The following is a 72,089-nucleotide window of genomic DNA, read 5'->3' on the forward strand; positions in this document are numbered from 1 at the left end:
GTTATAGAGGTAACTTGAGTTCATTCAGGTTCAAAGTTTGATATACCGTTAGTAGATTCTTGAGTTTTGGAATGTTCTGGGATAAAGATAGAATCCGGTTTGGCTGTAATTCCCATAATGTTGATGTCGACGGTTATTCTCAGTCTGGTCTTTTGAGTTTCTTCTTCTTCTCTCAAAACTGTTTCTCTCGAGCTGCACATGGCTGCGTTCCTCCTTCTTTCAATTTTGGGCTCCTCAAGTTTAGCCTGCTTGTTTCAACAAAAATGAACTGTTGTGAGCGCTAGAATTTTTTTAAAAGTAGTTTTTGGGCTTTTTGTGACGTAAATTTTTATCAATTGGCCTATCTTTCTCTGGCTAAGTTGTTTTCTCTCGGCGGGATTCGTGTTCAACGTCTTGATGGCTAAATGTCAATCTTGACTATAATCGCATGGTTTGATTATCTTTCTGTTTTGTCTGTATGTTTCTTGTAAAATGTTCATTTTTGTTCTGATCTTATAATTTTCAAAAAAAAATAGTTCGACCAGTTTTTTTTAATTATGGCTTAAATAGTCGTTAGCGGTGCGTTTTTAACTTTAATGAGGTCATTCACACGTCTTCGAGTGCTAGTTGATGTAAATTTCGTAGCGTTGGTAAATTCATCCGATGAGGTTTCTTCAAATTGTCAGGAGTACTCCCATGCTCGGCTCATTAGCTTCTCTCTCTCCAAAGCATAACATACTTTTTACGTGACGTGTTTATGTTTGTTTAGATGGAGGTTATTTAAATTGTGCCAGATTTTATTAGATGTTTTGTCAAAGTGAGTTTCAATCAGTCGATAGTTTCTACCAAACAGTTCTAAGGCAGTTGAGCAATTTGAAAAATGGTAGTTCTTAAGATGATTTATGTTTTTCTTGGGACATCACTAAGAGTCTCTCCTTCACCGTATCATTAGGCGCTCAACAAATCCTGCTCTGCTTGGGCCCCCAATGGGAAGATCTTTAGATTGATTTTGCAATCGTTCCAGAATTTTTTTTTTGCATCTGTAGCAATAAAACCATTTTTTGATCTATTTTGACGTTTCAGTAAATTCCATGCAGTGCTTTATTGTTTAGTAGTAATTCTATTTTGGTTTTTGCTGAAGTGCTTGTTGTTATCTGGGGTGGAGACGAATTTGAAATATAACTTCTACAAAAAAGCACACATCGATTGTTAAAACAAAATAAAATGAGTTTAAAAAGATAACCGTTGCAAAGTCAAGTTCGATGTTTTCATTAGGTTCCACCACGAGGGGTGATGTTCCGACATCCGACAAAGTGAAGGTGTTTTGAGATTTTACATGCCTTCACACACTTCTACAATTATCAAAGTGAATTTAAATGTCGCGACAATCTTTTGGCCTCGACGCATACTGGGGAGCTAGACTTATCATGGTACGTTGGCCAGTGCGGGTTTCGGTCAATTGAAATCTTGAAGTCTTAGTCTTGAGATAAGAGATCCATTGAAGTATAGGCAGTCTCCATGTTTGTCTTTATAGTCAAAAACAAATTTAAAATGAACCCAGTTGGGCGATATCAAGTTTGCGGTTATCAAATATCGTTTTTTCAATCTTTTTCAGTATTAGATCTCGCTCCTTCAATGAAAAAACGGGTCAACATTCGAATCGAACATCAAACATTTCCTGCCATATAAAGGAAAAACTTAAGTTTTTGGTAGCGTTTCGGTTTTGTCAGGGAAATGGTATCGGTGAAAAACATACTTTTCGAGGTTTGTTTTACAGAAGTATTTTCTTCTAAATCAGTTGAATCAATATTTGATGAAATTGAATCAGTCAGCTTTTTTGAAATTTCAAGAATACTTGAAAAGTCGATTTTTATAGTCGGTCGTACACAGTTTTGTTCTGCAGCGCAAAAATTGGCCTGTTTCAACTTTGCTTGATCTTGTTTTGCTTGGAGCTGTTCAGCAAAATATTCAACATTCTTCGCATTCACCTTTTAGTAAGTTTGTTCTTAAAAAATTGACCAATCATAACCTTGAGCAATTCCAATTTATAATTTATATTTTACTTTGTGGGTTGAAGCTACGACAATTTTTTGTCGTCCTCAGATTTTGGTGTAGATTTTTCTGTGAGATGGCGAAAATTAGTCAACAAATCTCTTATCATTTCGTTTCAACGGCAAAGCCGTATGATAGTAATGCATGGACCCACAATTAAAAACTTGGCTGAGGTAGTTCAGAGTATCTATCATCAGGTAGAGATCAAATCAAGGTTTTTAAGCATTGATTGGAGCCCTGCGTGTAGTGAAGTTTGTGGCAAATTTGTTAAAAAGATTGATATACACCATCAAAGATCTTTATCTTCTACAGATTTCGGCCTTACAGGCTTTTGATTGCATCTGCTTCTTAGATTAATGTTTCTTCAATACCTTCTGGAACCATTTTTGTGTGGTCTGACGCTTTGTATTCTGTATCAGTTGAAATGCTAAATAAAACCAAAGGGATTTCGGATTTTTCTTCTTAGCACGTCCGAGATACATTGAAGTTTGTTGAGCATATACCCCAGTCCGTCAAGTCCCGTCTTAACAAGATAGGATCTTGTAACGACACCGCCTACAATCATATAATGATGAAATTTTGTTGCACACTAACCAAACTTTACATATTTTACACTAGCATACAGAGGGATCTGACTAAAATAAGGTATGCGATTGATGTAAGAAAACAAAATTAATAATTTAGGGTTTACACTGATTCCTTAGGCTACATTTTCTACCAGCTCAAAAAAAAAACAAAGCGTTTGGTAACAAATTTTGTGTGCTTGTTTTCTTAGAAATTCTGGGTTTAGTGTTAACTTGACAGACCTGTTCATTAAATTGATGCGACTACAGGGCTAATGAAAGAACTTTCTGTGCATCTTGACAGCTTTTCCATGTGCCCGTCTTTCAGTTGTTAGACGAAGCATGATTTAAGTAATTGATGAATTAGAACTCATTTTCGTTTGGGCTGTATTGGTCTTTAAATTCCGCTAAAAATACTTTGAAGCTTTTTGATCTATCTAATTTTGAAGCATCTATATAAATTTGATTTTAGATTAAAGAAATTTTTCAAAAAAGAGGTTGTTAATAGATTTTTTGCTGATTGATAAGTCATTTGCTTTAAATTATTACCGGTATGTATAGCAGTGCTAATGGTTTGAACATGGCAAGTTTCAATGCATCGGTTCGCTGTTGGCAACGGGATTTGTGACACATTGATTCCGACGTTTGGTAGAATATCGTTTGCTTGGAAGTTTGTCTCGGTGCTCTTTAATGAAAACTATTTCTGATTGTTTGCTTTCTACCCATTTGACTGTATTTTGAGGATAACTCTTCAAATTACTTCCAACACCTTGATGTGTTTTGCTAGTAATGTGGTCCACTTTCTCGGTTTTTCAGAACCGACCCCCAAGTTTTTTTTGCATGAAACTGTTATTCATGGAAACACCGGAATTGCTCAGTTGATTAGTATTTCGTTTTTTTTAGTGACTCTTCTCGTCTAAAAATACGATTTTCTGCATTTCTTGATTTTCCCGTGCGATTATTTTTTTTTCTTCTTCAATATTGTCTTTGATATTGAGAACTTCAGTTTTGTTGTCTTTTCGTAATGACCTAAATTTTTCTAATATTACCCTGAGATTGGATTCTATAGGGACTCTTGTTGTTGGTTGTTAACCTCATTATCAGCGTTTCACTGTTTTAGCATGTTTCTTTGAAGTTGGGTTTGTTCTCCACTCCGATAGTATTTTGCATAGTGTTCTCTACTTCAGCGTTATTAAATGAATTTTCTACCGAATGACATAATAAAATGTGATCTTTTTTCAACTGTTGTCTTATGTTTCCACTTTTTCGATTCTTCCATTTGCTTACAGATGGTTCAATCATCACGTTGAGGTTTTTGTTGGGATGTGACGGGATTTTTTATATATTGTTGGTAGATTCTGGTGCCTTTTTCCGCGCACTAATACATAAGCAAGCAGACTTCCAAGTTCCATTATTCTTTACAGAGTTTCTTCTGCTTTTTCTATATTCCTCATTTAGGTCATTAAAATGTCTCACGCCAGTTCTGTCACCAGTGCTCCAAGGCTCAAGTTTTGTTAGCTCGATAAGAGCTAGGTGAAATTTTTCAATAGTTTGTTGTCCTTCTGAAATCTATCGAAAAAAATAATATATTCATAAGCAAGATTAGTTCGCCAAGCAAAGGTTAATTTTAGCAAGTTCGAGAGTTCGGCAAATTTGATTTATAGAATTTTCTTACGTGGAGTTGTGTGCGCAAAAGGGTTATGTCCTATTTTTTCAGTGCTAAGAAGTGCAAAAATTCTTTTTTTTGTCAGATTCTCCAATTTGGAGTCCATTGAATTTAGCGTTATCATCTTGCAATTCAGGGTTGCAAAAAAAACATGATTCTGATTTTAAAAAAAAACGTAGTCTTGGATATAGCCCATTGTCGAATAATTTGCACGTACCATCATTAGCTTTGATCTTACATAAGAAGAATACAATTACATTATCTCAATTGTATAACGCGCTCAGAAAGCGTTCAAGTATTGGCCAATCATGAGTCGTTATTTTAAACGCTGAAAATCGTGTTGTTTTAATTTAAACAGTGTTTTAAACGTGTTTAAAACATGTTTTAAACCAGCTCTGTTTTAAACATTGCAGCCCTGTTGCATTTGTCTATTCTTTTGGGTGAATGTCATCATCAATGTCTTAAGTTTTTTGCTACGTTATCAAGGTGTTTGTTCTGCCTTTTTCTCGCATTCGTGAAAAATTGCGCTCGTCGATTGATTTCAAAATGCCTCTTATCTTCGTAGATTTCCCGGGTTGACCAAAAATGCTAGTCATACAATTTTCATATATGGAAAAATGCTAATCATACACTTTTCATGCAATTCTATAAGTACAGAAAATTGAATGAAAGGTCTATGATTAGTCTTTTTTCATATATGGAAATTGTATGACTAGCATTTTTCCATAAACCAAAAAAATTGATTTTTTACTTTTTATTTTATAAAATTTTTTTGGTTGTGTTCGTAACCGAACTCAAATGACCTAAACTTTGGTTACTCAAACGTAGTAACCAAAGGTTTGGCCGTCTCGCATTAAAAATGCATTGGAAACAACCTGAAATGTTTTAATTTTGACTCACACAGTTAATATAACGAAAGTAACGAACTTTTAAAATTTGGCAAACCTTTTCAAAGATGGTTATTTCTGAAACTTAAATTAAAAAAAATGTTTGTTTGAGTACGAAAATCATTTTGCGGTTGAAAAAACACAGAGAAATTTTTGGGGGCAACTTCAAAAATACTTTGAAAAATTTTTGTCGTCGCCATCAAAAAAAAATGTAGTCATACATTTTCCATATATGGAAATTGTATGATTAGCACTTTTTTTGACAAAAAATTTTTCTGTGTTTTTTACTACGATACACCGAATTTTATACCAAAACAAGAGAAAAGTTTTTCGAAAATTCAATGACACCATTTTAGCAAAATGTATGAAATTTGTATGATTAGTATTTTTTCATAGACTTAGTTTATGGAATTGTATGATTGGCATTTTTGGTCTATGGAGGTCAATCCGGGTTGATTTTTAATGCTGCGCCATGCATTTCTGTTTAAAGTCCTAATTTGGCAAATTCTGTAAAAGGGTTTCAGAGATGGTGATTGATAAAAAATACTAACAAAACAGCTCGTATCAGGGCGAAGCCCTGAAGGTTCTGATTGCGTTTTGAGAATTATGGAGCAGTAATAATATAAAAAAATTAAATGTAATAAAATAAAGTGAAATTTTTTTTCCAAAATTTGAAATGTTTTAATGAAAATCATACCCCCACACGCCATATAAAATACAAAAGGATAGATTTTGCTCCTTATAACGAATCAATTATGGCAAATAAGCTTCTTTCAACCAATTTGAAACGATTTCTAAGACGCATTAAATCTCCGCTTAAGCATTAATAGTGCGAAATATATCGCGCGTTAATTGTCTAAAATTGGCCAAAATGGCAATCTTTAATTCCCCATATTTTCACCAAAAAACATCAAATGTGTAATATCTTTTCAAATTTAAGCTCAGGACAACAATACCTTTTGAATGATAAAAAAAATTATGTCAAAAATGGCTAGGTAATCAGTCGAAAATTGTCTGAAGAAAAAAAAAACCCACCCCGAGCACAAATATTCCGTTACTTTCGTTTCGAAAGTCGGAACAACTAGGCCAAACTAACACCAAAAATAGCTTTACAACAGAGGTAAAAGTTAAACTGAATTAACAGTTAGCTTGACTACTGAGTACGACTAACAGCAAAAGAGCAACAACGCCCAAAAGCTATATCGCTTGTGGCAAAAACATAAAATCTTTTGTATGTACTGCGTATAATGAGTTATCGATTAAGTAGCAGCACTGCTACACAGTAACAATGAGTGATACTTTTTCACTGTTACTTAACATGCTGCAAAAAGAAATACAGTAATGGCTTATACAAGTTTTGACAATTTCACGGTAAACTTGTTCAACATAAAAAAAAATTTTGAAAACTAGTTCACAGAAAAATTTGGCGGTACAATTTCCAACTTTCGATAAAAAACTTTTTCACTTTTCCTTTTTTGTTCCAACTTTCGATACGAAAGTAACGGAATATTTGTGCTCGGGGTGGGTTTTTTTTTCTTCAGACAAATTTCGACTTTTTAACTAGCCATTTTTGACAAAATTTTTTGTATATCATTCGAAAACTATTGTTGTTCTGAGCTTAAAAATGAAACGACATTTCACCTGTGACCATTTATCTTAAAGTTATGGGGGTTTAAAGATTGCCATTTCGGCCAATTTGGACAATTGACGCGCGATATATTTCGCGCTATTAACGCGTAAGGGGATATTTAATCCGTCTTAGAAATCTTTCCAAATTGGTTGAAAGAAGCTTATTTGCCATAATTGATTTGTTACAAGGAGCAAAATCTATCCTTTTGTACTTGTAGGGGTGATAATTTTCATAAAAAATTTGCAATTTTAGAAAAAAAAATTTCATTTTATTTATTTTACATTTTACAAATTTTTTTGTGTTATTACTGCTCCATAAACCTCAAAAGGCAGTCGGAACATTCAGGGCCTTGCACTGATACGAGCAGTCTTGTTCTATTTATAGTTTAAACTTTCGGCAGACAAATAGGATACTGATTCCATTTTCGAGTACTCTGTATACGTATCAAGGCTTTTGAAGTTTTCGTACCCTGCTTCTTTGTTTCATTTTGTGGAATCTTTTGACACCATTAATTTGTGAAGCGGTCAAACTTCTAAACTAATTGAACGCGTAACTCTACTTATTTTTAATCTAGTTAAAATTTAAATTCTTTACACTGACATTTTTTTCGGAAAATTTATTGCTCAAACAATTGAAAACTATGAAAACTAGATCAAAATTTTGTCCATTTTGCCAAAATTTTTTTTTCTTTATTGTGATTTCATAATTATTTCGACATACATTGATGAGCTAATGTTCCATATGAATTCAACACTGGACCTATACTCGAGCCCTCGGGGGCGCCAAAATTCAAATTGTCCATAAGTAATTGCCCGTTTCATATCAAAAATTACATCTTTTACGCGGTCGGTTAGGCATAGTGTACGTTTACTCTCGAAAATTTGTCGAAGTTTTCCTGAAACTTAAGAACATTGTCAATTGCAGTAGCGTGTCCATTTTTGGCTGACCAACCTCTCAATTTTTTAAAGACACCAATTTTACTAATTTTGAGGGGAAGCGCGCGCCGACAAAACGCAATTTTTTGTCAAAATTTTCCAAGAAGTGCCCGAAAACGCTGTTTTTTGAAAATGTTGCGAAACAGACTCCTTTTAGTATTTTTGGGGAGCTGGGATTATCCAAATGGTCTATCTCAAAAATAAGGCCAAGAAAATGTTGATTTTTTTTTAAAAAAAAACCGCTTCCCCCTTGGAAAAATTTCTGCGCACGCCACTGGTCAATTGGTACTTTTTTGTGAATTGTTTACATTTTTCAAAAGTCACAGTGATCGTTTGAACCTATAACTCTCAAATAGAAGAATAAACAGACACTAGAGCTAAAATGGTCCAAACGCTTGATACTAAAATTCTGCATCAATCCTCTGTAAAAAATTCCAAACTATATTTTTTCATTTTTGAAAAAAAAATTCAAAATTTTCAAACAATCTTATAATTGAAAAAAAAAAATTCTTTACAGCAAGATCATTGTACTTTTTTCTGTATTTTCCTATATTTCTTAAATTGAAAAACGCTAGTGCAATACTTGAAACCCTGGCAGGTTGTTGAAAATTCAGGTCCAATTTTTATCAAAAAAAATCTAATTTTAAAATTGAAAAGTTTAGAATTTTTTGGAAATGCTACGGTTATTTGATTTATAAGTTTTAAGCTTTTTTTGAAAAAAATTATAAATTGCTAAACATTTTGTTTTTTTTTCCGAAAAAAAAACAAAAACCAAAAACTTCCTAAATTGAGAAAACCCATTGCTCGATCGGGAAGAAATCTCTCATAAAATTGGCATATGTAGATTGTTTATGTTCAGATAATGCTACACAATTTACTCAGTGCTGTGAGTATAATCGGAAAATTTTATATCAAAAATTTTCTTATTCGAAATTGTGGTTTGCATTTTTTTGACAGACTAAAATATATTTTATGATTGAAAGCACAAAAATTTCAAGTTTGGATTCGCGCAAACAATCATACTGTAAAAAAAACTCGAACCAAATAACTATTTTGAAAACTTTTGAGCTGAAAAATTAGTACGATTGAGCTGTGAAAACCAAACCACAATTAAAACTAAAAAAAAACATTCAAATATTTCATAATAACTTCTGCTACTAAAAAAAATCTCTAAAAATTTTCTAAGCTTCTCGATAAAAACTTTAAAATTTTGTTAACAATGTTTCTAAGAAATCCGGTTAAAAAAATGATCAAAACTTTGACAACGAGATGTTTTGGTGAGGAGGTGAAAAATTTTCATAAGAAGATGAATGCTGGCATTGGGAAAAATTTTCATACCGAAGTAAAATTGTATATCTTTGAAAAATTGACATTAAATTATTAAGCAAAAATTAAGCTTTTCAAAAAAGTTGAATGTTTATTTTTATGTTTGACAAAACCCAAGAAATGCTTTTACGCATCTAAGAAAGGTGAAAAGACATCAATTATAGTGGATTTTTTGGTCTAAAATTGTAACAAAATAATTGATTCCCATGTTGCACTCAGACAACAAAATAGAAGAAAAAATCAAACATAATTCATTGCTTCGATCAAAATCAAATTAATTATAATCCACTAAAAATTAAAAAAAAAAAGATTTTTTCCATTTCACTTTTGTTTCGCTCAAGCAAAATTTTTTGCGTATATCAAATGAGTAATGCGGAAACTTTGCAAAGCGAGTGTAAAACCTACCCAATTTCTAAACCTGTAATGTCTCAAATTGCAAAACTTTTCCGTTAACTAGTCCCCTTCTCACTAACGTTTGCCCCTTCAGCCCCTTAGAACCCCCACCACAACGTTTGCCCTAATTGCCCCCGTACACCTGAACTACTTGAACCATCCCCACTCACCTGACCCTACCCCCTCCATCTGAACCCTCAACCTTGACCACCCGCCCCCTGACCTGAACCAGACCACCACACCTGAACCGACCCCCCATTTGAACCACACCCCTCCCTACCTGAACCACCCCCCCCCCCCCCCACCTGGCCACCACCCGAACCACCTGAAGTACCTCCCCACATGATCTAATCCCCCCGCTGCCGCCTGAACCAACCCCTCCCCCGCCCGTGTTTGTTCAGTTGGTTTAGACGGAGGGTTGCTTCAGGGGGAGTTTGGTTGAATCCAAGTAAATTAAAATATTTATTAAACGTCAAACATAGGAGCAGTAACAGTAACAAAAGTCAAAATTTCGCACAAAAAAGTTAAAACTGAACAAAAACAACCAATTTTGGGCAAAAACGTAGAAAATTTTTTATGTGCGTTGAAATTCGCATTTCAATAAAATAGAAATAATTCGATTATAATAATTTTTCCTTGTTTTTATCTAAAAAAGTGAAAATAATCAATCTTATTGATTCGCAATAGATTTTAATGCTTTATTAAACAAGAACAATATAATCTATTTTTAATTGATTATAACCAATTAATTTTCACTTTGATAGACACTGACGATAAAGCTTGAATTTAATCGCTTTTTTTATCCGTGGAACTCCAGTGTGGGCTGCCATGTACAAAGGATTGTTTTTTGTAAATAAATGGGAACTAAAAGTTTCTCTCAATTCAGTTTGAAATAATTTATATTCCGACATATTTTCTGCCTGTGCTACATATTATTGATCCGACTTGCGTAATTAAAGTAACGGAATATTTGGGCTCGTGGTGGGTTTTTTCAGACAAACTACAACTTTTTAACTAGCCTTTTTTGACAGAATTTTTTAACATCAATCGAAAGGTAGTGTTGTCTTGAGCTTAAATCTGAAAAAGTTTTTCACCTGTAATCTTTTTTCACATAGTTATGACTCTAAAGGTTGCCATTTTGACCAATTTCGGACAATTAACGCGCGATATATTTCGCGCTATTAACGCGCAAGTGGAGATTTAATCGTCTTAAAAATCGTTCCAAATTGGTTAAAGGAAGCTTATTTGCCAAATTGATTTGTTAATGGGAACAAACTATCACTTTTTATTTTATATGGCGTGTGGCGCGATGATTTTCACGAAAATCTCATTTTTTAAAAAATAATAATTTTATTTTATTACATTTAATTTGTTTCAGATTCTTACTGCTCAATAGACCTTAAAAAGCAGTCGGAACTTTCAGGGCTTCGCCCTGAAACGAGCAGTCTTGTTGAATTTACGTTTCATTGAATTCATTAATTAACCCGAATTTAAAAACTTCACATCCCCATAGTTTCAAGATTATAGTTTTGCGCGTATTAACAACCCAAATTAGCATTTTTCAAACACCCAAGTTTTCACAGTCATATTTTTGCTCGCAATAATTGACCTAATATGTCTAGGTTCCAATCCGCATAAATTTACGAGAAATTATCGCAGATGGAACTAGCTCAGAGCTATCATTTTTAGAACAAGTCATCAATATTTTTCAGATTGAACCTACAACATCCGTCAAAAACTGCTACTTAAGAAATCAAAATTTGTCCGAAGAACACGAAAAAACACATCGAGTAAAAATATTCGGTGATATTAAAAAAAAAAATTGAGAAACAACAAAAGGTAGAGGCTTTCTAGTGCTTCTCGAAAGTGACATTGTTATTTAAAAAATTTTCCGCAGCAGTGACTTTCAAAATCACAATCGTAGAAAACGGAGGTCAACCGTGCAAATGATCCTATGGAAAAGAAACTCTTTTATAATGCTTTGAACTTTCAAGTGATAAAAAAAAACAATTGCAAAGGCCATTCGAATCCATATGAATTTTTCGAATAGTTATTTCCATAAAACTCATTTCCAAAACACTTACATGACAAGACAAGAAAAACTTCAACCGGTTATTTCAACCGGAAATACTTTTATTTCAACCGGTTATTTCAAATACTATTTCAACCGGTTATTTCAAATACTATTTCAACCGGCACGAGAGGAGATTTGATAAGCGTCGGTAACTATGCTTAAGTTTTTCTCCTCTCAGTCGAAAGGTCATTGGTTCGACGCCCTTGGTGACCCACGCTTCTAATTGAAACCGGGTCAACATATCTCACGACAGAAAAACTTCGGGATGTTGTTAACCCGCGGCACGACAGCAGCGCTTCGTAAAGAGTTTGTCAAACCGTGAGTCAGTTTTCCCCGTCATAGATTAATGGCTGTTGAGATCTCAACTTTAAAATCAAATGAGTATACTTAGCGTTTAAGTTCGAAGCTTATGATGTGATCAATTTTCTCATTATTCTTTCATTTTGATCATAAAAAACATCAAAATTGGTTTTTGTTCTCTGTCTGTTCAAAACATAAAATAAATGAATATTCATTTTAATCTACAAATGATATATAACCACGAAAAAAAAATGAAACTTAGATTTTGTAAAGAGTATTGAAAACACGCGTTGCTTGTTAAATGGTTTTTATGTACCATAACCACTAAATTACGGCTTCTTAACTACAATTGTTCAATTATTCTCAGTGGTTTTTTCTGTTAGCTTAGAGCTCACGACAAGAGCTTTGTCGAGTCTCTCAAAATTTGTTAAAAACCTTTTGTCATTTTCAGACCAACTCTGTGCCAATGCAATTTTCACTACTTAATTATTATGAATTAATTTATTGCCAACGGTTTTTAGCTCAGTATTGAATAAATTTTAAATTGAAAAATCAAAACTAATTAACTTATTATCATTCGAATGGCACAAAAAATGAACAGCGAACTTGCGAGATTACAAAAAATTGAGAACGATTTGACTTTTCTCAGCCAGAATTCAAAAGATGGAAATACTCGGAATTCGATGTTTCCAATTTTAGAAGACTTAAAAATGTTAATTAACGAAACTTACTTTGAAAAATGGACGAGCCAAAACGTACCTGAATTTTTTATGGGCAACAACTCTGAGCAACGGCTTTCGTCGCCGACCCGTCAAGATTCAAGCGATATTCGAAGCTCAATCGAAATTCTTGTCTCTTTTTACCAAAATTTCCAGCTTTATTCGACCATCGGACCCAATTTAATCAGTTTGTTGAGTCCATCACGCGACCATTTGGAAAACGCGTCATCGGTCAGTCGGAACAAGAAGTGTGATTTAGCCCTGAGTAATCTAGCTAGCCGATTGATAACTTTGCAGAAAGAGCAAGGAACACCTCAAGTGGCAATAATGAGTGGTCTATCTGGCAGTGGGAAAAGTTTCAATGCAATTCAGTTGGTGCGATGCATACTTCAAACTGCCGATGGATCAAGTGATGAAATTCAACAGGGGAGCAAATTGGAGAAAGTGAAAGCATATCATCAGTGTATAACGTTAGTTTATAATTGAAGTGTTTTCTAGCTCGTGGGTTAATCACAGACTTTTAACCTAAGGAATAAAATTCAACAGACATCCAGGATTATTTGGGGGATAAAATTCTTTTGAAGGCATTGACGCTCAGATCAATAAAGCGCTTTCTGATTCGACTCTCTTGTCGCTCGCAGAAAGTTAAACCCTCAATTGGGGCCACTACGGTATCAAATTCCAATTGACTTGTTAGAAGCCAAAAATACCTGTTAAGGAAATTAGCAAGGTAGTTGCAGTTGGTTCTTGTTGAAATCATAAGTATAACACAAATTACAAACCACTGGACCAATTATCATACCATGTGATTGAAAAATGAACTTGAACAAGTCAAGCAACTAATCTAATTTGAGTCAGTTTATTTTTACTATTGAAAAAAAACTATATTTTTGCAAGTCATTTATGATAGAAAATAGCGGGATTGAAAATCTTCGCAATTCAATGCAAATGATGCCAACTGTTTTTCTAATACACGGGAAAGTTCAAACATGCTTTTAGTGAGCTGTTTAATAAGTTCACCAATATCAAGGTCACAAGTCTTTTGGAAGGGGGATCTTATGACAGATGGGTCCAACGTGATATTTGGAATGGATCAAGAAATTTTATTTTTAATAGTAAGTCGACAGTTATTTGGAATTTACGTTAAAAGTTCACTAACTATTCCTTTTTTCAAACTTATCACTTTTTTGAAAAAATGTATGGACCACAATTTTATAGTGAAAAATAACAAAAGTTGTGTTTTTTTTTTATTATAGGTTCCATTTTCAAGCAAAATTGTAAAGCTACCCAGGTTGTCAAACATTGCCGTTGACACCTTTTTCCATGCAATTTTTCAAACACACAGTACATTTTAAAATATTAGATGAAAAATTGGAATAAAAGGAAGATAGTTAAAAGGCATTGGATTAATATGGGCCTGATGGTGCACGAATAAGGGGAACTGATCAACTAAAAGAAACTATAATTTTGTACTTACAGCTTAAACTTAAATTAAATTTGGTAATTAATGTGTTTTCATGCAAAATAGCTAAATTATAATCCATAATTATTGATTTTTCTTGTGAAATAAAATTTTCGTAGAAAAAGAGATTTTAATCTATTATAATAGAATATAATAGATTATAAGAGATTTTAAGAGATTTTCAGAAAAATATAACCAAATATATTTGATTATAATTTATTAAAATGTCACCAAAAACGCTATCATTATAATGGATTATAAATCGTTTAAACATCTAAACTTGGCGCTTATAATTGATTATAATTTTGCTGAGAGTACGATCATAATTATAATATAATCGATTATTTTCTCTTTTTGCTGAGTGCGATTACCTTAAGACTATGCTATGGCTCTCTGATAATAATGTCATTATAGGCAGTGCTGATTTAGCCCCCCCTTCTCAAAAGTTGCACCCCTCACCAACTAAAGGGCCCCCTTGGTATTTTTTTTATGACATCCATTTTCGGCTGACCAACGTTTAAATTTTCTAAAGGCGCCTCTGGCGCCAATATATACTAATTTTGAATGGAAGCACGCGGCGAAAAAAGAAATTTTTTGGTAAAAATTTCCAAAACGTGCCCAAAAACAGCAATTTTGACCTGTTTTTTCAAAAATTTGCCTGCGGCGCAATCATTTTCCGTCAAAATAAGGCTTTTGTTCGGGAAATCATGTCTGTCAACCTAAAAAATAAGGTCGTCAAGTTTTTTGAACTTTTTTTTAAAAATCTCTCGAGAAAATCCTAAATCCGCTCATGCTTATAGGTAAGCTTCCAGCTCTTTACCAGCATAGCCCCTCGCTCCCTCCATCTTCTTTAAAAAAATCACAACTCTCGACCGCACAGGCAGAACGTAATTTTAAGGGAAGTTCTAATGGAAGAAAATCAGAACTTATTCATTGCTTACATAACCTATCAGGCGCAGAGAATGGTGTGGGGTCAAAAGGAACGGCAAGAAATAAAAAAAAATACAATATTGATAGCAGGGGCGGATCTCGGATTTTATCCGGGGCGGGGGGGGGGGGGGCAAAAAGACCCTATTTTGGCCAAACTTTGTGCGCCGCTAACTTTTGGAAACTTTTCGGCGCGCGCTCCCCCCCCCCCCCCCCCCCCCCTCTCAAAGTTCGTATATATTGGCGCCCAAGGCGCCTTTAAAAAAATTTTGGGTCGGTCAGCCAAAAATGGATATCTCAAAATAGTACAAAGGGGGACCCTTTGGGTCGGCAGGGGGTTGAATCTTTAAAAGAGAAGGGCGCCGCATCCCCCCCAAATCCGCCCCTGATTCATATCGTCGGTCAAAAAATCAGCATGAAATTGCGAGCCGAAAAAATTTGGCCCAAAGTTTTTGCGAGCAATGCGAGCTCTCCACGCTGCTAGTTCGGTTAACTTTTTTTGGCTAGTACTTTCTCATCACTCTGGAACCAGATGAATAACATTTTTTGATCAATTGGCTGACTTGACAGTTCTTCCATTAAGAAAAGAGTCTGATTTTCTTTTTTTTTTGAATGAAAAATCGCGTATATCTGTTGAATAATAACACATTGGTAAAAATTGTTTTCTAAATCCTACCTTGAGGCTTATTGAGATATGACAAAAGCCAAACCTTAAAGCTTGTTGAGATATGACAAAAGCCAAACCTTAAAGCTTATTGAGATATGACAAAAGTCAATGACTTTGTGTGGAAAAAGTGATTGTATTCCGAGGCGATTGAAGCAAGTCGCTGTTTTTTTTATTAAACCTACATTTTAGGCTGTTTGCAAACTATATTTCAAGAGAAAGCCAGAAGAAAAGGCCGGGTTAAAGCAAGCAGTTCTCAAGTGTACTTTGTTAAGTTATAGCTGAAACTTTACTTTTTATATGTCAAAAGAAAACTTCAGGACAGACTACAATTAAATGATTCAGTCACGACAAAAAGCAGTCAAAACACTCAAAGTTTTTGCATTGATAAGGTAAGTTTGATTTTGCAAAGACATGAGTGAAAAACTACTTGTTGTCTAAAATTTGAGTTAGGTCCTTGAGGTTAACTCATAGAGTAATTTCGGATAGGGTACACCGTCTGCTCGTCACGCTATCTTATTTTCGGCCGGATAGATTCGTGCAACTTCTTAGTCTAATACCGATCCTAATCTTACTCTTATATCTACTAGTATCAGGGTGTTTAACTAGTCTCTGCTAGGCTCAATAGATCTAGAGTACACTGGCTTATTGCGACTGCTGAAGTTCTCTTGGAGAGGCAACTAATTTCTAAGTTAAATTCAAATCTCTCTGGTGCTGAAATTACAAGTAATTTCAGCACTTACAAATAAGTGGGTTGTTAGTTGGATGGATTATGATTAGTTAATATTAAATATTTTACAGTGGTAAAATATCTAATTTATCCAATAATAAAATGTAGTTTAGATCAGGTTCCACCCATCCGGGGTTTACAGAGTTTTTTAGAACTATCTTTCTTCTCTGCAATAGAAGGATGGATGATGAACGTTGGTATTCGGCGAACATCATTTTCTTATCCAGTTCCTCTTGAAGAAGAACGTTCCAGGACGCTGGAATCAGGGATAGGAAGTTGTTATTACGTCATTCGACAACGACTGTGATCCCCAATGAAATCAATCCGATTTCCAAATAATTTGCTATGTCAAGTTTTTCTGTATTAGTAGAGAACTGTTTTGTGTGCAGCCTCGTCTGGGAATGGCGTGAAGATCGTGTTTGGAAGGGATGCCTTGTAACTCGGATCTGTACGTATACTTGAGCATCGAGGTGGTCATTGGTCTAGTTCAATGAAGTCCTTTTCCGCGAAGTCAAGTCGTACTCTAAATCCTTTGATACGTGATTGTGGACGGCATGTCGGTTGTGTTTAGCCATTCTTTTGTTCGAGTGTGATGGGATCGTCTAGTCTTTGGATGTTTGTCTTTGTTGTTGTGTATGATCTATATACTGCAAAGTATAATTTTAATTTTATAAATTTATGTTAGTTTGTTTTTTTAATCATGAACTTGGTTAGTCGTTTTCACAAAAGCGTTTTGTTTGAGTTCAGTTATTTTGAAGAGTTACTCACCCTTGAGTACCTCTTATTAAAAATTGAAGTGTGGTCACAAAGCGGGTGTGTAGCGCGGTGGGTTAGGCCGGCTATAAGCATGCTCAGGACGTCCTTCTCTGGTGGGTTAGGCCAGAAATGGGAGTATGATTGCATGCTGTTTCTTTGAGAGGTCCTGTTATGTGATAACGTTTTATGTTGGTTTTTTCTGGTCTTTCTAATGTTACTTTGGTTGTGTCCTTTTTTTTCCAAAAATCGAACTGTTTTTTGTTTGGGTTTGTCTTGCGACTTTTTTGTGTTTTATTATTTTCTTTTTTAGACTTTACAATAGTCTTCAAAAGCATAAATTATACAGTTTTAAGCTGGGTTAATCCGGTTTGGGTACCGTTGGTTTTCTTTTCTTAGTCATGCTGTCATTTTATGATTTGTGGTGTTTAGTAAGCTGCGTTGGTTAGTTTGGTTTAGTATATAATTCCTTTCCAACCGGGTTAAAGGAAAGTTTGAAACTTGTTATCGTGTGTTAGAGTTGTTTATAGTGAAAGCTTGAAACTTAAAATCATTATTTAAACAATTCTTCGTGGGCGAGCTGTGCGAGTTTGGATAGAATTCTTGTGCGAATGAATGAAAATATTGAAAAGGTTAGTACTGTTTTCTCATTTTTTGAATTTATTGCATTGAATTTGAATTTTACTGCGTTTTGGGGAAGTTTAAAATTATAAATTTTCATCGTTTTTAATTTTACTGCTTCGTGGGGAAATAATTTATAAATGAAATTACTACAATGGGTATGAATTTTACTACATTATTTAGTGCTAAAGAATAAGGAGTTTGAATATATTTTAACAAGTTTGTTTTTTTATTTGTCTTTTTCTGTTTTGTAGATGATTGTAGTGTGAAGACTAAAAGAATAAATCAAACAATGATAGAAAATGGTTAGTATACATTTGAATTTATTAGTTAAAAGTAGTTTAATTTATAGTTACCTTAGTCTTCTGGGTAAAAGCCGTGGGGGAAGATGTCGTGAATCATGTCTGATGTTGTTAGTAACTTGGCTAGTATGCGTATGATGTTTTTAGTTTGTAGCAGTGGCCAAAGCAATTGAAGTGCCTTGATGGTGTTTAGTTCTTCTGTGCCTACTGCGAACTCGTAAGGTAAGTTTTGGATGAGGTTATATATTTTATGGTTATATTAAGTATTGTGAATGAATTCTAATATGGGTATTTCAATAGGTGTGATAAATTCATGCGGGATAAGGAAGGGTCTTGATTCTTCAGCATTGAAGGTCTTTGTGATGGGACAGAATATGTACATTTGGGTAACTGGGTCATAGTTGTGGAGGATGCCATAAAGGTTAGTATCTGTAATGCAATATGTAAAATTTAGAAAAAATGGTGACGTGTATTTTGAGTTAAGAAACTGAAAACGATGGCGAGGTTGTCTTGATGGAGTGTGCAAATCAAAATGATTTTGTATAAAACGATAATATGTATATGTGTGCGTTTGTTTAGTGCGTAACATAATATCGTGGGAACAGTGCAAATTGCGTTCCTGTGGTGAAAGAAAGTGAAAGGTTAGTGAAAATAACTGAAATTTATCATAGAAGCTTTTATATGCTTGAATATCAACTAGTGATTCGGAAATAATATGATCATGCTTTCTATCAAAAATATTGAGTGTAAATACGTATGATGTTTTAATGGAAAATTTTTCTGTTAGTTGCGGGTTTGCGAAGCGGTTTTCATCTAAAAATTGAACTTGATTAGGACGGATGATAATATGATCGTAGTATTCTATTGCAAAATCGTTAGCTCGGGGTGCGGTGTTTTTTTTAAGTAATTTTTTATATCCAACGTAAGTAAATTGTCGAGGTGTTAGTGTTGTGGTGAGTTTATATAACATGTTTTTTTTTCTCTTTACTTTCAGTAGTATTAGCTAATGGTAGGCAGAGGGGGTTAGTATAAAGATAATAAGCTGTCCAATGGAGTGTTGGCATTAAAACGTGCTCATCAACAAAATTTCGTGTTTCGTTAGCAATGGTAGGTGTATTTAATGTAATTTGCGGAAATGATGGTAGGGTGATTTCTAGAGAATTTTTCGTGTTTGTTTGTTCCGGGTGATTAATATACTCGCGGGCTGTTCCGGGTTTGTTTGGGAATGGGTGATTTGGAAATTTTCGTTTAAAAGTGCGTTAAGCTCGGCAAGTACTGGTAGGTGTTTCGGTGGATGTGGATGATTGAGCTAATGATGGAGTGTAAGCTGAAGAGGGTGTAGGAGTTGGTGGATTTGAGGATGTTATTGTGGATGATAGTTGATGTATTGTGAGAGTTTGGGGATGTATTAGTTGTTGTTGTAATGTTATAAAAATGTCGAGTTCTGCGGAAATTTGGATGGTATCTGGGTAGTTATTATGTGATCTGTCGGAATGAAATGGAGAATAGGTTGGGGTTACTTGGGTAGCATAAGAAGGAGTGGAAACGGATGGGAGTGGTTGAAAAGGGGGATTTGAAAAAGCTGAGGAGTTGTCCTGGGTATGGGTAGAGGGAGATGGTTCGGAGTCTGCAAATTCGTCGGGGGTTTCTACATTAGCGTTATTAAATTGTGAGATAGTCTGAAAAACTGAAATATCTGAGTTAGTATCAGAATTCGTGCTTGATGATATATTAATAATTGGAAAATCGGGTAGTGGGAAAGCAAAAAGAGGGATAATTTGGATTTGGGTTTGGAGGTTGGCTGGGTGGGAATTTGAGCGATGGAGAGATCCAAGTTGTCGGCTCATCGTGGGCTAAAAAAATGATTATTTTGAGACTGAAAAGGGGTGGTATGGCGTTGTTCAATAATTTGATCATATGTATTATCATTTTGTGAATGATTTGTCATTATGTGCTGAATAGGGCTTTGTGTTGTATTTGGTCGAAAGTTTGGATTATTTGTGATTGCTAGGTTTCGAAAATTTCGGGGAACTAATGATAATGGATGATTTTGTCGTAGGGTTGGTATCTGGGGTGCTGTAGGTGTTGTATCTTTATTATTATGTTCTTCGTTATATGTGTTTGGTCTTGTGGGTATTTTTGTATTGAATTCTTTTATTTGTGCATCTAAAAGTATTTTATTGATTGATGGTGAAAAAATTCCAAAAAAATCTGCAAATAGTATACGTGCTACACTTGCTTGTCGGTTTACTTGTGTGTGTATAGCGCATGTGTTATAGATTCATTTTAACAGTGAGAAAAGAAATCCTATAAAATTAAACATGGCGTATAAAATAGTTAATTTTTCTAAGATGTAATAGGGCCATCCTAGAAAAGCTAGAATTTCATTTTTTAAGGTGACAAAACTGAAAATATTCATAGATGAAATGTCCTGTGGTCTGTATTTTCCACCGTTTAAACATATGTAGTCTTTGATATCTTTAAAATATCCGCTATATTAATGTCTGCAAATCCTGCGACTTCGGCAAGTTTTCTTAAATTCTGGTCGATTGATTGGCGTTGTATTGTGTCCATTTGTGTTAATAATTCCTGAAACTGTTGTGTTCTAATGTGATGTTGGATATCATATTTAGAATATATTCCAATTGATTGTAAATCAATATTTGGGTTACGAGCGATAGCTCTGATACTTTCGGGTGAAAATTTTTTGAGTGGTTGCATTAATGTAGAGTATGGTGTAATTAGGTAGTATTTATCTTCATCAGGGTTAAGTTGTACTACATTGTGGCTATTTTCTGATCCACATGGGACTGCGGTATCCCAAAAATATGTTCGTCTTGAAAGTGTGTTGACAAAATGTACTTTATTTTTATGGAATATGGGGATTCTTTTATAACAAAGTTTGTCTTCAAAAACATATAATGGTGATACTTTTTTGGTGCAAGTATAGAACCATAAAATGTTTCCTTCATAGTCAAGAAAATTTGATCTCTTTCCTGATAATAAGTATCCTGCGTAAGGTATTTTTAGTACTGCTAATGCGAGTGATTGTAAGATTTGTGTTCTTTCTAATTCGCATAGCTGATGGAGTGTTTCTAATTCAGAAAGTGACATTTCTTGGAAAATTCCACTAATTGTATAAATAATTTCATGTCTAAGTGGATATCATAATGAATATTACTAAAATAGGTGCTATTCATTAGTGACAGTTCTTGTAAACGTGTGCTTTTACTGTCATATGGTTTTAGTTTTCCACCAGGTTGACCTTTGCTTTTATAAAAGTTAACTGGAACGTATGATGTTCCTTCGTTAATAGGGTGACTTGTGGCATAAGGGTCAAATTTTATTTTTCCAGTGGTCATGTTGAAACCTTTTTCGTATTCGACAAGTATTTCAGAGTATTGTGTTTTATAAAGTGGATTGCTATATTTACATGCAAATTCTGTTTCTTGATAGAATTGAAAGCGTGTTAATTTATTTTCTATATCATGAAAATTTTGAAATCAGTGCTTTGTTTACGAGATAGGTTCACTTGTTCGTATGGGATTGATTCGATAAAACATTTTTCATGAAATTTTATCATTCGAGCGTGTATGTTTGCTACTTGAAATGTTGTGCATGTATCTTCGGGAAACCAAACAATTGTTGCTTGGTTCCTTGTTGTAGGGTCCCAATAACCTTGATCAATTTTACAAGGTAATCTAATTCCTTGATAGATCATGATGTTATCAGTTAAATCTCGTGTGAGTTGTATTTTTTCAAGTTGTATTTTCTAATCAAAAACATTATTTCTTGATATCCTTTATTTTTTGTGTCTGCTTTACAGTTTGAAGGGTCATTTATTCCAATGTGTGGTATCCAGTGTTTATCGTGTATGTCATAAGTTATTCTTCCGTGTGCGCCGTCATAGTGGTATTTGTCGTCTAATTTAATATGTCCTTGATATCGTTCAAGTTCTGCTTGATGTAAAGAATCGGCAAAGACTTGAAAATTTACTATTTTTCTGTCTGTGTTTTTATTTCTTGTTAGATTTAGTCTGAGTAATTCGTTTTTACAATTGTCGGGGTTTAGGTGTAAAAGACGTTCTATATTACTTTGGTAAAATGATTCGTGATCAAGTCGGTTCTTATTTCCGTTGGAAACTTGTGAACAATGTACTTTCTTTTTGGAAAATGTTGCTGTAAATTTATATCCTGTGACTATTGTTGCTCGAGCTTTTGAGTACAATATTGCTATTACATTTGTAGTTTCTATAGCTTGTGGTTCTGTTTCGCATTGTGATACTTGATTTATTGCATAATTGTGTAGTGTTTTTTGTTGTTCGTTTTCTTCACAATCATAGTGTGTTACTAATAAATCCTGGGGTCTTGTGCGAGGAGAAGGATTTGTGTTTTGGTCGGAAAATATTAGAAAAAAGATGTGTTGAAATGTTAATATTTTTAGAATATACATGTGTATGATAATCCTGAGTATGGGTTATAAAATGTTATGTAACCAATTGTGTTTTTCGTATATCTATCGTATTTGTATATTACTTCAGTGGTTATAAATGGTGGTGGTAGTGATTGAGCTGTTATATTTGGTGGATTTAATGGGTAGGGGTGTTGAACAATATTATTAAGTTTGATCCTGATTTCAAATTTTAATTGGAGACTATTTTGTTGAAGTATTTGAATATTGTGTGATCGAATATCTTCGTGGATATCTTGTCTATATTGTAATCTATTGAGTGCCCAACTGTGGAGTCGGTTACTTTCTTAATGTTGTCCAAATAATGGGGTAGGTGCTACGAATGTGTTCCAATCTAATCGTAAAGGGGTATTTGATGATGATTGTTCTCGATATCTGGCGTCGAGGTTATTTGGAAATTTTGAAGGGAAAAGTGACGGTGAGATTTGACTTAAGGATGGTATTGACGGGAGTGATAATGTTTCTGGTTATGATGATAGTGTTGTATCAGTAGAGATATCTATTGGATCATTTACCAAGTTTGGTTCACCTTGTGTATATGAGTGTGTAGCCCAATATGGTAGTCGTGCGGTGGGATTGGGGGGGTTAAAGGGATTTTCACGTATTTGTTCAGATGTTGGTGTTGAACCTAAGTAATCTGAGGGTATACTTGAGATGCTGCGTTGTGAAAAGAGTGGGGGAGTTACTGGTAATGTACTACATGATTTTTCTGAAGTAGTTGGTGTTGGTGGTTGGGGTATATCAAAATGAACCCTAGGGGTTTGAAAATTTCTATTTCTTCGTGGATGTATAATTTGTCCATTTATTTCAACTGTATTTTGATTTTGACTGATATGTCTTATTCGATTTAATTCTTGTGGTAATGGGGGGTACAAATTATATGTTGGTTCACTTAGAGGTGCCGGTCGCTGAACTGGTTCTAATGGTTCGGATAAGCGAGCGTGTCGTTCTTCAAAAGTGTATGGATTATCTTGAAAAGAAATTCGTGTGGATGTTTGGGGGTTTTGGGTAGTTTTGGGTATTGCTGGGTTTTCTTGGGATGATGTCGGTGAAGACTGATTTTGCGATTGTTGGTTAGCAATTTTTGAAAGTGTCCGATTGATTTTTTCTAGTGGGAAGATTTATGTTTGTTGTAATATTCTTCGATGAATAGCATTAAAAGTGTTGTTGCTAAGGCGAACGTGACTATTGCCTTTTTTTACACATTTGCACATTGTCATGATTAGGGAGGATAAAATTGTGATGAAAATTACGAATAGTAAAAAAATATCTGTTCTACTAAAAATTGTTCGTATCATTTAAATAGACTTTGAATTATCGTACCTGTGAATGTGGTCAATGATTTGGGAAAGTTGGAGATATATTTCAAATAGGGAGTAGAAAATTTAAAAAATATTGCAAAAAATTATTAAAAAGATTATTAAGGCTTCAAAAGTATCAAGAAAAAATATTAGCAAAAGTTTAAAAAGAATGAAAAATTTTATGAAAAAATTTAAGATTATTTTTTTAAGGTATCGACTGTTAGAGAAAAAAGCATTTAAGAATATTTTTTGTTGTTTGGGCCGAGATTCAAGTGTGGTCGGATTATTTATTGGTTTTTTGACAAGTGGGTTGAGTTTTATGAAAAATTGTTGGAGCTAATTTTATGGTGTTCGGGAGGTCTTCTTTGCTTTGTTTTTATTTGGTATATAATCTGGGGTATTTTTGAAATATTTGTACTTTAGGCCAAGTGATTATGGTCCTTTTTGACTTTAGGCTAATTCGCCATTTTTGGTTGGAGGGTTTTTGAGGTCTGAGTTGGGAAAATATTGTTGATCTTTGCGTTATTAGATAGGGGAGGGTTGTAATATTATGGTGGTATTTATTTTAGTTGTCAAATTTTAGCGGGTTGCTTATTTTTGACCTGGAGGTTGTAAAGTTAAAGTTATAGATATGCCTGGAGTTAAATATCTATCGGCTAATAGGTTGGTGTTCAAGATATAGAAGCTGGCGGATTTGAGTGAATCCTATTGGCTGAATCTGAACTAAAATTGTTGCGTATGTTTAGGCATGTTATCTCGAAAATATGAAAGTTCAAAATGATTTAGAAGTGTAAAAATTTTTAATTTTTAAAATCAAAGTTGTTTTTGAAATTCAAGTTTCTTTAATATTTTAGATTGTGAAATGAATGTTTTATAATTTTTACGTGGTTGATTTCTAAGTCGTGATGATTCTCTGTGTTCTGATTTTTCTACTTGTTCTTGTGGTAAAATTTTTTCTATCATTTTCCAGTTTTTTCTTTCTGGGAGATATTTTTGGGTTTGGCGTTTTTGTATTGTTTTGAGTTGTGGTTTGTTTTTGATTTTGTTTTTCATGATGAACGTTGTCCTGTACATTTGTTTCTTTTTCTGTATTTGTATGATTTTGAACAACTTTTAAACCTGTAAAAGAATATAATTGAGTTAATTCGCGTAATGCGTATTCTTTTGGGTAATAGGGCAATAGATTGTTACGATGTTGAATAATTTCTTTTTTAGTTGAATCTGTGAGTTTATACGTTACGTCAGTGGGTTTGGCAATTATTTGGTATGGTCCTTTGCGAAGGGGTTGTAATTTTTTAGAGATTCCTTTTTGTGTATTAAAATTAGGTATTAAAACAAATGTTCCAATTTTTAAATCTGTGGCTGGCGTAAAGCGTGAATTAATTTGGTTGTTAATGTTTTGCCTTTGTAACAGTTTCTTTGTTACTTTTTGGTATATTTCATTGTGTTTTTTATCTCTATTTAATATACATTTGGTATGTGTGCCGGAGGCTAATTTAAGAATTTGTGGATGATGAAAATGATCTTCATCATGTGTGTGTAAAGGTAGGTTATAACAAATTGAATCTTTATTTGGTTGGCAATAATAATTATGGGCATTTGCCGTAAACATAATTGGTTTTCGTGGCTTTTGATTAAAAACCATTTCATATGGTGACATTCCTAAAGTTGTCGTAATTTGTGAATAATATGATAAGGGAAATAATTTTCCATCTGCTGACCATTCTGTGTATCGTGTATCGTTTCCATTTATGATACATCTGAGATATTCTTGTAGTGAACGGTTCATACCTTCGACTAAACCGTTTGTCCAAGGTGCATGAAATGTACGTGGTTTATGTTTGATGTTGTATAAGTGGCATATTGTGATGATTTCATTATTTATAAATTCTGTACCATTGTCTGTAACTAGGATTTCGGGTAATCCGAATTTGACTATCCAATATTCATTAAGTGTTGTGTAAGCATAATAAGCATTACAATGTGGTACTGGGTTGAGTGCTACATAATGTGTGAATGCATCAACAATGACCATAATGTAGGAGTTTCCTTCTGAGGATGGTGAGATTGGTCCTTTTGTGTCGAATGAAATGCGATGTTTAAAATATAAACTTTGTCCTTTAAAATCTTGTTTTTGTGCTATTTATTTTTGATTTGGATACGGTTTATTCAATTGACATATTATACAATCATTGCATAATACATTTATCTAAATTGATGCATTTGGGAAATAAAAATTTTGTGTAAAGTTCGAGTATGTTTTTTCTGATCCGGAGTGTCCTTATGTATTTTGTGTATGGGAGATTTTAAAAGCTGTTAGTATCATACTTAAAGGTAGACAGGGAACTTTAGAATCATTTAATTGATATTCTAAAAGATCTGTATTTTCATTAATTGTTGTGTTGTTAAATTTTCTGAAATATCGGAGGAGTGTTTTGTTTCCTAAAATTGTGGTATCAGCTTTTACGGGCTTAGTTTTGTATTTGTTCCATGATTTTAGTTGTCTAATTACTGGATCGAGATTTTGATACCGTTTTAAAAGTTCAAGTGTTATTTTATCTGTTGGGGGGAGAAAAATATTGTCAAAGTCTAGTTTTGATAGGGGAATTGTGTCAAGTGGGTCATGGAGGTCAAAAACTTGATTTATTGTGTCTTTTGAATCATTTGTTTGTGGTCCTGATAAGTTTATTTTATCGGTCAAATTTTCTTTTTCAATTAGTGGAAAAAGGTCCTTTTTATGCGAGTGTTGTTTTATTCTCTTTTGTTGAGTATTATTTTTTATCCATTGTGAGTATGGAATTGGTTTAAATGTTGATGTTCCTAGTAAATCAACTTCATAGTGATTATTTTGGCAATCTAAGTAGAGTGGAAAATGTTGTAGATTATTTATTTGTGATTGATCAATGTCAGTTTTTACTGCGTATTTGCATTCTAATCGGGCTGATGTTTCATTTTTTAGGAGATAGAATTTAGTATTTTGTGGTATTTGAACTGTAGTTTTTCGTGTAAGTAATTCAGGTGGCGTATTTCTACTTAATGTATCTGGTAATGCAAGGTTTTTTCCTGCTGTCCAAACTATATGTAAGTTTGGGAATTTCATTGGAATTAATTGAAATCTATAAACTCTATGATTAGGATTTGATTTTTGTGTAAAGAGAAATATAATTGGTTTGTGATCTGTAAATAGAACTGTTGGGTGTTTTGATCCAAGTATCAGAAATTCGTATTCTGTAAGTGTATAAATTATAGCTGTACATTCTCTCATTAGAGTTGAGAGTCGTAGCTCTGCTTGTGTAAAAAATCGTGAATTTGCTGATCTAAGATTCATTTTATTTGTTCCATTATGTGATTGTAGCAATGCTGCGCCGATGTCAAAATTTGAAGCATCGCACATTGCATAGAATGGTTGATTTGGATCTGGAATTGTGTTTGAAATTTGTTCTGTCAAAATTTTTTAATTTCGTCAAATCGTGTTTGATGTTCAGTGGTCCATTCAAAATAATTTTAATGTCTGAGGATGTTATAGAAAGGTCTCAAGTATAATTGCATTTTGTAAACATATTTACTTAAAAAATTCAACATTCCAAGGAATTCTTGGATTTTCTTTTTATTTGTAGGTGGTTGAAGTTTTTGGATTGCATCAATGCGTGATTTAATGGAGTGATAGTGTTTCGTTCAACATTATGTCCTAAAAATTTAACGCGTGTTAAAAAGAAGTGCGATTTATTGGGGGCTGCTTTCAGATTTTTGTTCTGAAGTATTTTATGATATTGTTCTAAAACTGTAAGCATTTCGTCTTTGGTTTGTGATTGCATAAAAACATCGTCAAAATAGGTGATTGCATTTTTCTTGAGTATTAATGGTCTAAAAATTTTACTCATGAAAGCTGAAAAAGCTGCTGGTCCTATGGATATTCCATAGAATAAGCGATTAAATTCATATTGTTGATTTCCAATAACAAATTGTGTTAAACGTCGTGATTGTTCATCTTGTGGCATTTGATTATAAGCACTATTCATATCTGCGGTTGTGAAGTATTTACCATTCATCTTTGTTAAGATAACTTGTATTGGTTCAATAGGCCAATTGCATTTTGATTCGTCGATTAGTGAATTGAGATATCTAGCATCTAAAACTATTTTTAGTGATTCACCTTTTGCTAGAATGATAACAGGGTTGATGAATGTATTACCTTTTGGTTGTTCTTCTTTATTTACTGGTGATATAATTTCGTATTGTTCTAAAATATCAAGTAATCTATTTACCTTGTCGTGTAAGTGAATCGGTATTTTACTTGCTCTTTGTTTTTAGAAAACTGCGTCAGGTTTTAATGGGAGGTGTGGTGATGAATTGATTTTATCAACGTCAAATTTTGATGTTGCGTAGACTGTTGAATAATGTAACAGTTGTTTTGTTAATTTATCAAATTCATCTTGTGTGATTTGTGAGTGTTGAAAATTAAACATTGTTAAAAATGTTTGTTGTTCTTTTGTGTAATTTGTTATATTGAATGTCGGTTTAAAATATGGTGTTTTTGTGAAATAATCTGTATTTATTTTTTCATTCTTCGTCAAGAATTGTTGATTTATCAAATATCGAATAGTTGTAATATATTATTTTCTCGATAGGCTACTTCAATTATAGGTGAAATTGTAGCATTTGTTTCGCAATATCATAAAATTCCCAAGGGTAATGTTGTTTGATATGGTATTTTTTGAGTATTTTATAGATGAGATTGTAATTTGGAAAAATTTGTGAATAGGTTTAAATTCGAAGTCTGACATAAAAAATTGTTGTTTATTTTGGTTTTGTCATTTTGATGAACTTGTTTTATTAAAAAATTATATATATTTCCTTATAGTGGTTTCAAGTGTTTCCGTTTTTGATTATAAATGAGGTAAAATTTTGAAAAAATTGGTGGTTGTTTGTTTAATCTTTGGAAGAATGTTAAGGCTGTGTTTTTTGTTTTTGTATATTTGTCTTTGATATGGATTTTACTATGTAAGATGTTTATTGTTGGTATATATTTAGTAATAAATAGTATGCCAATGATATTGTGCTTAATATCATTAATATGAAATGTTTGTTTAAACGGCTTGTTCAGAATCTTGTTTTGTTCCATTTTTCTTGTGGGAACAAGGAATAGTTGGATTTTTCCATAGTTTACTAATGTTGATCCTTGTGCTGTTGCCAATTTACTAGATGTTTCAAGAGGTGTTAAATTTGGGTGTAGTGTTTTACTTTTATTCCATGTGGGAATATTAATTATATTTGATTCTGCTCTTGAGTCGATTAAAAAATCAATTTCAAGATCTGGTGGTTGAAATTCTTTACTTCTTGGACTCTCTAAGAGAAATGGATTTGTCCGAATTTTTTCTCTTGGTTGTTCTTTTTGTATATTTTGTAAATATGTTTTGTGTTTGAGCATTGTGTTTCATCTTTTTTATCAGGTTTAATTACCATGTTAATTTCTTTTACTTCTTGTGTAGTTTGTGTATTATTATTAATGGGTCCAATGTAGTAATTATGAAGAAGCTCCAAATGATTTTCATAAATATGTGAAGTAAAAGGTTGTTCGTATATGATAGATTCATAGTCGTTTTTGACTGTTATCATATTTACAGAGATGGTATTATCTGTATCACTCTCAGTATCTGATGATTCACAAATAAAGTGATTTAGTTGTAGTTCATTACTTCCTGTGTCATCAATACCTGGGGGGTCTGAAGTTGTTTCTTCATTTGTTTGCACTTGATTAATGTGTCTTTGATGTTTCGGTGTGTTACTTCTGTATCGATGTTTAGAATCGGGATAACGGTTATTTTTCCTATGTGGTGACTGGGAATAATTTCTGTATCGATTATTGTAACTTGAGTTTCGATTTTGTGAATTATTTCGTGATCTGTTTTGCTAGTTATCATTTTATCTGTGATAATTCCATCTATTATATGAGTTATTCCTTGATCTATTGTTTGAATAGTTCTGATTTCGATTGTTTGAAACACTTCTATGCCTACTGTGTGAATAGTTTCTATTTCTGTTGTATGATGAGTTTCGTGATCTATTATTGGAATAGTGTATATTCCTTGGGTTTGAATAGGAACTGGATGCAGAAACAAATTCTGTTGTGTTTGAATTCGATCGTGAATAGTTATTTTGGTTATTTTGGCTATTCGATCGGCTATGTCTATTTTGTGAGAAATTTCGTGAATTTCTTTGTTCTCGCTATCTACCTCTATAACTTGAGTTATATGGTGATTGATTTCTTGAGTAATTTGAGTTACTTGAAAGTGGTTTTCTTGAACTATTATGATTATATATATTTTTGTTTGGTAGATTTTGATCTTTTTTCATGTATTGATAGAATGATTTATTTGGTTCTTTTGCTTTTGAGGTTTATTCTGATTGTCTTGTTGTTTTTGTCTACATTCGGCGATACTGTGTCCGTATCGTCGGCAGTAATTACACCATTTTTTGAAAGATAGTTTGCCTTTAAAATTTGGGTTTCTTCCATAGATGTTTAGTATTTCAGTGATTTTTTCAATCAGGTCTGTGTCTGATTCTTGTATATTATTTATATGTGTAGTATTTGTTTCAATTCGATTAACATATTGTAATTTTAGATTTTCTGTTTCTTCGAGTTTCATTGTGATTTCTGCTTGTTCTAATTTATCTACTACTTTTCTAAAATCTAAATCTGGTTCTCGAATTGAGGAAGGATGAGATGCTCTCTTTTTTATAGCTATTTTCCTTAATTGAAGTGTTAAGGTCATCATTAAAATTTCTGTCATTTTTGTGTTTTTGTAATCAAGTGTATTGAGTGAATATGCTTTTTGAACTAGTGTTTCGATTCGAACTGCTAATTGTTTGATTGTTTCATTTGGTAATCTGCGAATTTCGTTGCATAAAACTCTTTGATGTTGTTTGTTTCTTTCAGAATCGAACATTTTTGAAAATTCTTGTGTGAATCTTTTCCAATCTGATTTTATTTCTATGGGTAATACTGAAAACCATTTTTGAGCCGCGCCATCTAGTGTTGTTTGTATTAACGCTGTGCGTCTATGTATCCAGTTTTGATGGAGTGGCGTATTAATTGGTTCGGGTCCTATATTTAAAATTAAATTTGCTGTTACTGCATTTAAATAATCCTCTACAGACTATTCAGGGTCTGTTCCTGTGAATACCATCAGTGGTTTATTTGATGTTATTGACGATCCACCCATGAGGTATGGATTCATAGTCATCTGTAGTGATTCTGCGGCATTTGGTATTTGTGAAAAGTTTGAAAGTTGATGTTTTGTTATTTCGTGTTGCTGGAGGTAATATGGAAGCAGTATTTCATTTTGCATTTGAGTTGGTTGATAAGAATGCATAGTCATTGGGTTTTGTGGCTGTATTGGTTGAAAAGATTGTGTGTTAATTGGGTTTTGTATATGCATTTGTTGTGGATTTTGTATATTTGTTGGATTTTGTGGGTAAATTTTCATATTTTGAGATGGTTGAGACTGTCGCGGTCTCTGTATGTGTTATTCTTTAGTATATGGTGCAAAAACATCTGGTTGATGATAATCATCATCATCAGATGATAGGTAATTTGTGTTATAAGGTGTTTGTTGTTTATTTTTGTTTTGTTGAAAAAATGGGTAATTTTCACTATAACCCTGTGGAGAGTGTGGATTATCTGGAAAATTTACTGAATTGATCGATGTATTTGGGAGATTCCAATAATGGGAACATAGGTGATTTAAATTTTGTGTATTTTTTCGGGGGGGTTCATTTATTTTTTGTTGGTGTGCTTAATTATAATTGTGTTCTGCAAAAATGTTTCTTGTGAACGTTTTTCTTGTTTTTGACGGTTTTGTCATTGGTCTATACGTCTGATAGTCCATATGTGAGTATTTTGGAGCAACCGAAGGTTTAACGGTTGACTGTAAGGTTACCTGTGTTAGTGATGTATTCGGATTTTTTGGTGTTGTCAGATTTGGGTGTATTGGTGAAATACTTTATTGTGTAGTTGTTACTGTTGTTTGAACGATTTCTTCATTTATGAAATGTGATGGTGTTTGAATGTCTTGCTGTGTAAGATTTCTGGTTCCATTGAGATTTTTATTATGTATGACTATTGAATTTAAGCTGTTATTTCGTGTATCAGGTAAAAATTCATTATAATTTAGTGGTGTTGCGTCAATCGTTAATGGTATTACTCTACATAATCTCTGTGAAAAGATATTGTACTTATCGCTTGACTAGAGATATCTTGTGGAATATTGATAAATGCTGGATGAGACCATTTAGGGTCCCAAACATAATCTGATTGTTCTGCAATGACAGTGTCGTCATTGGTACTTTGGGGTCTGAAATTTTTTCTTGCTTGTGAAATTAAATCTAGGTTGTGGGTAAAATGATCTATTATAAACCATGCTAAAATTTTTTGCAAATCATGTTTAGTGTTTTGTGAGACATCATTTTTGGTGAAATTTTTGCGGATTATATGTAAAAATGTTGAAAATATTGTGATTTTGTTTCTTACTTTTGTATGTTTGGATGTTTCGATTGGTGACGTGCTTTGAACTTCTGTTTTTTCTTATATAGATATATTACTATATATTATTGCAAAAACTTCGTTAGTGAATATGGAGTTTGCTCTTTGTGATTTATGATATTGTATGCTTTTGATATATTCTATGAATACTTTTGAAAATTCTAAATCTATATCATCTGTTTGAATTACATATTTGTTATGAGCTGTTCGTGGTGTGCTGAATTCTATGGTGTAGATTCCGTATTGTTGTGTTAGGTTACATATGTTTTTTAGATAATGTTCTATAATTTGTCTTTTGATTTTTACATCCGGGAATTCTGCTTTGGATGGACTGATTCCTGGTTCAAACAAATTTACGAGTAAGTTTTTACAAAATCGTGTTTGTCCTCTATCCTGGAGTGAATCTATAAGAAAGGGAAAAACTGCTTCTTCATCTGGACTTTCGTCACTTTGAGTGTGGCTCATTGTTTCGTTTGATGACTGTTAATATATAATTATCAATATGTCTAATTAGTTGATTCCAATTATATAGGGGTACTGGTTTGTGTTTATATTGCTTTTAGATTCTTCTTTTTCCTCTTTTTGATGAGTTTGAAGTTGTTTCTGAATCGGAAAAATATAGTTCGTCATGTATGGGGCAATTTTTATTTATTGATTCCTTTAATTTGTATAGTTCGTCGTAACTGCTGGCTTCTGATCCGGAAAATGCGTTTCTATTTTTTGAAAATAATTTTCGGGTTATTTGTCTTTGTTTGTTTATAGTTTTATTTTTATTGTTTGTCGTTTTGTTCGAATGTATCCAACTGCTTGTGTATGTGGGGTTAATACAAGATCGTATTTTTGGTTGTCTATTTCACAATTGTGTAAAACGATTGTTTGTTTATTTCCTAAATTTTTGAATGACATAAGGTTTAGGATGAGGGATGCTAGAAGTTATTAGTGATTTTTATTTTCCTAGACTGCTAGTCCTTACGATTTTTTGGTTAGCTTAACCTGGGTCTTTTTGTTCAGGGTTGGAGAGAAAAGTATATCGATTCCGGAGAATGATTTTTTACATTCTCGTGGCTAGTCTAAGTTAAGGTGTTAACTTACTTAATCTTACTTACGGGTAGTGATTGTGTTCAAGGGTTGGAGAATTTAATCGATCCACAAGGTTCAGGTATAATTAGAACGCAAGTAGTTTGTTAGATACTATTTTAACCTTACTAAGTCTAAGATCTATCCTGGGTCTGGTAAGAGGAAGGTTCAAGTGAAGGATGAATAACCGAAGTTCTTCACTGTTTAGCCTAATTTGAATGGTTAGTGTTGTTAAAAAATTCCATTAGTCCTGGGTCTTTTGAAAAAGTTGGGTAGTGAAACGACGTTTGAGGTCGTTAGACACTTGATAAGTGGGTGGGGGAGAACAAAAGTGTTCTTTTTGATCCAAGGATAAGCCTTGATGATCAGAGTTAAAAATTAATGAGATAGAAATTTTATTAAGATCCAAGGATAAGCCTTGATGATCTGGTTTAAAATTAAGTAAATTTAAGTTTAAAATGGTTTAAGTTTATTTGATATAAAGTTTTAGTTTTTTATGATGTTAGTTAGCTTATGATATTTGTTATGTCTAGGTGAAAAAGCTGGAACAACAGGATGATTTATAATTACTAACTATTTATTTTAATTTTCAATAAATAGTTTTCAAATAAATATGTTTTATATATTACTGCAGAAGTTGAGAAAACGACTTGAGATCTTTTTATCAATCGTTATTGTAAATTACTAATTTATTTAGCGCCTGAAATAATCATGAAGATTTACTTCAAAATTTTATGTTTGCAAATGAAAATCTAAATTCATTGCTAATAAGATTCTAAATATAAAAATTTGTGTTGGCTTTTGCCGTACAACCATGAAACTAAATGGTAAGTTTCTTTGTAGTCGTATGTCGTCTCTCGTCCGAGGTCTTTTTCCAATACCGGGTAGTTCTCGTATTGTGCGGAATATCGGCTCTGATCTATTGAGTCGTAGAGACATTTCAATTAAGTTATTGTCGTGTAACATTTTGAAAATGTTTTGTCCATTTTCTAATCTAAATTTGGTTAATTCTATGGTCGCACCAGATGAGTTAGGTCCTTGGGGTTAACTCATAGAGTAATTTCGGATAGGGTACACGGTCTACTCGTCACGCTATCTTATTTTCCGCCGGATAGATTCGTGCAACTTCTTAGTCTAATACCGATCCTAATCTTACTCTTATATCTTCTAGTCTCAGGGTGTTTAACTAGTCTCTGCTAGGCTCAATAGATCTAGAGTACACTGGCTTATTGCGACTGCTGAAGTTCTCTTGGAGAGGCAACAAATTTCTAAGTTAAATTCAAATCTCTCTTAAGTGTTCAACTTCGTCCTGCTCCACTTTGACAATTGTTCTATTTTCACCGTTTACCACTTTTCTTGGTTTCGGGAATTTTTAGTGGAATCTTCGGTTTAAGTAGTTCCTTCAAATCAGATTTTATTTTCTCGGTTTTTTTTTGGTTTTCGCCGATGTCATCGGGTTGACCAAAACTTCGTATCATACAATTTCCATAATGAAATTTCTCACCATGCAATTTTTTCCAATTCCAAGCGTACAAAAAACTGTATGAAGTTTCTATGATCAGCATTTTCCTTATTATCAGCATATTATATGTAAGTATCTTTCCATGAAAAAAGGTTATTTTTTTTTCAAAAATTGAATTCTGTAAAAGTTTGGGTTGTGTTCGTCACCGAATGCAAGTGACAAACACCTTAGTTTACTCAAAGCACCAAATGTTGGACTGATTTTGCATTTATAATGCTTTGAAGACCACCTGAATTGTCTTGAACATGTCTTTCACAAATGATATAACGAAAGCAACAAATTTTCAAGTTTTGGCAAATTTTTTAACGATGATTTTTTTTAAATATGATTTCTTAAACTATCAGACATTGATAAAAGCATGCACAAGTTTGCCATAGAAAAAAAAACAAGAGCTTTCAGCGTTTTTTGAAAAAAGTTATTAAGCGAAAAGGAAAAAAATCCATTTTTAGTGTATCCACGACTGGTTATGCACACAAAAAAAATAAATTTAGCAGGCAAAATTGTTTTTTTTTTATGTAACATGTTTGTTTGAGTACAAAGTTCGATTTGCAGTTGAAAAACAAACCAAAAAAAGTTCTGGGGCAATATGAAAGTTATTTGGAAAAATTTTTGTGTCGTCATCAAAAAATTGCTAGTCATATAATTTCCATATATGGAAATTGTATGATACAATTTTTCTGTCAAAAAACAAAACAAAAACATACTTTTTTCATCACCAGATTGTTTTATTAGAATCAAACTGCCGCAGAACTTAGTGCTATCTTTTTTCAACCATTTTTCCAAATTGTACCAAAATTGTATGACAAGCTTTTTTCCATGCATTTGATGTATGGAATTGTATGATAAGCTTTTCGGTGCAGGGAGTTCAACCCGGGTCTTTTTCTGCTGGCTCTTTTTTTGTGACTTCGTTCGGTGCCATTGGTAAGTTGGTGATTTGTTTCTAGATGTTTTTCATGAAGATCTTTTCTCCAGCCATTAAGTTAATTAGTAAGGCTACCGACCATCATCGGTTAATTGAATTTACGAAATGGTCCCACAATCAACCTTGTTCGTATCTATGATGTTTAATTTATACAAATTCATAAGTTTACACAAGAACACCCTCACTGACAAAATTGGATTAGGATCGATTTTAGTATGAAAAAAGTATGTTGAAAAAATTTAAATCGATTTTAGTTTGAAAAAAGTACAAAGAAGAAATAAAAAAGATAAAGATTGATTTGGAAAGATTTAAAATCGATTCAAATTGATTGTAAATTCCAGCTAGAAAAATTGATCCAAATCAATTTTAAACTAATTTGAATCCATTTTTTCCAGTCATAATTTGTTTTTGTTTTTAAGGGGATTAAAACGTATTTAAATCAATATAAATCGATTTTTTTTTATTCGAGTTTCATCAGTTTCAAATTTAAATTGCATTTATTCATTGCCTATCATTTTTCATTTTAGATCCATACCAATGTAGCATAAAACATACCAAATAAAAAGACCAAAACATCGACAAACACTGCACCCTATTTCTCTTTTCAAAGCACTTTTTTTAGACTGCTTACTTCTCTCTTAAAAGTGTTCAGAAAAGTTATTTGCTTCTTAAACATTGAAGTAGACTCCATCGTCATTTTTTGTTCCTCTTTTCGATGAAAGTGACATAATTTTTGAGACCGGCCTAGTTCTTTTTAAGCTCGCTCTTTCCGACTTTTTAACTAGCTATTTTGACGGAAGTCTTGTAGATCTGAAGGTCATTCATGTCCTGAGCTCGAATTTTTGTTGCAAGAAGCTGTTTAGCGATTTTTAAGGTTACTAGACTCCAAATAGGTCCCTTTGATATTAACGTAGCGCATGGTGGAAAGCTTTCCAAGAAATCTGGAAAAAAAATCTTATGTTTTTAATTATTTCATCAAGGTTTTTAATCGAAAACTAGTTTGTAGAATTCAAAAGGCAGCCAAAAAATTTAAGGATTTGCTCTGATACTAGCAGTCTTGTTTGACTTTTCGAACAGATGCTGAACACTTGAATAAATATTTGATCTCTTCAAAACTATCAAATTTCTTCTTGCTGATGCTAAATTACCAATCGCGGCGTGATCAGCTCAGAAAATCTTTGTCAATGATTCGTTTGTCTGCTACGCAAAAAAAAAGCTTTTTACCAAGGAGTTTTCGTACCATATATAGCTGATATATGGTGCTGATATAGAGTGCATGCCTTCCTTAGGATCTAAAACCTTGAGTCAGCAAAAATATATATTCTTTCTCATACTGCGAAATCTACCAGATACTAGCAAAAATTCTAAAATATTTCCAAAACATGTTTCCGTTTAAGGTTTGATTAGTTCAATTCTTTCATAAGATTTTCCTGTTCTGAAGACGTTATGTGCCTTATTTCATTATTTTTAACACATTAAAACAACGGGTTTATTTTAACCGTAAGTAGCTGTGAATTAAAATAAGGTAGTTATTTGTGTTATTTCTTAATATGGTTGGATTACCCGACTTAAAGAAATTTGCAATGGGCAAGTGTCGTTGATCAAAGAGCCAAATGACTACGGTTTTATGCTTTTCATATAGCTGTTGAGCAACCGATTTTCTATTTGATTTTTCAACAAGAGAAGTTCTTACCTATTAAGCGCCCGAGAAGAATTCACAGGAGTGGATTATCGACCTATCATACTACAGAGAAAAAAAACTAACAAGCGCAAAAAGGATACGTAAGCGTAATTTTGAATTTAAAGTCATGTATATTTTACGCTTAAAAGTTAACTTATTGTAATAGTCGCCAAAATTTATTGACCTCGTCAAAAAAACTCTTTGAATTAAGTAAAAAACAATGAAATTCATTTTAGCAAAAGAAACCTCGATAGGTTTTTTACGCAAAATTTTCATATTTTTTTCATCAAAATAAAATTTTTGTTGAATTTGTAGTTACCAGTTTAAAAGAAAATGACGGAAATAAGTGCTTGGTGTTTTTTGGTGCCAGGATTAATTGCCCCAGGACAACTGGCCCTATGCAAACTTGCCCTATACTGATTTATTCTGCCTGAAAACGTCCAATGCCAAAATGCCCAATATGACAATTTGTGCAGTTACGTTTTGTCCTACAATTAACACTTCTAGTTAATTATTTGATGCTCAAATCGAGTAATGCTTAGGACCAGCAAGTGCAAATAGTAACGTGAATTCGTTTTAAGGTAAGAAAGAAAACTGATTCAAAATCTTTTGAAATGAGCCTCATATATCATCTGAGCCAATATTTTTTGTCAATTGATCGGACAATCATCCGTAATTAACGCTATTGAAACAGAGAAAACGACTAATATTTTTGTTTTGCGTTATTGTTTAAAGCTTTTCTGTGCAAACATACAAAAGAATTGTTATGAGTCAATTAACGTCGGGAATATCTCAACGAAACAAACGTTGATTATTGACGAAAAAGCAAACAGTAAAAAACAATTAAAATCTGGAGTTGTGCGAGATACAGTGCTGAACTCTCGCTTTAACAGCTAGAGATGTACTCGCATCTACGAACAGCGAATATAGCCACGATGTTAGATTGGGAAAAATTGAAGCAAACCAGATCATGCCTCAAATGAAAAAAGAGGCCAAACAGCACATTGTAGCTGTTATTAGCAGTATAATTGCCACTTGTATCTAGGAAATATAAGACGACAAAGCAGTTCAATTATATTTACCCAGTCGAGCAGCAAAAACAGAATCTGGCTCCATCTGCCCCAATCATTGAAAACAAGCTTTTTTAAATTGCAATCGAGTTTACTGGTTGTTAATTATTCGAAAGTGGAGTCATGGATTCTGAACGAATTTTAACCATTGGTGACCGGTAGAAAGCTCATGCCATCAAAGCTCACAATGTTCTCTGGCTTTGCGACGGCGCCTTCAAATTTTTCCAGATGCAATTTTATCAGCTTTATACTGTACATATTCAAGTTGGCGAGTTCTACCCAGCTTGCCTTGATGCTTTTCTTTCTAATTGAACAAAACAAACCGACAAATCCAAATTTCATGAAAGCTATTCATACTGTCTCGGAAAAAACGCAGCCATCAAATTTTCCTATTGATTTTGAATGAGCCGCCGTCGATGCTTTCGCAAATGCTTATCCAGAGTCTTCGATCAAAGGCTGTTACTTTCAATTCTGCCAAGCATTTTTACGCAAAGCAAACGAACTCGGTTTGAAAAAATTTACGAAAACGATTGTGAACTAAGCCTGGTTCTCCGTTTAATACCCGCCTTTAGTTTAAGGATTTGCTCTGATACTAGCAGTCTTGTTTGACTTTTCGAACAGATGCTGAACACTTGAATAAATATTTGATCTCTTCAAAACTATCAAATTTCTTCTTGCTGATGCTAAATTACCAATCGCGGCGTGATCAGCTCAGAAAATCTTTGTCAATGATTCGTTTGTCTGCTACGCAAAAAAAAAGCTTTTTACCAAGGAGTTTTCGTACGATATATAGCTGATATATGGTGCTGATATAGAGTGCATGCCTTCCTTAGGATCTAAAACCTTGAGTCAGCAAAAATTTATATTCTTTCTCATACTGCGAAATCTACCAAATACTAGCAAAAATTCTAAAATATTTCCAAAACATGTTTCCGTTTAAGGTTTGATTAGTTCAATTCTTTCATAAGATTTCCCTGTTCTGAAGACGTTATGTGCCTTATTTCATTATTTTTAACACATTAAAACAACGGGTTTATTTTAACCGTAAGTAGCTGTGAATTAAAATAAGGTAGTAATTTGTGTTATTTCTTAATATGGTTGCATTACCCGACTTAAAGAAATTTGCAATGGGCAAGTGTCGTTGATCAAAGAGCCAAATGACTACGATTTTATGCTTTTCATATAGCTGTTGAGCAACCGATTTTCTATTTGATTTTTCAACAAGAGAAGTTCTTACCTATTAAGCGCCCGAGAAGAATTCACAGGAGCGGATTATCGACCTTGTTATTTTTTTTTGTTAGAAAAAAAACTAACAAGCGCAAAAAGGATACGTAAGCGTAATTTTGAATTTAAAGTCATGTATGTTTTACGCTTAAAAGTTAACTTATTGTAATAGTCGCCAAAATTTATTGACCTCGTCAAAAAAACTCATTGAAGTAAGTAAAAAACAATGAAATTCATTTTAGCAAAAGAAACCTCGATAGGTTTGTTACGCAAAATTTTCATATTTTTTCATCAAAATAAAATTTTTGTTGAATTTGTAGTTACCAGTTTAAAAGAAAATGACGGAAATAAGTGCTTGGTGTTTTTTGGTGCCAGGATTAATTGCCCCAGGACAACTGGCCCTATGCAAACTTGCCCTATACTGATTAATTCTGCCTGAAAACGTCCTATGCCAAAATGCCCAATATGACAATTTGTGCAGTTACGTTTTGTCCTACAATTAACACTTCTAGTTAATTATTTGATGCTCAAATCGAGTAATGCTTAGGACCAGCAAGTGCAAATAGTAACGTGAATTCGTTTTAAGGTAAGAAAGGAAACTGATTCAAAATCTTTTGAAATAAGCCTCATATATCATCTGAGCCAATATTTTTTGTCAATTGATCGGACAATCATCCGTAATTAACGCTATTGAAACAGAGAAAAACACTAATATTTTTGTTTTGCGTTATTGCTTAAAACTTTTCTGTGCAAACATACAAAAGAATTGTTATGAGTCAATTAACGTCGGGAATATCTCAACGAAACAAACAAACGTTGATTATTGACGAAAAAGCAAACAGTAAAAAACAATTAAAATCTGGAGTTGTGCGAGATACAGTGCTGAACTCTCGCTTTAACAGCTAGAGATGTACTCGCATCTACGAACAACGAATATAGCCACGATGTTAGATCGGGAAAAATTGAAGCAAACCAGATCATGCCTCAAATGAAAAAAGAGGCCAAACAGCACATTGTAGCTGTTATTAGCAGTATAATTGCCACTTGTATCTAGGAAATATAAGACGACAAAGCAGTTCAATTATATTTACCCAGTCGAGCAGCAAAAACAGAATCTGGCTCCATCTGCCCCAATCATTGAAAACAAGCTTTTTTAAATTGCAATCGAGTTTACTGGTTGTTAATTATTCGAAAGTGGAGTCATGGATTCTGAACGAATTTTAACCATTGGTGACCGGTAGAAAGCTCATGCCATCAAAGCTCACAATGTTCTCTGGCTTTGCGACGGCGCCTTCAAATTTTTCCAGATGCAATTTTATCAGCTTTATACTGTACATATTCAAGTTGGCGAGTTCTACCCAGCTTGCCTTGATGCTTTTCTTTCTAATTGAACAAAACAAACCGACAAATGCAAATTTCATGAAAGCTATTCATATTGTCTCGGAAAAAACGCAGCCATCAAATTTTCCTATTGATTTTGAATGAGCCGCCGTCGATGCTTTCGCAAACGCTTATCCAGAGTCTTCGATCAAAGTCTGTTACTTTCAATTCTGCCAAGCATTTTTACGCAAAGCAAACGAACTCGGTTTGAAAAAAATTACGAAAACGATTGTTAACTAAGCCTGGTTCTCCGTTTAATACCCGCCTTTAGTTTCGTTCCAAGTGATTTAGTCGAACAATCGTTTGAGAGCGTTGTTGAGAAATCGAGCATGTGGTTGACCCTTTAGATTTCGAGCAATGATTAACAAATCAAAAAGACGAGCGTGCTTCATACTTCCAGAGAAATTAATTGAAAGGGAAACAACAGGACGAAACAGTAGGCAGCTCTTATTTCCTCGGAGTTTTTGGAGCCATTCGCAAGATGCAGCGGAAGTTTTTGATCCGAGCGACTGAAGCTGGCATCTCGGAGTGACCACATTATTTCAAGAGAGCCACCTAAACCTCTACATTTCTCTAAAGAAGATTCAGTTGGACTCCACAAATCGGAAATTGGCGTTATGAAATCCTTCGAGGGCAGCAGAACCAGGGTCGGAAGAAATATCGTGATACTGATGCTAAAACCCAAATTATTTCCACTAATCAAAACAAAGACCACGTTGTCGATTATTTATATGAACTTGCTCCTTTAATTTTTTCGTAATTGTTCAGAAATCGACATACTTTTATTCAAATTTCTGGACTTTGTTACATTTTAATTGATTTTTTGAAAAATCATCCTTTTTTAACTTATAGCCCATGTTTTGAGAGGCCAAAACTGCAAAATCTTTGATCTTTTACTCAACTTGCCCCCCATACTGGAGTACCCAATATGAAAGTTTTGGGGTGGGGCAGTACGTGCAATTTTTTCTGCTTCTTATTTTCGACTCAAAGTTATTGACTACTTCGAGCTTTGAAATCTTGACTGTTTGACTGAGATTTATGCGCACTGACATCTATGCCAAGTGAGCTTACAAAATCAGCAATCAATCTTTTGATATAGTTAAGTCGACACGAAAGTTGCGATGAAGTTTTGCGGCTTTTAAGTTGTTCATCCATGTTTTAAACTCATTTTGATTCCGCACATATTTTGATTAATCCGCATTTTGTTTCAAATAAATTGTTCAGAAAAATTACCTTTCATGTTAATACCGACATTAGGTTCTACCACGATGTCAGAAAAACTGCGGAAAGTTTCAATTATTTATCATCTGGGACAAGATGACGTAGGTTAGGTTGTCTTGTGGGGCAAGTTTGTATAGGACATGATGGGCGGGGGCAAATTGACCTAAGGCGAAATGACTTGTAGCCGTTTTTTTCAGAATAATGTCTAATTTTCAGCTTACTGTTTTGACGTTTATCTGATTGATTTTGATGCATAGAAGTAAAAAATATTTCACCTTAGAAAACTTCTTTCACCCTTCGTTAATTTATTGAAGATTGAAGGATTACCTTCGGGCTATTTTAGAATAAATGTTATGAGCTATCTTTATAAAAAAAAACGAAAAACAATTTATAAAAAATTGGGTGAGAAAGAAATGGAGAGGCAATAATGAACCGATGCAGAAAAGATAAATGGCAAAAGAGATTAATCAAAAAAGCATTCAAAATCATAACACTTCCTATCAATCTAGAAACGCCAACGCCTACAGAGTCGTTACGAATACACTGAGATTTGAGCTAAAACTAACGAGTCAAATGAGAGATAATAAATAGAAGAATTCAAATGAAAAACAACTGCTAATGTATAGCAAGATATTAATCAGAGAAATGTAAAGTAGATCACAGAGAGACCTAGAAAGACTTACACAAAGAGAGACAAAAAACAATCCAAGAATCAGAAGAAAACCAGATGAAATTAAATTGGAATGGAGGAAAAAACTTCTGGTGAGAAAAAGGAATCGAGAGCAAAAGAAAAAGATAATGAAGGGACAGTATGGTGAAAGAAAAAATTAAAAACCAAATTTTTTTTTAGATTTGACAAAAAAAAACAATAACAGCGGTTGACAGTGATAACTTAGAAGAATTTATGAAAAAAAAAGACAAAGCAAGAAGGATAGTCAAATAATGAAGCAGCAGATATGAATATTCGTAAGAATAAACACAGAAAGTATTGAATAAGTCATTAATCAGGCTTAATATCTTCGATTACTTTAATTTGTCGGTCAGTGGTAGTTCAAGCCCATTTCATCCTTTTTCCTGCTCTGTCTCATGTATTTGTTCCGTGCTAAGTTAAATTGCCTCTTCCGTGGTCAACTACTGCTCAGATTCAAACTCAACCGACCAAATATAAATGTGTGACCACTCCGTAAATTGAATTAACCATTGAAATTAGCCAACGTTTTTCTTGTAACACTCTCACTTTTTAAGCTGTTGCAATCAATCCTGCCTTTTTAAAGGATCAATGAGAACTACAGGGTCTTTCAGTTAGAATTGTTTTTTTGAAACGTCTATAACTTTTAAATGGAGCATAGGATTTAACTGATTCTTTTTACATTTATTATATAACAGATTAGGATTTTTTAACACAAACATAAGAGTTATAATAACAGCTGGAAACGACCGCCATTTTCTTGAATACAAAGATGTTACCGGTTCTCAAAATTTGTTGTTGCTTTTACACATTGCGCGGGATTTATTGTTCCACAAGCGTTCTCCACAGTTTGCATAAGATTTGGCACTATCTTGGGGTTGGCATCAAATATCATTTTACCCATATGACCCCATAGCCAGTAATCCAATGGATTCAAGTCCGGGCTTTGGGGTGGCCAAGGAATCGCACTCCTCCGGCTTATAATCCTCGCGGCAAATTTTGAGTGGAGCCATTTGAGGACTCTCTCTGTGCAGTGGCACGTTGCATTACCCTGCATAAACCACAGGCGCCAAAGATTGCGGCGCGTCAGAAGAATTGGCCAGAGTTTAGACTGCAACATGTCAAGATACGTCTGCTGGTTCAAAGTGACCGGATTGTCTCTTGCATCAACGAACCAGAATGGGCCCAATAAAGTACCTTTAAGCACCCCACCCAGCACATAGCCTTTTTCTTGCCTTGATATTTGCACTTGAAATTTTTCTCGGGGATGTACAAGGGCCCAGTGTCTCCGGTTCTGAGAGTTTGGAGGGAGCAGAGTCCAAAACCCACCATTTTTCATCGGAGAAGATGACATTCGAGGCAAAATCGGTTGTCAAATTGAGCATGTTGATAAACCAAAGGCAAAATGCATTTGGTAATTGACTGGGGATATTTTCTGGATTTTAATAATCTTAAATGGCTTTAATTTTAGCTCTTTCGCGATCCTCTTTTTGAGTATCCAAGGTTCATTGCGGCTTTACTGATTGAGTGGGTAGGGTTTCTTTGGAAGTTAGCTTTAACACTGTTCTTAGCATTGGTATCTTGCGTTATTCCAGTTCGTTTGCGAATGGAAGTCGCATGGGGTGCTTGATAATCTTCTTGAAATTTTCCCCATACACGATAACAATGATAACCTTTCCATCTTGTGCTTTCAAGAGGTGTGATATTGAAGTCCTGGATATATTGCCGGCGTACTAAGGTTGGATTGTCAAGTCTTGCAAATAAGCAAACAATGTGTTTCTTTTGCTCAACAGTAAAATGCATGGTGAGCATTCAAACACGGTAGAAAAGGCTAACTGCATATGCTTACTCAGCCTGTGTGAACATGTTTTGTTAGACGTGTGATTTTCCCGCTGTAAATTTTCCCACGTGTTCAAATTTTTTACAACTCTTATGTACGTGCTCAAAATTTTCAATCTGTTATGTAATAAACGTAAAAATAATCAGTTAAATCCAATGTTTCATTTCAAAGTTACAGACGTTTCAAAAAAACCATTCTAACTGAAAGACCCTGCATAAAGATTCAAAAATCAGTTCCGATTCGTAGTGATGGTTCTGTACAGGCTTCTGTTTTAAAACTAAGTTTTTATATGGAAACAAAGCACTTAAGTATGGCTTGAGACTCATTTTAGTTAACAGCTTTTTTTGTAAAGGCTTTCATGTTCAAAATTCATGTTTCTATAATTGCGAATTGTTATAAAGCTATTACATTTGCAAAACAGGCAATCAAGAGAGAAATGGTTTTTGTTAGCATTGCCATTTGTCCTTGGGTTTTAATGGAAAGAGTAATAGTACACAGATCTTTTTTTCAACAGTCGCTAACGATCCTTATTAGCATGCCTCTCAAATCTCTTGGACGATTTTGATCGATTAAAAAAATCTCTACCGGTTTGTTGAGATGCTTGTTTTAATTTGGTTTAAAACTGGTGAAAACAGGGTTTGCTTGTCCTTTGGAGTAGCGCATGCTATCTTTACTAATCTCGTGTTTCAGATTTATGGTAGCATAAGCTTTTGGTAGCCTAGTAAGTAAACGTTTTGCAGGTGGAAAGCAGCCGGTCTGCAATGTTTAGCGGAATTTTTCTTGATTTTGTTACCTTGATTTTGGTGAGAAATAGGAATTTTGCTAAGTATTGGAAGTAATTACTACACCGATGTGTGAGAACCAAGCGGCCTACACTCGTAGTGTAGAAGTTTCGGGGAAGGGTTATTGAATTGCTTGTGCAATAGATTTTCTAGACAAATCAAACTTTATCGTTGATGATTATGAGCAATACAACTTGATGTATGTAATGGTTTTAGCTGTTCCTGGAGTTAACACGGGGGGTTAGCTTAGGTATTTTAAAAAATTAAGTTTTGGTTTTACAGTTTACAAAGGATCTATGAAAAGCTATCCAGCCTGTCTAAGCATAGTTCATTTCTCATATTTCGCCTCATTCTAGAATGAACTATTTTGTTGAGCGAAGCTCTTTTCAGCGACTTAAGGTCGTTTTTTGCATCTAGTACTTTCACGTGGTTTTGTATTAGAAAACAATAATTTTCGAAAAAATTCCGCCAAAGGTTGCTGGTTAAAGAGTCGAAAATTGTCTGGATCAAAAAAACTTTAGCTCAAATACTCCGTCGTCATTTTCTTCAAAAGTTGTCGGAACAATACAAAAATAAACGCACATTTTAAGAATAAAACGGACATTTAATGATTAGACTTCAACATAAAGTACCCCCCCCCCCCCTCCCGACCGGCACTAAATATTCCGCATCTTTGTGAGCTGTGAATTGTTGCGAGTTGTAGTTCACGCTTCAACAAATTCTTAATGAGCGTATCCAGCAAGTCAGTTGCGTGTTTTTAGGTTGCTAACCACTTGCTCTTCAATGGAAAGTGACAACTCAACAAAGCTCGGAACCTTCTACGAAATCCAACTGGGAAGCGACAACGCAGTATCCCAGGTCAAGTTTCACCACGTGTTTCTCAACCAGAAACGATTGGTTGAAACTCCAGTGAATGAGACAAACTACCATATTTTCTACGCAATTTTAGCCGGTTTAACCGATGATCAACTCATTGCACTGAAAATACCGACACGCGATTCCTGTTTCTTTCGATACCTTTCAAGCGACCTGATTGGCTCACCGAAGCACACGTTTGAACAGTATCAGAAAAGGTACCAAATATGGGCAAAAGCCTTGGAGTGCATGAGCATAAACGAATTAGACATTCTAAAAGTCCTAGCTGCTATCATGCTTCTGGGAAATATTCCAGACAGTCAAAAAATTTCCTCACTTAGGTCGAATAATGGAATTGATATATCTTTCGATCAATACGTTGAGGCTGTCTCGCAGCTTTTAGGAGTTCAAAAATTTTTCCTGTTGTCGAGTTTAACCAATAATACTTATTCGGATCCAAATCGGGGTTCTCAGTTCGGCAGATTCGGGGAACGTAGCTTTGATCCTGAAAGTCTGAAACAGACTTGTGACAGTTTGGCCCAGGCACTGTATACCAGAGTAGTGCTTTCATTGATCAAACGAGGAAACAGTCTCAATAAATATGCAGATGAAAAGCAAAAACTTTCACTTAGTGAAAGCATTTCAAAGGTAGTTCCAAAAAATTCATTTATTTTACATTTCATGAAGAAATCACCTTCATTATATCAGCATACGATGCTGCGTATAATTCAGTGAATATCGATCGCATTTTGACATAGTGTCAATTTTTTTCTCGAAAATTTACTCAAAAAAACCAAAGCTAGATGCACTAGTTGATGATCCAGAGTAACTCGTCATTTAAAATGTTTTAGTCGCCGAAATGGGGCCACTCAAACTTCGGCAACTTCGGATTTCCGAAACAACCGGACAGACTTGCTGGGAGTTTCCAGCGAACCCTGTCTTTTCAAAGTACCCAACTCCCGCTGAACCAGGACGGAAACTTTGTGGGAGTCTTGGACTTATTTGGTCCAAAAGCGCCAGCCGAGGGAAGCCAGTACTTGAATCGACTGGAAAATTTATGTGTGAACCTATGCGCGGAAACAATTGAGTACTTCTTTAAAACTCACGCCTTCAAAAACATCATCGAACAGCACAAAGCGGAGCTGAACGAGCCAATCAGAATCGAGTATTTAGACAACGGTCCGGTGGTGGACCTTATCTCAAGTCAAAAGTCGGGGATTTTAGCAGTTTTTGACAGAACTGTGAGTGAAAAAACAAAACCTCTGACAAATATTACTTTTTCTTTTGAAGATAACCCGGGTTATGAAGCAAGCCATGATGGGACTACTTTCACGATAGAGCATTATTCAGAAAGAGTGACTTACAATGTAGACGCAATCCGAGCGGATTTGGAGCCGAAAATTTCACGTGACATGGTGTCTATGTTCAGCTCGTCCAACTGCAGTTTCCAGTTTGCGTCTCACTTGTTTTCGAATGAGCTGAAAATAGTGGCGCACACATCCGAAAACGAAAGTAAGTTTAGAAGCATAGAAAACAAAGACATCAAGTTGAAATTCCCCCTATACGGCTTTGAGGGTGGGGGTGGGGTGTTTACTTGGTTTTAAATTGACATCTTCATTCAAAATCAAATTTTTGTTTTTTACTTATTTAGCCTGAATTTGCAAACGAAAAGAATAAAATAAAAACGTAAATGAAAATGATGTGATCTGATTTGTTAAAATTAAGAAACAGGGCGGATGCCATTTCTCTTTAGGAGTTCGTTACCATAGCCGCCCAAAAGGTGCCCATTTTTGGTACTATCATAGGAACTCAGTTTTTGGCTAATCTTAACATTTTGTAAGTCGCTTATGGCCTCAGTATTTACTAATTTTGAGAGCACTCGCCGAACAGCACGCTCCGAACGCGTTTTTGGTCACAAGTGTTTATAAAAGCCCAAAAGTTGCATTCTGGTTCGATTTTTGCAGAAATTTTGGGCTCTATAGTTTTTTCAGTCTTTTTGGAGAGCTCGGAAAGCTCTTGTTTTGTTGGCGGAATAGTAAAAAGACCGAGAGCGTTTTTTAAAAACAATCAAAATCAAGTTTTTATTTATGCAAGCCTTAACTTGATATTTTTAACTATACTGTTTAAATACTCACCGGTACCATATTAGGAAAAAAATCCGAAGTACTAGATGCAAAATTTATTGTCAATGACCTGAAATTCACTTTGTAAACTTACCTGTTGATTTTGAGTAAGGACGCAGAGGACATAGCTGCCAAGATTTTATAATTTTAGCTGAATGCTAGCTTGAAAACTACTCTAACTTAAGAACGCTTTTTAATTTCTTGTTCATTGCTAAAAATAAGTTACAAAAATTTTTGCTAAGAATAGATTTTTTTAATAAAGTGAATAAAAATCTGTTCGACTAAAAGTCAAACACTAAATTTTCAATTTAGATCAGTGGTTTCGACTGACTCCAGTGTCTGGCTCAGAAGTTATAGAAGGTCAATGTTTGTCTTACTGTCAGGATTTTCACTTCAAACTAGACTCCCTTCTCAAAGTCCTCGTCAGGTCCAAACCCACCTTCGTGCGGTGCATAAAACCCGACATAAACTCCTATTCGTCGTCATTCAACGATCCATTCGTAGCCGAGCAATGTTTCCACATGCGAATTCCTCAACTAGTCAACACAGTCAAAAATCACCTTATTCACAAAATGAGGTACAAAAATTTTGTGAAAAAGTTTGAACAATTTTTGTCCGATGAAAGTTCAAAAAGGTTCACATCGGTTGAAGAAAAAGCCAGTGTTATAATGACTTTGGTTGAGCGATCGCTTCCAAAAGTTTCACAAAACCCAATAAAATGCGCTTCAAAACGAAAGTACGTTTTCTTTTCCGATGGTTTTTTACGTCAAGCCGAGTTTTGCTGCGCCAACCAAATCAAAAGCACTTCAAATACTTTGCTTACAAAGCCAGTTAACATTCAACCGGTTGCTAAAAATACGGCAATAGTTGAGCCTCAATACAGGAATTCGAAAAAAGAGACCTTTATTTCCGTTACTGCAAAGCCAACTGTAATCCCAAGACACACGAGAATTTCGACAACTTCGAGCTGGGAAGAAAAACCCTCTTTGCCGTATCAGAAAACTCAAAAGGATCAAAACGAAGCTCGCATCTCATTCAAAAGTAAAAGTAGGTTTGAGCAAGTTAGCAAAGTGAGTAATATTTTGGGAGCCTACTATAGACCTCAGTTGCCGAAAAATCGAAGTTACGCAATAGTTCTCAACGGAAGTAGAAAAGTGAACTACCCTCACTTGCGAATCATGACCGAAAACTTCCCTTCGTCTGCTAATTTTTCAATCAATGAGAACCGACTAGGCGGCTCCGCGCCAATCACAAACCCAGGTGAATACTTTTTGTTCGCACGCGGAAATTTGCTGTTTAAGGGGGAAAACGTGGAGTCGGTTGGGCCAGGCGATGGACCTTCAAGGCAGGGTCGAATTACTGTGATGAAAGATGGATCGGTACACCATATTCCTCTTACGGCTTCCGAACCCATTTAAAGTCTAATCAGCTTTCAATTTGTATTCTCGACAAAACAGCTTTTTTATATTGTACAATTAAGTGCAATTTATTTTTATATGGCCTCAAATTATGTATATTTGCTTCTGTAAATGTTTAATACAATTTGCTTCTGTAAATGTTTAGCTGGCTGGCGCTTACAAAGGCGAATAAGTGGGGATCGGGGTGGGCGTTGCCGCGCATAGAAACCCAATATATTAAGAAAATGCATATAGCTCAGGCGTTCTCTTGTGCTGTGTATTGACATATATTGTAGGTCGTTTGCAGTGTATTAAGATAGACTATAAGAGTGACAGAGTTTGTGAGTAAAAAAAACAACGGGGTAAAATCCCGTTCTGTTAATATCAATTCAGATATATAAATATACATAAACAGGGATTATATCATCCTAAAATAAAATCCACAATTTTTATCATTATAGATACTATTAATTCAGTTGAGTAACCCAACCCGGGGACGAGGTTATGGCTTTATGATCAGACAGTCGCGACCAAATTTTAGTATTTTTAGACTGTTGCGACCAATCATGGGTATTCGCAGACCAGCGCCACCGAAATTCGATATTTTCAGACTTTGCAGACTATGCGAGCGGCGAGATGGAAGAAAAGTTAACAGCGACATGCACTAATTTTTCGACCATGTCGCGCCTACTTTTTAGATCATGTCGAAACTAAATTTTCGACCACGGGGCTGTGATTTCCAGATTTTATCCGGAACTATAAAACCTTGTCCAGACACCGGTTGTTGATCGCGGAATTGAAGAATTGAATTAACATCGGCGCGAAAGTAAATGTCAAAAAATTAGTTGTGGGCGACCCGGTATTAATTATAATGATAGCTGACTGTGCGTACAACAGTAACAAATCCCGTTTCCCGTTTCTGCAATTAAGTGCAAGATGTTAGTAGCAACAACTGTTGGCAGTAAAAGTAACATGGAGTGTTTTGTCTACAGTTGCCCAGCTAAATTAATTTAAAAAGATTTGCCATTCAAATGTTTGGCCTTTTTTTCATGCATAGCGAAAGAATTGATATTCAGCTTCACAAGATTCTAAAAGTGGCAACCATTACTGGAAGCAGTAAACTAGCCATAATCTTGACCGAAAAAACTTCATGATGATATATGACTCGATTAAATGCAGATGTTTTTTTCTACCTGATTTTTGGTAGGAGAAAACCACCCTGAGCAGAATTTTTTTGCCACGGGTAAGAATGGCAGGGTAACATTTAAGTTCGAAGTGTCCACTTTGAAAAAATAAGAATCTAAACTGTGAAACATGGCGTTTATCAAGTATTCTTGAAAATATCTGATACCAAATTACTCACCCAAACCGCTCTGGGGGTGCAAATCAGTACTGCTTTAGTCATAATTTTGTGGGCCTTCATTTATGTATTGTACTCTGTACAGTGGGACTCTAACTCCAATCAGAAATGAAAATCACATTACTGTACTGATTTAATAATGAATCATGATGAACGTAAACTTTTTTGCTGAATAAATCGAGCCGAAATTCCTTTCCAAGCCTCCCCATTTAATTTTTGCTATGCAAACTTTTGATTCCAAATTTATGAGTATAAAATAGTGCAAATTTCTCAGAGAAATTTACAATCCAACTCCATTGTAAATTTGAAAAAAAAACAGTTTTTTTGAATTAATTTCTATGAGTTTACGCTAAATAGTTAATGATCAAACCCCTACTCATTAGTGAGACAATCTGGCTTTTTTAAATTACATTTGAACCTATAAGTATAGCTGGCCCAGAGATGTCTTCGTTTAATCCATGTGTCACCTCTGCATTTCCAAATACTGGTGTTTTAAAGATGAAGCAGCACTTATATACTCTGCGACGTCAATTTGAATGATATGTGATGATGTAGTTCAACCCGCATTGGAGTTCCATCAATAAAAATCGATTATAATTGAGTTTCCTTGTCAGTGTCCACAAAAGTGAAAACATTTTTGGCCAACCGACTCTAAAATTTTTCTAAGAGCGCCTTTCGTGCCAAAATATGCTAGCTTTGAGGGTGAGCTCACGCCAAAAAAACGCGAGTTTTTTTGTCAACATTTTCCAAAAAGTGCTCAAAAACGTTTTTTACCTGTTTTCTCAAAAATTTGCTTGCGGCGCAACAATTTGGCCAAAACAGGGTCTTTTTAATGCTTTAAGAGAGCTAGGAAACCCAAATTTGTCGACCTAAAAAAATGTGTAACCTTTGCATTTAATCCATGTCACCTCTGCATTTCCAAATACTGGTGTTTTAGAGATGAAGCAGCACTTATAAACTCTGCGACGTCAATTTGAATGATATGTGATGATGCGCTACAACCCGCCTTGGTGTTCCATGAATAAAAATCTATTATACTTGAGTTTCCTTGTCAGTGTCAACAAAAGTGAAAATAAATCGATTATAATCAATTAAAAATGGATTAAAATATTACTGTTTTTCGAGGCAACAAAGTCCTTTTTTTATCCATTATAATCGATTTATTTTCACTTTTGTGGACACTGACAATGAAACTAAGTTTTAATCGATTTTTTTCCCACTTTACTGAGATGCGAATTTCAACGCACATAAAGTCTTTTGTACGTTTTAAATTAAAGTTGGTTACGTTAGTTACTTGTTGTTCAATTGAATTTTTTTCTACCTTACTTCGATATTTTTGTTACTTTTCTATATTACCCAACATTACAGCCCCCCCCCTAGCGTTTGCCCATTTACAACAACCCCCCCCCATTGTAACATGTTCAGATGGTTCAGGCGGGTGTTGTTCAGGTGGTGGGGGGGGTGTTCAGGTGGGGGGTTCAGTGGAGGGCGGGGAACAAAGGGGCAAACGTTTGGGGGAATGAAGGGGAGCAAAGGGCCAAACGTTGGGGGGGGGGGCAGCTCAACGGAATCTTTTTATAATTTGAGTTTAGGTTTTGAAATGGATTAGGCCGTGAATTAACATCGGCGCGAAAGTAAATGTCAAAAATGAGTTGTGGGCGACCCGGTATTAATTATAATGATAGCTGACTGTGCGTACAACAGTAACAAATCCCGTTTCCCGTTTCTGCAATTAAGTGCAAGATGTTAGTAGCAACAACTGTTGGCAGTAAAAGTAACATGGAGTGTTTTGTCTACAGTTGCCCAGCTAAATTAATTTAAAAAGATTTGCCATTCAAATGTTTGGCTTTTTTTTTCATGCATAGCGAAAGAATTGATATTCAGCTTCACAAGATTCTAAAAGTGGCAACCATTACTGGAAGCAGTAAACTAGCCATAATCTTGACCGAAAAAACTTCATGATGATATATGACTCGATTAAATGCAGATGTTTTTTTCTACCTGATTTTTCTACCTGATTTGGTAGAAAACCACCCTGAGCAGAATTTTTTTTGCCACAGGTAAGAATGGCAGGGTAACATTTAAGTTCGAAGTGTCCACTTTGAAAAAATAAGAATCTAAACTGTGAAACATGGCGTTTATCAAGTATTCTTGAATTTAAAAAGGTTTTAAAAATATCTGATACCAAATTACTCACCCAAACCGCTCTGGGGGTGCAAATCAGTACTGCTTTAGTCATAATTTTGTGGGCCTTCATTTATGTATTGGACTCTGTACAGTGGGACTCTAACTCCAATCAGAAATGAAAATCACATTACTGTACTGATTTAATAATGAATCATGATGAACGTAAACTTTTTTGCTGAATAAATCGAGCCGAAATTCCTTTCCAAGCCTCCCCATTTAATTTTTGCTATGCAAACTTTTGATTCCAAATTTATGAGTATAAAATAGTGCAAATTTCTCAGAGAAATTTACAATCCAACTCCATTGTAAATTTGAAAAAAATCAGTTTTTTTGAATTAATTTCTATGAGCTTACGCTAAATAGTTAATGATCAAACCCCTACTCATTAGTTAGACAATCTGGCTTTTTTAAATTACATTTGAACCTATAAGTATAGCTGGCCCAGAGATGTCTTCGTTTAATCCATGTGTCACCTCTGCATTTCCAAATACTGGTGTTTTAAAGATGAAGCAGCACTTATATACTCTGCGACGTCAATTTGAATGATATGTGATGATGTAGTTCAACCCGCATTGGAGTTCCATCAATAAAAATCGATTATAATTGAGTTTCCTTGTCAGTGTCCACAAAAGTGAAAACATTTTTGGCCAACCGACCCTAAAATTTTTCTAAGGTCACCTTTCGTGCCAAAATATGCTACCTTTGAGGGTGAGCGCACGCCAAAAAAACGCGAGTTTTTTTGTCAAAATTTTCCAAAAAGTGCTCAAAAACGTTTTTTACCTGTTTTCTCAAAAATTTGCTTGCGGCGCAACAATTTGGCCAAAACAAGGTCTTTTTAATGCTTTAAGAGAGCTAGGAAAACCAAATTTGTCGACCTAAAAAAATGTGTCACCTTTGCATTTAATCCATGTCACCTCTGCATTTCCAAATACTGGTGTTTTAAAGATGAAGCAGCACTTATAAACTCTGCGACGTCAATTTGAATGATATGTGATGATGCACTACAACCCGCCCTGGTGTTCCATGAATGAAAATCTATTATAATTGAGTTTCCTTGTCAGTGTCCACAAAAGTGAAAATAAATCGATTATAATCAATTAAAAATGGATTATAAAATTACTGTTTTTCGAGGCAACAAAATCCTTTTTTTTATCCATTATAATCGATTTATTTTCACTTTTGTGGACACTGACAATGAAACTAAGTTTTAATCGATTTTTTTCCTACTTTACTGAGATGCGAATTTCAACGCACATAAAGTCTTATCTACGTTTTAAATTAAAGTTGGTTACGTTAGTTACTTGTTGTTCAATTGAATTTTTTTCTACCTTACTTCGATATTTTTGTTACTTTTCTATATTACCCAACATTACACCCCCCCCCCCTAGCGTTTGCCCATTTACAACAACCCCCCCCCCATTGTAACATGTTCAGATGGTTCAGGCGGGTTGTGTTCAGGTGGGGGGGGGGGTTTTCAGGTGGTGGGGGGGTGTTCAGGTGGGGGGTTCAGTGGAGGGCGGGGAGCAAAGGGGCAAACGTTTGGGAGAATGAAGGGGAGCAAAGGGGCAAACGTTGGGGGGGGGGGGGGCAGATCAACGGAATCTTTTTGTAATTTGAGTTTAGGTTTTGAAATGGATTAGGCCGTACACTCGCTTTGCAAAGTTTCCGCGTCACTCACTTGATAAATGCTGAAATTCTTGCTAAATTTTGCACGACGCGCGAAACAAAAAAAAAGTGGAAAAAAATCCATTTTTTTTGTGATTTCCTACTTATTATAAACTCCATTATAATGGATTCAAAATGAATTATAATGCATTTTGTTTTGACGAGAAAGAATGGATTTAAATCAATTTTTAGTCCAATTTTGTTTTCTGAACGTAACATGGGAATCGACTTATTTACAACATCATAGACCACGAAAATCCATTATAATAGATTTGTTTTCTTTTTTCTTAGTTGCGGGAATGTACTAACTTTAGAAGAAAGCGATGATCTAAAATTTTTATGATTGCGGTTTTTCCACAAACAAATTTTGATTCTACGAACAACAATTTTTGCAGTTTTCTATGCTATCTGAAAAAAGAATGATAATATTTAGAGCAGCTTTTTACCTGCAAGCATTTTTATCTAGAAGGACAGTTAAAAATGTCAATATGACCATTTGGACTATCTTGAAAACTTAATGCGCGCATAAACAGTTATTCTTGAATCGAAATGTCAATGGCTCGATATACAAATTTCAAAGATGTGCAAAAAATTTAAGATGTTAAGCTTTTCTGACAGATGTATCTAGTTTAAACTTGTGTCACTTAAATCAATCAGTGATGCCTGTCTCATTATCAAACTGTTTGTCAGCTGAATGCGAACTGCATCAAATTTGTTTTCATCTATCGTTTTTTGCAAAACATTTATTCCAGACCTCTCGAGTAAAATTCTACCATTCTATCGCCTTCTTCGCACAGACGAAAGAACTCGTCTTAACAACGGAACATGATTGTAACTTGGAAGCCTTAAAACAAGACCTCGAGCGAGCTTGTGACCGATACACTACGTTTGCCAATTCGGGACCGTCAATGTGTAATTCTTACTGATGCGAGCTATTATGCAGCTGGTTGTGTATTCATGACCGAAGAATACACCCTTGATCAGCAGAAGAAAATTACAAAACTGCATGCACCTGTCTCGTTTGATAGCAAAACGTTCTGCCCAGCAATACAAAAATTGTCCAGTTATTAAAAAAAAATTCTGGCAGTTCATTTTTTAATTTTATCACTTGCTTGCATTCTTAGGGGAGCTTCTAAGTTGTCAACAATCGTGTTAACTGATAACAAACGTTTTTCAATCAAAGACTATTCCACCGCAATTGTGTAACATGCTTGATCAGCTGATGGCTTTCACGTTCGTCTTGGGTCATATTCCAGGAAAAGCGAACAATTCAGCGGCTGACTACCTTACGCGAATGTAAATAAATCCAGCGTTGAAACTTCAGCTACGAGTTAGTGAGAAAATACCTGTGGTGACTGTCGAAGTAACTCTGGATCCTAAGGTGTCCGATAATTTGGTATCTTTAGAAAAGTCTGACCTTACAAACATCAACATCACCTCTGTTAAATAGACATTGCAAAGTCTGTCAGTTCTGAATCTAAAGAAGGACTCGAGCCTTCATTCCATCCAACTGGCGGATCCGTTACATGAACTGCTCGGACTATACTTTCGAATGATGTAGAGCTACCAAGTTTCCAGACAATTGAAGGAGCGACAGAAGAGTTTTTGACGGAGGTTCGACTAGAGATAAAGAAACTATCAAAACTAGATAGAGGTGATTGGAAAGTTATTCTGCAATTAGCAAAACCGGATGTGGTCTGACTGGAAAAAACTTATCCTCATAAATTTGCCCGGTTCATGAATTATGTCCCTTGGAAAACTTTGCTCGCACTCGGGGTGTGCTCATTCTTCCTTTCGAAGGAGATATAAACACCTCTGTTGGCGATTGGCGTACCCATTTGTTTGGTTCAAATTTTAAATTAAGTTTCTTAATTGAAAGTCAAAGCCCTTATTCAATTTTGCCCTTAGGCAATTACCCAACCCAATTGTTTAGATTGCAAATTGCTAGCATTTCTAATTTAGACTACTATTTTAGCAGATATTTTACACAAATACGTAGGAGCTATATTTTGATTGCAAAAGAAACTATCTCTCGGCAGTGCAAAATGGAATGTTGTGATTGCACAACGAAAAGTGACAGCGAAATTAACAGAACCGTTAGAGAATACCACCAACAGAAAAAACTAAGGACAGAGATTTGCAAAAAGTATCTGCAGAGAAGTTGCAGAAAACCAGAACAAACTAAAACAAAAAATAGATTTGAAAAGAACATTTGGAAATTCGCAAAACTTTGACCTTTCTCATTTGAAGATTCAAAATTTTTTTATTCAGTTACTTTATAATTGTAATATTTTATCACGCTTTATTTCAGGTTGGAGTGGTAAGGAAAGGCAATTATAAGTTGACTTAAAAATCAGTTTCTTTTATTGTTTTATCGGAATGCTCCGTTGAATTTTCTGAACCGACATACTTTTTGAAAATACGATTTTTTCCTCCAATTTTATATTATCCTTTGAATTAAAAATTGGCAGTAAAGTTCGTTGACGCTGAGAAAACTTTGAGTGACAAGCCGTAATAGGAGATACACCTTGCGTGTAACCAATTGTAATGAATAAAATTTTGGCAACATCCCACTGCCCATTCCTGCATAAAAACAAAACACGTGCAATCAAATCAATTCTAATTGTGGGCACAGCGGAAGACAAACACAAGTATCTGAAAAACAATCAAGAGCACCGACTGCACTTAAACTCCATAGTACTACACCAGGATGATGAAATGATGAATGAGCTTCAAGTCAGAGCCTCGCAATTCGAGTAAGCTAAACCGTGCACTGGGCTCCGAGAAAAGCTCAGGCAAATACGACCCCGCACCGAAGTTTTATGGGTTACCCCCACCGCACGACGTACCACCCAACCACGATGTACTCCCCCCCCCCCTCCACGGCGTACTCCCCCCACGGAGACAGATAACTGTAGCACGGGTAAGCGTGGGGGGAGTTGGTGTGGGATCTATAGGTTATTTTTTGTTATTTTTAATAAACTCGATTGAAAATAGGAAAAAATGAAATGGAGCGAGAGAACAAAATAACGAACTTAAGTTTACCAAAATTATGAAAAAATGAAAACAACACACAAAAAGATTTTAAGAAAATAGATTATAAACCATTATAATCGATTAAAATGGATTATTTTTCTTTTGATAAAGTTTTTTTGAAAATAATCGATTATAATAGATTATAATCGATTATATGGGGGTTTTATGCCCCGTAATTTGAAGGAACAAAGCAAAACCCAATGATGAACAAAGCAGTGAGAGGCAGAGTGAAAATTGTATCAGAGAGAACCAATCGCAGAATCTCTAACAGCACGAATGACAAATCGCTCAACGCAACTTATTGCACGAAATCTTTGTTTTTTTTTTGAAAAAAAAAATGGCGTCGCAGCCAAAAAAAAATAAATAGACCAAAATTATGGCGACCCATTTCGAAATATCTCCGCACATTTTGTTTTAAGTAATTTTCACTTGCTTTCTTAGCTACTTATCCTCTTAAACAAACCTTTTATTCCCGCTTCGCACAGTATAGTTTGAAGCTTTTGTAAATTCCCGTTCAGAAGCAAAGTTCAAACATGTAGTATTTTATCGGGGCTAGTTGCCTTCGTAATGCAATCAAAACTGCAGGTTGGAACAGAAGAAGAGAACTAGCAAAATTCAGCACTGCAATTCCAGGTTTGAGTATCAATCCGTAGGCAAAAAATTCTCACAATAGACTAGAAAATTCATTGCATCGTGGGCACTTGAGAAAAAGATAGATCGACTAACATTATGGCACGATGTTATAAGCAATTTTGTCTCTACTCATCGCAGCAACAATTATATACCTTGTCCTATCGAAAACTGATTCGATTTTTACGCCAGAACAAATCAAAGTTGTTGGCAATGGTATCTTGCTGGAGGTTCGAAAACCCTGAAACATTTAGAAAAGAACTAAGAGAATTGGATACCACAATCATAGATCTTCAACGACATGTCCTCTCGAAAAAGAAACAAAAGTCGAGCGCGTTCTCAGGGAAAAATCGCGAGTTCACCCAAAATCGAATCTCGAGGTACAAAACCTGGAAATTGTAATCAATAATTCCATCAATTTGAAAACAATATTCACTAATTAAAGGGTAAAAATCCGCGTCCGTCGAAGAGTCAGAGAGCAAAGAGTAACACCCAAAGCCGAATAAGAAACTAAAATCTTGACGTCCGCGAGTTGAAACTTTTTGTAATAGTATTTAGATCATTTTAAATTAGCAATAAATTTGAAGGTTGGTTCCGTCATGTATGCCGATTGCACATATTTTGTGATTGATGTTGCTTTTGGGTAACTTTGAAGGTTAGTTCCTTCAGGTATACCACTTGAATAATCTTTAGGTGTGTCTTCTGTACGCCATATAGGTAGCTCTGAGGGATCGTTCCCTCGAGTATCCAAATGAATGTGTACCACAAGACAATTATATAGCAAAGAAAATTATGTACAGTTACTTAATGAGATATATCAAGCAAAAATATCAATCGTAAATACAAACCAGATATAATTATGCCTTTCAATATAAGTAGTTTAGCAGGTTATTTCCAATTTTTATCTCAGTTAACTCCGCCGCCTCCAGTTGACATCGATCCTGATGATTTTTTTTTGGCGCGTACTCTAAATGCAGTTGCCATTGCGGCGTTATCGGAGGATGTCAATGGAAAAAATTGTATCGAGGCTGAGAAGAAGTTGAAGTCTAACCTATATCTCTGTATTGGAGACGAAGCGCAAAGGATATTTAAAGCCCGAAAACCGGCGGTGAATGTTAAAACGGAAAGGTACCCACGGTTATTGGACGAAATGCAAAATGTCTTCAAACGCGAGCAAAATATGACACACGAGAGGAGAATATTCTATGAGAGAAAGCAGAGGGAGAATGAAACGTTCGAGAAATTCCACGCTGAGTTAAGCACCCCTGCGGGAAGGTGTGGTTTTGCTAACGCGACCGAGAATGTTCGTGATATTTTTATTATGAATATGCAGGAATCTGATTGTCAAAGAGAATTATCACGGTCAACCAAGTTACCAGAGGATGAATATAGGATAGCACTATCGTATGAGAGAGGTGAACGTGCATATAAATTCTACACCGGAAACCGGCCTCGTCCGCTCCGCCGATAACCATAAATTAGGAGCCAGTTAATAATATCAGAAGGGGACAAGGATATTTCAGAGGTCGAGCACGCGGGGGACGCGGATGACATACCCAAAGCTCAAGCAGTGGAGGCGGCGGAAAATAATCGTAGGTGTTATAATTGTGACGCGCCGAATTTTACGCTAGACCATATTGCGAGTTGTCCAGCGAAAGGAGCATTATGTAATGCGTGTCGAAAATTGGAGCTTTTTGAACGCAAATGCAAGGGAGTTAGAAATGGTACTAACCAGTGGAGAGGACGAGGACGAGTAAGACTAGTGAGAGATCAAAATGAGCATCACCAAAGCATGCATAGTGTAGACAATGCGTCGGAAGTGGCATGGCTGAATCAGCAGGGAAGCGGGGAGAATGAACCCATGACGTCGGTATCCGATGACTACATGGTGATGTCGATCAAGGAAAAGAACGCGATGGAAAAGAAGATCCCAGGAGCCAGAGTCCAGGTTGAGGTGTCGGGAAAGAAGATGTGGCTTTGGGTGGATAGCGCATCTCGTGTGACGATTTTCAGCATGATGGACCTGAAAGCAACATTAGGTAAAACTAATATTCAGTTACAACCATCTCAAGAAGAATTCTTGGACTACAATAACAACCGAATACACATACTTGGGAAAGTAGCGGTGACGATGGCGTTAAACGGCTGGGCTGCTCCAGCGCAAGTGTCAGTAATATCAGGGAATCATCAGTCAATCCTTGGGCGCGATCTGATGGGTACCCTAGGCCTGGAGTTGGTGCAAGGAAAGAAATTGATGGGGATCACGGGGGAAGGGAGCAGTCAGGACGAGGACGAATATGATGAATTACAAACATATTTCTGTAAGTTGTACCCAAATTTATTGACCAGAATAGGGAAAATCCGAAACGCTAGAGTAAGAGCCGAATTCTTTAAAAATCTAAAGTCGATACAGCAAAAGGGCGTCGGGTGCCTATCAGTCTACAGGATAAAGTAGACAAGGAAATAGATCGGTTGATAAAAGAAGGTCAAATCATTAAATTACAAGAATGTTCGGATAAGTACTTTATCTCTCCTATAGTAATTAGATGGAAGCATAAAATTGGCATTGGAATCAAGAGAACTTAACAAGCAGGTAAACAAGAATAAGTACCAAATGACAAATATTGACGAACTAGTGGACGGGATAAGTCGAATAATTGCAGAACGAAAAGCGCGGGATGTAAACTTTACAAAATTGGATTTCACTTACGCGTACGGACAAGTATCATTGGAACAAAAAACTAGCGAACATTGAACAGTACAATTTTTCACTAGTCGGCGGATAATCGACGGGAACATATTGCTTTAAAAACGGATTTTTCGGGCTCACATCAATGCCGGCGGAGTTTCAAAAAGTCATTGATAATCTACTTAAGGAAACTCTTCGGGCAAATCTTCAGATTTCTTCAGATATCTTAATTGCGTCAAAGGGAACAAGAGTAGAGCGTATTGCCTTAGTTGAAAAAATTTTGAAGAAGTTGGACGTATCAAACGTTTCTTGAAACTACGGAAATGCGAATTTGCAAAAACCGAGTGTGAATGGTTAGGGTTTCCGAATTAGGAAAAAAGGCATCGCGCCATTAGTTCGGAAAACTCAAGCGGTAGAAGATTTGAAAACCCCAAAATCTAGAAAACATTTAAAATCACTTATGGGTTCAATGCACAGTTTGCATAAATTTTTGCCAAATCTCGCTGAAGTGAGCGCAGCGTTAAGACCGTTACTCAGTCAAAACAATGATTTTGTCTGGACACCGAATTGCGAGAACGCGTTTCAACAATTGAAATCTCTAGTGAAAAACATTGTAGAGCTTAGGCATTTCGATACTCACCGTGAAACTAGAATAATTTGCGATGCTAGTCACGATGGCCCAGGGGCCGTGTTAGAACAGTACAGCGCCTCCGGTTGGCACCCAATTTCGTTAGCGTCACGCTTTCTTAATCCGGCCGAGAAAAAGTATTCTACAAACGAATTGGAATTACTTGCGGTAGTGTGGGCTACGGAACACTTTCGAAACTATATCTATGGACGTTATTTTACGGTTATATTGGATCACAAGGCGTTACTTACACTATCAAACTCTTCACCAAAAGGAAATAAAACGTTTTTCAGTCGGTTAACTCGATGGTACGATCGTTTAGTACCATATGATTTCAAAGTTGACCATAGACAAGGGTCAAAAATTGGAATGGCAGATTATTTGTCTCGGTTTCCATCTGCGGCGGCGCACGTGACAAGCCATTACGATGAAAGTTTTACAGTAGCGAAAATAAAAATGATCAATGGTGCATTAAAACCTAAGGAGCAGTTGAAGCCTGGGGGTCAAAAGGTGAAACAAATTAGACAAAATCCGGCGGTAGAGGGCGAACGATCATGTTTGTACTCAAAGAGAAAAGTTGTATCCAATGAAATTAAAAGGAAAGTAGAATATGCAAAAATTAACTGTGAGAGCACGCGCTCACTAGAGGGCGTGGTTACATGCAACCGTCGGTTAGCCAATCAGAATCGAGATATTTGCATACTGGCGGAAATGTGCAAATTACGCAGCAAGAAAATCAGACGTTGTTCTCAGTACGTCAAATCAAGTTGTTGTCTGAATGAAAAAATCAAGAAAAGTATGTCATCTATAAATTCTCCAGAGAAAACCGATCCAAAAACACCTTCTGCTATTGTTAATACCTCCACTCCTTCCGGAAATGTAAATCTCAGTGTCGTTCTAAATAGATTTGACCAGCCGCCAAGTTTAAGTTCAGATTCTGATATAGAAGTAATACCTCCAGATAAAGTTATTACGAAAATGACTAGTTCGAAAAAACTAAACACCTTTATTTCTCTCCCGCATCAGTTACCCGGATTATCTTATCCCCTTGTGCAAAGTGATAAATGGATTTATTCAATAGTGCCTACTGATAGTCGAATAGTTAAAGAAATTGATTATCCGGAGAGAGATTCTAAATTTAAAATTAGTTGAGGCTAACTTGGAAAAGGACCCGATATTGAAAACGATCCGCGACGCGATACGAGACAAAAATCCACGGGCGAAGGACATTATCACCAAACTGGGACAATTTTACGTTCAACATTTCAGCGATTTTGCTGTGCGCGAAAACTGTTTGTGATTGGATGGTCGGCTGGCCATACCGAAGGACATGTCGTCAGCACTGAAAAACCGATTGCATCACAATACCGCTCATGCATAGAAACCTTGCGGCCACAGCCAAATATTGTAAAAGCTGCCTAGAAGCAGGTAAATACCTTAAACCGGACATTCCAAAAAATTATATGGGGGACACATATGTACCCAGGAAACCTAATGATCTTGTTCAATTGGAAAAAACTACGTTCTAACATATCTACAGGAAAATAAGAACTATAAATTTGGATTCAATATCTCCCGTGCCCTGAGCGCTCTACGATTTTTACCGCACTCTAAAACTAAGCTAACGCCATTTGAGGCTTATCATGGAAGAGAAGCAAATACCGCCCTTCGAAATTTGACAAAAAAACCATCGTTGAAAAACCTAAATTGGAAAAATGTCTTTAACCAGAAATTATCATGTTTAGACAAGGCAAGTGGTCTACCCGAAGTAGAACTGAATCTCGATTGGGAGAAGCGTAGCGATCTCGTGTACGCCCCGGAAAACCGCAAGACACCAAGGGTCTTGAATCAAAAACGAATTAATTGAGACTGATGTGGACCCTAAGGCCAAAGAGGTGGATCCTAAGGCACAAGAGTTACCTACGGCACCAGAGTGGCTAAATCGACAAAGGACAAGTACCACGACGGTATACCAGCGGACTGGGAAAACGGACCCAAAGGATCCAAGAAGGTATAAACGTTTACCATTAAAAATTAAAAAATTGACAAAACATACGTTGCGAATGAAAAAAGAATCATTACTAAGGCGAAGTAGTGTTTCATTTAGATCGGCGGCTGAAAAAAGCCGAAATGAGAAGGGGACAGACGCTAAGACCCCGGGTCCGAGCAAACCTACGGAACATAAGAGTCAGGCGGAAAAGTCCAAAATGGATCAATTAGAAATGAAACGGGCGCAAACAAACAGTGAGAAACGAAAAACCAAGAAAAAGCGGATATTCGAGAGCAGCAAAGAGGAGAGCGACGAGGAGGAGGAGAGCGAATGGGCAGTCGTGGGGCGAGAAGGCGAAGCCGAGAAAACTGCAGCGAGCGGGGCGGACGAACCGTCGGGAACGGATAACGTAAAAACACCGGAAACCGTCTGTAGAAAATGCGGATAGTCGAGAGCAGCAAAAATGAAAGCGACGAGGAGGAAGCGAGCGAATGGGCAGTCGTGGGGCGAGAAGGCGAAGCCGAGAAAACTGCAGCGAGCTGGGCGGACGAACCGTCGGGAACGGATAACGCAAAAACACCAAAAACCGTCGGTAACAAAAGGAAGCTGAGTGAGGAGTAAGTTATATGAGTTTGTTCTTTCTGTCTGAGGACCTGCTGTTGTGACCTTGCGATCTCTATCGTCCGGTACGAGCTAAAACAGAAAGGTGCAGTAAGATTTAGATTTGATGCCTTACAGTTGCTTTGCAATTAACTTTACACAACTATTCTTTTTATCACTATACATTATACAACTTCAACTCAAATAAAGATATTTACGTGTATGGGACCAGTCCGAGGAATGAAGGAAGAAAGTTGAATGAACAGAGGTTTTGACATTTTGCATGATATATTTATATCAAAATCTTTAGATGTGGTTATAAAACTTTCAATGCGGTATTTTCGTAGACGCTTGAAATAAATTTCCAAAATCGAATTTTAGCTAACAAAAAACTAGGTCGAAAATTAAAAATTGACAGAGTTGAAAGTCGCAAAATGAGGCAAATTAAAAAAATTAAAATTTAAACAAAAAAATTTTGGCGCGCGAATATAAAAACTGAAAACATTTGATTGGTTGAATATTAATGTTTTGTATAGCCAAATGTCTTAGGATATTTTATGATTGATGATAATTTTGTTAAAATTTGAATTTTTTTGAGCCTGATGATGCACAAATGTGCAAAAAGAATTAATTTTTTTTACTTCTGTCTTGTTATGTAGGTTTTGTAAAAACCCCAATAGCGCTCAGCTAGATTTTAAACTGTTGTTATTCCAATAAGGAACTAGTGAAATGTGTACAGAAAATTGTATCAGTTTTTTTTCTCTTCTAAACATTGTAGATGAAATTGTACAGATTTTCAAAAAAAAATTTATTTATTTTTTGTTGTTTATACCGAAAAATGTTTTGCCTTTTTTGTCGCTCCTTTTTAATAAAACGTTTAGTGTTGTCAGAGTCAAAATGGTTTACACTGTAGCAGCTAGTTCGCTGCACCACAGTTTGAAAGTTCGACAAACTAATGAAAAATGATTTTTTCGACAATATTTGTTTTTTCGACAAATATTGTATGACCTCAGTCCGAAAACAATTAATCGTGAGAAATTGAAAGTTTATCTAGATAGGGCCCTTGCATTCAAAAAAACTATTGTGAGGTGGAACGACATCATCAACAACTCAAATAGCAGCCATTGATTAAACTACTATGTTCCTGAAGATATTTCCAATTATCTGAAGACGAGAAGTGCCTAGATCAGGACGATAGTGTACAGTAGGAAAAAAGGCCTGCCCGGCATCGAAGAAACGTTTAGACGAACCGGCATTTTGGTCATTCCCGTGACCATGTACGTCCTATCGAAAAAGAAGGGAAAGGACGAGCCAGAGTTGGTGAAAGAGTATCAGGAGCTTCATGAATATAGTGCCCTGGAGTTGAAATTGCCGAGTATCATCAGAATGACATCACTCCCAAAAACAGAGTTAGCACTGTACTACTAAATCATTATTTTACTATTGTTTTTTGCTCAGTCGAAACAATCGTCCTATCGATCGGAGATGGTTCAAAATTCTCCCTTAACTCCTGTCTTCTCATGATTTAAAAAAGAATCCTATCGAAGAGGAAAGGAAAACAGGAGCTAGAATTGGTGAAAGAGCATCAAGAGCTTCATGAAGATAGTGCCATGGAGTTGAAATCGCCCAAGTTGATATTGGAGAAATTGAATAACCTAACAGGACTGATTGAAAAGACAAAAGCAGCAGAGAACAGACCCTCACATACGAGGAGGAATGCAATACCAAAACGAAAGGAGAGGAGATTAAAAGAATGGTACTTCATAAAACTGTTAGTGTTGTTTTGCTTGTTCTTTGCTTTGAGTCTCGTGAGGTTCGTTCTTCGGGTCCTGTAAACAAGGAACTCAATCCTCCCCCACCAATTTTACGACAGCTAATAAAGAGTAAACTTTTGTGGAAACTAGTGCTGGACTATGTCAAATGTTACCTTAAACTGAGTCATTGTTTGCATAGACTTAATTCTCTAAGAAAATCATTAGAAAACGATGTAATACCCGATGTTTTGCAGTTCCAGGTTTCGGAAAACGGGTTTTCCTCGGACCAAGCGGTCCATTGTTTTCAAAAAGGGAAAATATGGGTGGTAGTAGGGCGGGATAATGACGAAAAATTTGGCCGTGAGTCTTACAATCAAGATGGGCCACTAGGCAGAGAACGTGACAGGTCAGTAAAATATTTAAAGGGCGCTGATTTGCCAAAGTAGGTGCAAAAAAATTATCCTGGGACCCAAATAACCGGTTCGGGATAAATCCAATGAACTTCATTTTGGCCTGTTGTGGATATGTTTTATCCCAGTTAAAAAATCAGAAGGTTGTATGATGTTGAAGATGCAACTAAAGCCTATAAGCAAGTGAAACAGACATTATCCAATAGGGACTGGCAAAAGCCAGAAATTGTCTCAAAAACAACCTTTGTTTTGCAGTACCATTCATTAAAGTGTTGAGTTTTGTAAAAAAAAAAAAAACAAAAGCAAGCCAAACTGCTAGAACTTTTAAACGCAGCCCAGCTTAAAATTATGAGCAACACCATTGAAAAATGAGAAAGACATTAACAAAAAACTGTTGAGTCTGAAGAGATTAAGGACATAATTGAACATCTTTACAACAAACTGAGATCAGCAGGCAGTCAGCCGGCTAGTTTGTAGGGTTTATCAAAAGTACACAAGAAAAATATACCACTGCGCACTGTTCTATCTCTGCCTGACACATTGAACAAAATATTAGCAAAGTTATTTGATAAATTTGACGGAGCGAACCTAGGAACGAACACACAAGAAGCCCCGAAAGTTTATTGAGAAGGTTGAATTGGACTCCGATGAGAACATAATTTCTTTATATGTAGAAAAAATTGAAAACTTAATTTTCACTCAAACAGGCTGTCAAAATAGCACTCAGAAAACCTTATGAGCAAGAGTAACTCCCTGACATTGCAAGCAATGCCATCAAGATATTGCTAAACTTAGGTGTTGGTCAAGTGCACTTTAAGTGTATTGATACGTGATATACACAGAATGACGGCTGAACTATGGTAGAATCTCTTGCATTCATACTGGCAAAATCTGCGGATGAAAGAAATCGTTCCCGTTTTGAGAATAGAGAGTCCCATAAATTGCAAGCCCATGGAAAATCATAATTGCCTTTGTCCAGAAAAAAAATTATTTATAGAGGAGGTGTTGAATATGGAAACTGTCTAAATTAATCTCATCAAAATTTTAGTAAGCTTCAAAAAGTTGAGTGAAGGAATAAAGCTAAAACTGTTTGGTTTTCCTGGTCATGGCGTGAGTTGAAAGAAATAGACCAACCCTCAGAGAAAACAACTTTTTTCTGAAAAATCTGGATAATATCGTGAAAACTGTGAAAAGGAAATGCGAATGAATTGTTAGACCCTGCCGTAACCTGTTTAAGAAAAGGCTAATGAGAAAGGCAACTTAGCTTTTTTGAGATTAAAATTAATATGGGCTCACATAAAAACGTAATATGTGGATGGTATCAGTAACCAACTGATACAAGGATAGTTCTTAACTTTAGGTGTTGCACATCTCTCCATTATAATAAACATAAAAAAAGCCGCAGTTCATCGAACTTTTAGAGCCGCCTCAATTCGGAATACAAACGATGAGGCCATGAAAGTAAAAAGAAAGCAATGAGTTGTCAGTCAATACCCAGAATCACGGACTGATAAGATTTCCTCGAGGACTTTTGATAGAATCATCAAAGGAAAGGTCAACAAGAGCCCTGGCAAGGACCTACATCAACGGGGTAATGATCAAACTGACACACTACCCATGATGATGGTGCAGTACCAAGGCAATGAAAGTCTGATATTTGCAAAAAAAGGTGCGGAATAAGGTGTTTAGATTCAGCCAACCATCCTTAAAGTCTTCTGTTTTGCGTGAACTTAAAGCAAAATAGACTTCATGTTCCGGATGTAACTCCACCTATGTTGGCCGAACAGCTCCCCATCCAACCACTAGATTTGACAAACGCAAGGAGGAAAACTCACCCGTAGGACCACATTTTGGGAAGTGTGGATATGAGAGCATGAGCGCGGGACTGTCATGGGAGGTTATACACCAAGCTGGCAACAACACCAAGCTACTGACATTAGAAGCACTTCACGTCTGGAAAGATGGACCTAGAACAAAACACGTGCGAGGAGTTCAGCATAAAGGAATTAAATTAAAAATCGAAAAAGAATTTTTGGCTTCAACAAAAATAAGTAGATAAAGTTCACATAAGAAATTGACATCTTCCAAAACTTTAAAAAAGGAAACAAATTGCAAAATTTAATTTAAAAAAACCGTAAAATTAAAAAAAAAAGTAAGTTTAATGGAATGTCTCAGAAGCTTAAATTAGATGAAATAATCATGACGTAATTTCGGTGCAACTTTCAATTTTGAAAATTTTTGATTGATTGATTTTTATTATTTTGTACATGTGAATGACTTAAAACAATTTCATGATCGAAGATCATTTTGTGAAATAGAATTTTTTTTAAATTTGATCAAGCAAAAATGATCCCAAACGTTTTTGGTAATTCTGGCTAAAAGGAAGGTGTAACATTCGTCCGGAAGTATATATCGACGAAAGTAAAGCAAGATCCTAAAACGACTGGCAACCGTCCAAATAGAGCTTTTGTGCTTTTAACTGTCTCATTTCAAGGTTCTCATAATATCGGGTAGACAAAACTGCTACTACTTAAAAGCTATTGGCCGAATCTCGCGAATCAATTTAATTACATGCAAAAATAGTGAACTCATTGCTGGATCTCAGTATCTTTAGACGACGAGATCACTCCTTGAAACAGAGTTAGTACTCTACTACTACTAAACCTTTATACTACTATTGTTATTGTTTAGTAAAAGAAACTATCCTATCCATCGGATATGGTTCGACACTTTTCCTTAACTCCTATCTCCTTGTTATCTGAAAATGAATCTGATATCATAAATTAAATTCGGGCCATACCGGGAAGCTAAAGCTCAGTAAAAATACAGTTTCCACTCACTATCTTAGACCCATCCGGTTACTCCAATCCTCGCGAAGAGTCTTTTTCACGATCGGGAATGCAATCAGGGTTGCATTTTCTCCCGTTAGCTTTGCTGGTCAACAAAATTGGCTGTTTATCGGTTGTAACTGTGCAATCGTTAGTCCGGTGCGTCTTGAATTTCAAGTCCAAATGTTCTTTTGTATCTTTTCTGTCGTTCTGACCAGCGAACATTATTTTTATGATTTTAGCTGTTCCTCTATAGTCGCCGACAATTAGAAACGTTTCGCGTCTTTTTATGAGCAATTTTTTAAAACTAAGCATAACAGTCCAGTTTGATCATTCCCAATTCGTTTCCTTCATCGAATAAGAACGTTCATTGTCGAAATCGGCGTTTTGTACGACCAAATCACTCGAGCTAAAATGCCTTTCGCCGTACCATTTGCAGCGCAAATCTGGTCAAATGGCACAAGGTGTGTAGGTTGTTCAATCAAAGTGGAGGAATTTCCTCTATTGACGCTGGGGAAAAATTTGATTTGCTAATGCAGTTTTAAATGAAGATTTTCTGTGATTTAATAGCAAAGGAAAGAAAAGCCCCGCTTAATTTCCTCTTGGCTCAATGAAGCAAATGGAAAGAGATCCCTTGATTGAGAAATTATTGGAAGTTGAAATTGCTCGAGAAACAAGAAATTAAAAGAGAAAAAGTTACTAGAACTTTACCACCGCAATCTTTTCTTAAAAACTGAAAATAGAGCTAAACGAACTTTAAAGCAAAATTTTTCATAAAAATTAAACAATTTTGCGAATAAAAGAGGAATAGTTGATTCTAACTGAACGACATCGCAAAAACGTGATCAGGGCAAAAAATACCTATTTAATTAAAGACGACACTGTATTCTATGATTCAACAAAACACAATAATAGTTCCTGTAGTTAATTTGGCTAGATTGAAGAAACTCACTAGAACCTGGTGAAATAAAAATAGGCTCGGTTGTTAACATGTAGCAGAGGCGGCCCTTATTGACAAATTGTTGTAATTATGAAGATCTTTAAAAGTTTTGAATAATCAATTCAAACATTTTCGCACATTTTGGGCATCATACGGATTAAAATTGTTTAACAATATTTACAAAACGATCAAAGATCTAAAAAAAATGACAAACATGTCTGTAGTGTTCTAAAATTTTTTGATCATTTAAATTTAAGCAACTGTATAATCATCAAAAAGTATGTAATCATTAACAACATTATCCTGTATTTTATGAGATTTTATAGTTTTTCGTTCTTTCATTGTTATGAACTTTCGATTTGCGAATACTTTCACTTCTGACATGTCAGTTTTTTGAAACTTAACCATGTTATACCTGGACTATAATTTCCCGGCTCCTGGGTGTTAATTTACGGCTCCTGAATTCATCGCGTAGGTTGATTTTTGGCCTCTCCCTACATCCACTACATAATAAGTTCCTCCCATCTGCACCCCAGCTGGTCAAGGCCAGGGGCAATGGTTCTGACTTTATCAAATCATTAGAACTGATTCAAACGAAATGAAAGTCACCACCGGGAACCCGTTCTACCTTTCCGAGGTAGCAGTGGTGGTCATGACGCTACAATCTGCACAATTTTGCCTATTGATTGTACGCACCGGGACAACGCCAACATGACTTGGCGGCTTGGGCATTGGCCTCGCTTTGACCCAGGAGTATCGGTGCTTCACATAACAGTGATTGATCATTGACTTTCTAACCGAGCAACGGTAGGAGCAGAGCGGACACTTTAGCACCTCATCACCTGTGCTAGTGTCTTGGTTTGATGCGAAGGTTTGCCGACTCAGTTGCGGTGCTGAGACGATCGATTCTGATGCGCTGATCAGTTTCACATGCGGGTGACAGTTTTGCATGTGCTTTGTCCAACCGCTGACATAGACATAAGTCTTGTTACAGTCGGACAGAGGGCAGTCGAATTTACCCTTTTTGGACCCCCCGTCGCTGGGCTGCTGGTGGATCTCTGCAGTTCTTTCAATTCCTTTAGTTACAGTTCCCTCAGTTCCTTTAGTTACAGTTCTTTCATTTCCCTTAGTTTCAATTTCACTTTCACTACTAGCGGAGGTCTGGACCGAGGGTGAATGATTGTCTCTGAGATGCCTGTACATCTCTTTTTTGCTATGGAACATTCTACCACAGTTTTCATTAGCACATTGAACTGTTTGCGACCTCTTGCCGATAGCATTTGAAATCCCCACC

General features: G+C 35.3%; 1 protein-coding gene across 1 annotated transcript; it reads left to right on the plus strand.

The window, feature by feature from the left end:
* Positions 1–12,109: 12,109 nt before the first annotated feature.
* LOC134852932 (myosin IA heavy chain-like) lies at positions 12,110–50,177 on the plus strand. The gene is made up of 4 exons (XM_063868809.1): positions 12,110–12,994; positions 46,465–47,206; positions 47,410–48,070; positions 48,994–50,177. The coding sequence occupies exons 1-4, from the start codon at positions 12,387–12,389 to the stop codon at positions 50,097–50,099; spliced, it is 3,117 nt and encodes a 1,038-aa protein (XP_063724879.1). The 5' UTR covers positions 12,110–12,386; the 3' UTR covers positions 50,100–50,177.
* The last annotated feature ends 21,912 nt before the right edge of the window (positions 50,178–72,089 follow it).

This window comes from Symsagittifera roscoffensis, chromosome 1 (assembly GCF_963678635.1).
Source record: "Symsagittifera roscoffensis chromosome 1, txSymRosc1.1, whole genome shotgun sequence".
Lineage (NCBI taxonomy): Eukaryota > Metazoa > Xenacoelomorpha > Acoela > Convolutidae > Symsagittifera > Symsagittifera roscoffensis.

Coding starts and splice junctions, on each gene's coding strand:
- LOC134852932 (XM_063868809.1), top strand. CDS start 12,387: ATGGCACAAAAAATGAACAGCGAACTTGCGAGATTACAAAAAATTGAG. Junction 12,995..46,464: donor GCATATCATCAGTGTATAAC/GTTAGTTTATAA, acceptor GCGTGTTTTTAG/GTTGCTAACCACTTGCTCTT. Junction 47,207..47,409: donor TTAGTGAAAGCATTTCAAAG/GTAGTTCCAAAA, acceptor AAAATGTTTTAG/TCGCCGAAATGGGGCCACTC.